Below are 72,089 nucleotides of genomic sequence, written 5' to 3'. Positions count from 1 at the left end.
TATATATATATCAATAAAACTTTTCATATAAAACATTCTCGTCGCCTCTGGCTCCTCCTCCGGTCACTGTGCAACGTGTGACCGGGTAAAGTGCGACAGTCTTTTCTTGAAAAATGGTTTTCCTATAAAACCGGTAGGGGGCGCTTTAGGAAGCGCAGCTATTTACAAAAGGGAAGGTGGCCGCTCTCAGTCCTCGGCCAGGTAATGGGAATAGGGAGGAATGACCGCTCTAAGTCCTCGGTCAGTGGGATTTAAGGGTTAAACGGGTAAACAGTTCACACTTGCTGGTCCCAACGGGGACTATATTAGCAACAGTTACAGTTCACTGTACCCCGATGGGTAACTTTATACAGCTTCTGCTTCGCTGTACTTAACGACGACGTCCTCCTGCTCTTTCTTTATGTTTTCCTTTAGCTTCAGACCCGTTCGGGCACGTATGCTGGGCAAATAGATTTTCTCCCAGATGCGGCACTCTTGGTCTTATGGGCGCGGTGGTGTTAGCGCCCGGGTTGCCCGGGCCTTGCGGCCAGGCCTGGGGTATCTGGAAGGTGAAGGGCACCGTAAGGACGGTGGCGCCCTGGGCTACTTGGCCCTGCGACCAGGCCGGGGGCTCCGCGGAGGTAGGGGGCGCTGTTGGTATTGCGGCGCCTGGGGGTACTAGGCCTTGCGACCAGGCTGGTGGTACTTCCTGCTTGGTCACGCTCGGGGTCGAGGCGTGTGACGTCACAGGGGTCGCGGCTCCCGTTTGAGGCCTAGTCTGCGGCGGTGACGTTGCAGCGACGGGCACGGCAGGATAGACTTCGGGCTCTGCGACGGGGAGCTGGGCCAGGTACGCGGTTTCCCGGTTTGGGGTATAGACGTCCCCTTTACCTGCCTCCACTCGTTCGGCTCCCTTCTCGGCGCCGTCTCCGGCCTTCAGTCCTCCTGCGCCATCCTCAGAGGCGGTCTGTCTCCTCGTCTCGGGTGGCGTGCTCCGCTGACAGGTCTCGGTCTGCTGGGCCATCTCACGGCTCCACTCCGCCAACGTCTCTCGCTGCACCCGGGCCATCCTCCTTGCGAGGCCCTCCAGAGCGGTCTGTGCACACTCCCGGTCTCGGGGGAGCTGTGCTAGGACCTCCACTAGGCCTAGTGGGGTCGTTGCTTCCAGCAGGCTCCTGACCAACGGGTCGGTGCTGCTCTGCTCTCCTTCTGTTGTCTCCAGCAGGCTCCTGGCCAGCGGGCCGGTGCTGCTCTGCTCTCCCTCCTCTGTTTCTAGCAGGCTCCTGGCCAACGGGCCGGTGCTGCTCTGCTTTCTCGCCATCTCCGGGTAAGCTCCTCCGATACTCTTCTCCAGGCTTCTTGCCTCCGGGTGCGCTCTCTCCAGACTGCTCCAGGCGACACCCATCTTTGCTCTCTTCTTCTCAGTCCTCCCACTTCGAGGGCGGTCCCGGGGCCACTTGGTGATTGTCAGCTCCAGGGGCAGTTCTTTCACGCTGACAGACACCTCTAGCATCACAGTCTCTGTTGGTGGGGGCGGTTTCCACTTTTGGCGCCATTTTCGGTCCTGGCCCACGATGGGAGGCGGCCTCTTGCCACCCTCTGGCACGCCCATAATGGCGTCCGCTCTTCCAAGGCGGGAAACCTTTGGAAATGGCGGGAATCGTCTCCCAGTGGCGGGAAACTCTGCAGATGGCGGGAAAAAGCTGTTAATGGCGGACAACCGGCGGGATTCGACCTGTGATGGAGTCCGATGGCGGGGACCCTCCGGAACCGGCAGGAGACTTCTTTTTGAGGTAAACTCGTTCTTTTCTTCAGGCACGCAGTACCCGGATGTTGCGGGCACGTAATCCTGCCGACTACGCCAAAGTTGACGCGCCCCCTGGGCCATATTCTTTAGGGGAATACCCGGAGCCGGATCAGATGGGAGTTGTAGTCTTCCGAGTGGCTGTGACCCGGTCCGTGCCCAGGGTGTCAAGCTCAGAGTATGTGGCAGTCCTACAGATGTTATAAAGTTCTTTATGTCAACTACGCCACCCGTTGTATTGCGGTCACTATGGCCGCCGCTGCAGCAGGGTCCGCTGAGGCTGATGGCGTTGGTGCAGCTTTTGGTAGTATAACCCCCAACGAGTGGGGTATAGCCTCAGGGGGTCAGGTGCAGAGGATGGGGGTTGTGGTGGTGCAGCATAGATGTTAAGTGAAGACAGAGTCGGGTTGTGCAGTTTAAGGTATTTACTCACTGCTGATGTTCCGGTCACTCCAGCTTCAAGTGACCACCCGAGCCGTGCTGCGTCCACCAGGTCCTGGATTCAGCAAACCCCCAAACAAGTCCGGAGCGTGACCCTGAGCTCTCCTTCTGTCCTTTCCTCTGGCCGTCCCCACTAGTGATCCACCCAGGTCCAGCTCCCTCGGGCCTTCTGTTGGGAGACCCTTGGCCTTGGGTTCCCTGACCCTCCACGTGGTTTGCCTTCGGGGTGGATGTGGTGGGTGGCCGTGGCAGACGCTGCCCACGGCCTCCGGTCTCTGGCTAGGGTGTGCTTTTGCCCCCACCAGTTTGGGATCCGGTACCCTATTGCCGACTCTTCACCCGGGGATTGAATTTGGGTTCTCAGAGTCCTTGCTTTTTCCCTCTCTGGGTCTTTCCTTCTCTGCTCCACTCTCTCTCTGCAGGCTCATCTGGACCTCTGCTTCTTACTCTGACAGACTGACTCCTCTGCAAAGACTGACAGACTGACTCCTCTGCAAAGACTGACCCTGTTCTTAGATGGTGCCCACCTTAAATACTCCCTCTATGTGTGAGCTCAGGTGACCAGCACCCAATGAGCTCCTATTTTTACCCAGGCTGCTCCCCCTATCTGCCCCTACACTACTTGGGATGTACCACCCCCCTCCCACTCCAGCCAGGAACAGACTCGGTCGTACCTGCACATTTCTAAGTGGGAGTACCGTCGGCCTGTTCCTCGGAAATGGGATGTATGTAGTGCATGCAGCCTACCGAGCTCAGGTCCACACTCCATCCTTACCCGGAAGTGGAATATCACACCTCTGGGTTGAGGTGCAATACCCCTGTAGCAGCCGAATCCTCAGGGTGCTACATTTGCATATACGCGGTCACATTCCGACTAGATGGGCGCGGCATCATTCAGTGCAAGTGCAATGAGTGAGGCTGGAATCAGTCTAGTTGGAATGTGGCCGCGAGTATGCCCTTTGGTACTGGCCCCGGAAGAGGTGCACATGTGACACCAAGTATGTGATTTGCATACATGCGGTCACATTCCGATTAGATGGGTTGGACCTCACTCAATGCAAGTGTAATGAGCAAGGCTGGAAGCAGTCTAGTCAGAATGTGGCCAGGAGTAAGCCTATTGGTGCTGGCGCCAGAAGGGGTGGGTACGTGACACGAATATGTGATTTGCATTCAAGCGGTCACATTCCGACTAGATGAGCGCCGCATCTCTCAATGCAAGTGTAATGAGCAAGGCTGGAAATAGTCTAGTCGGAATGTGGCTGGGAGAATGCATACTAGTGTCGGCACAGGAGAATCCTCACAGTACACATGATGTGAGGATTCACAAGTCTGCAGTCACATAGAGTGACTGCTGACTTGTAGCTTAAGGCCAGACAACCCTTTTAACTCTTGTTTTTGTGTAATAGTAGAACACATCCACTTGCCATTAGTGTTGTTCTTGCACTTGTTAGGCTATGGGCACAGTGGCTCAGTGGTTCGCGTTATAGCCTTGGCGCAAGGGGCATATCTATAATAGGTGCAGTGGTTGCAATAACACCCAGGCCCTAGAGCAAAAGGGGCCCAAACAGTCTCATTGGACCATGTTAGAAGATCAGTATTGTTACAGAGCCATGAACTTTAGGGGCCCTGTTGGAGATTTTGTATTGGGGCCCGTGAGCTTCACATTTTGTCACTGCTTGCCACGCTGGGCGCTTGGGTCATGTGTTAAAATCCCACCAAGGCTGCATCTGTAAGTATGTTCCCCCGTGTTTGAGTGGGTGGCTTCTGGGTTTTCCAGTTTCCTTTCACACTTCAAAGACATATTGATAAGGAATTTAGATTGTGAGCTCCAATGGAGACACTGATGATGTCGGGGAAACGCTGCGGAATTTGATGGCGCTATATAAGTTAAAATGTGGATCCAGCAGTAAGGAGTGAGATTTCCACAGTCATCACTACTGTACCTCGCTGAAATGTGTATAGAGAAAGTGGACTCTTGTTGTATTACTTTGTGGCATCATGTGGGATGGTCAACGGACAGTGCAGGAAATTCTGTTGGATAGAATGGACTCGCTCTTCTCTAGGGATCATTAAAGGGAATCTGTCAGTGGGTTTTTGCTATGTGATCTGAGGGCAACATGATGTAGGGGATGAGACACAGATTTTAGAGATGTGTAACATATTGGGCTTTGTGCTGTTGTTTTTATAATATTAATGTTTTATCAGCAGGAGATTATCACTACCCAGACTAGTTCACTGTTGCCAAGTGGTCCGAACACATCCCCTCCTCTAATTAGCAGCTTGCTGTCAATATACAGTGTACACAGAAAGCTGTGGTGTAGGCGGGGTTAGCAGTAGTGTGGGTGGGGTTAGCAGTAGTGTGGGTGGGATTAGCTTTCTGAACTCTGCTTCATGCTACATCTAAAAACTCTGATTGTGTCACAACTGCTTCATCCAGTAAACTAAGTGATACATCACTGGAATCAGGGTGTCTTTTGCTACATCTTTCTGCTCTCAGGTGAGGTAGCAAAAACCTGCTGACAGATTCCCTTTAAATATATGAATTTTGAACTGCATTACTGGTATATAGACTAGATTGATAAAACCGTTTGCAAGTGAGCGGACTCATATACCAACTGCGCTAAGCAGATTTGAACCTACTTTATCAAACTTACCTCTCCAGGGCCTAGGCCTACAAATTTAAAGGGCATTTAGGATCTAGCTATAATTAAAAACAGCCTAAGGCCTCATTAAGAGTCACATTTGTGTTCTATCTTTGTTTTTCATGCTCAATTTGCCCTCTGTGCGTCCACACGGTTAAGGGTCCTCCTTCTGTGCCTCCACACAGTAATAGCCCCCCCGTGCCTCCACACGGTAATAGTGCCTGGCCCCTCTTTGCCTCCACATGACAATGGTGCCCCTTCTGGGCCTCCACACAGTAATAGTGCCTTCTCTGGGCCTCCACACGGTAATAGCGCCCTCTCTGTGACTCCACACGGTAATAGTGCCTTTTCTGTGCCTCCATATGAAAATTGTGCCCTCTCTGTGCCTCCACACAGTAATAGCACCCCCCTTTGCCTCCACACAGTAATAGTGCCCTCTCTGTGCCTCCATTCGGTAATAGTGCCCCCTCTGAGCTTCCACACGGTAATAGCATCCATTCTGTGTCTCCACATGGTAATAGTTCCTCCAGACAGTAATTGCACCTCCTCTCTGCCTCCGCACCTTAATAGTACCCCCTCTGTGCCTCCACATGGTAATAGTGCCCCCTCTGTGCCTCCACACTTTAATAGTGCCCCCTCTGTGCCTCCACACAGTAATAGTGCTGCCTATTCACCTCCACACGGTAATAGTGCCACCGTCTGAGCCTCCAGTCTGTAATACCCCTCTGTGCCTCCACACTTTAATAGTGCCCCCTCTGTGCCTCCACACAGTAATAGTGCCACCTCTTCACCTCGACACGGTAATATTGCCCCCTCGGTGCCTCCAGTCTGTAATAGTGTCCCCTCTGTGCCTTCACATGATATAATATATAAATATCAAACAGAAAACAGGTGTGTACAGGTCCTTACTAAGAGTAGCCATCTCCATATATGACTAACAAATAAAGCAGAACTCTGTAGCGCTACAGCGTGCAAACATGCCATATATGAAATTTGAATTGCATTACTGCTCTAGAAAATAGGAAAAATTGAGAATACTTAGCAGATAAATTGGCCAATTCATGTGTACCCGGCAGCCATGATAAGGTGATTCCCTCTGCTGCGACCTATGCGCTAAGTATTCTGAATTTTTCCGATTTTCTAGAGCAGTAATGCAAAACAAATATCATATGTTTCATGTTTTCATGCTATGGCGTTACAGAGTGCTAAATTACTATTTGTTGGTAATTAGTGATGAGCGAGTATGTTCTGTTAACCCTTTCGGCGAGAGTCCTCGGGTGCTCGCCGAGTATTTATGGAGTGCTCGAGTGACAGCTTAAAGCTGTCAATTAGTCGCACATCATGAGCACGGAATGACTAAAACATAACACCCGAGCACGCTGAAGATACACGGAAAACACCCGAGCATGTTCGTAAACCTCGAGTAACGAGCATGCTCGCTCATCACTAATAGTAATTAATGATGAGCGAGTGTGTTTTGTTAACTCTTCCGCCGAGTTTGCTCGGGCGAGCACCGAGTATTTACAGCTGCTCGGTGATATGTTTGAATCACTCCTGTGTGCATGATTTGCGGCTGTTTGACAGCTTTAATACATGTGAGGAATGTGTAAGAAGTAGACATTCCTCACATGTATTAAAGCTGTCAAACAGTCACAAATCATGCACAGGGGAGTGATTCAAACATATCACAGAGCACGCTGAAGATACTCGGTACTCGCCCGAGCATACTCGGCAAAAGGGTTAACAAAACACACTCGCTCATCACTGTTAGGAATATATAAAGGTGCAGGCACATATTGCTGTGACTGCATTGCTTTAGGAAACAAACACACACAAGCAGCAGCACTGATCATACTAAGATATATGCGAACATTGAATATATGAATTTTACCTGCATTACTGCGATGAAGTTTATACTCCTATCTATCTTTCTCCTTGTATAATTGATTGTTTTTAGCGCTGTCGGATATTTATTTTCTACTTTTTATAACACACCAGAACCAAAACAATAAATTATAATGTATCGTGAACCAAACACAACAGTGAATAGGTTAAGAATAGGTTAAATAAAGAGTTATATGGGTGAGCGCTCTCAGTTTGTTGCATCAGACCTTGAAGAGATGGTATTAGCAGAGCGTGTTTTTCTTTTACGAAGCGCATTGAATGCCGTATTTAACTCAATTTTTCTATTATTCCTTTATTCACTTGTCAACCCCTGGGGCACTGATCAATAAGGCGTCCGCTCCAGTGTATTGCCCTTCTATGTGACCTGCCAGCAGTACTGCAGGGAAGGGCTCGGGGAGTCAGCACAACCACTGAATTTCTTATCACACTTTATTTCCTTTACTAAGAGGGAGGATTTGCAAAAAGGACTCAATAAATCATGAGGAAGAGAGAAGCAGCAGAGTTATCACCCAGATCAGCCATCCTGATGCTTCTAATTACTGCAAGCTGCTCCTATACAAGGCCGTCTGGAAAGATGCAAACAGATATGCAGCAAGACTACAATGGTTATATGTCTTACCAGGAGCACTAGTCCAAACCTTACATTTTGCGTAGTACATATCTATTCAATGCAAAGACAGAAACAGTAGATTTACCATGTAAACAAGGGCGTACATGTCATAGATGTAGACCATGGGGCTGCCATGACCTTGTTCTGGTCAACAAGTAGCCACTTTCCCTTCAACAATCATTGGATAGCTTTTAACATATAATTTTTGCTGCATAATACCACCATATAGCACTAGATTTAACGTCGGCACTAGTGTTGATCGAGTATGTATCCTACCCCTTTCCGTCAAGCACGCTAGTGTGCTCGACGAGCATTTTGGTGTGCTCAGCGATTCGCTTATTGTCACCGCACCTGCAAGTGTCACGGCTGTTAGACAGCTGTGACACATACAGAGATTGAGTGTGGAACAGACAATCTCTGCATGTGTCACAGCTGTCTAACAACCGGAACACTCATAGGCGGATTATAATGAGGGAAATATGGGCTACCGCCCGGGGCCCCGGGGCTCCAGGGGGCTCGGGTCTCAGGGGGGTCCATGTCCAGATTGCCCTCATTATAATATGTGCGGTGCCGTGGCACATACCGGCAGTCAGAGGCGGGGGGCCCCCGGACCGCTCTCCCAGCAGCGGCGCACGGCCGCTACTTCTTCTTAGGCCGGGCCAGCACTGCACCTGTTAACTTCCCTGTGTGGTGGCCCGGCCGCGTCACAACTAGGAGACATGGCCCTGTGCGCGGCCGTGTCTGCTAGTGTGACGTCACGCAGTGCGCGCCCGGCCTGCACTGCTGCACCGGAGAGGAGCTGGATGACGGGCGCGGAGGACGGTGAGTGTGTGTGTGTGAGAGTGTGTGTGTGTGAGAGTGATTGAGTGAGTGTGTGTGTGTGTGTATAGATATAATTTTGTGATGCCTGTTTATATGTATTTTTGTGATTCAAATGTGTTTATGCGTGTATGTATATGTCTGTATATGTTTGTGTGCGTGCATGACTGCGTGCGGCCACCAGCTGTATATAGATTGCGCCGTGCGGCCTCCGTCTGTGTATATATGGCACCGTGCGGCCCCCTGCTGTGTATAGACGGCTACGTGCAGCCTCCTGCTGTGTATAGATGGCTACGTGCGGCCTCCTGCTGTGTATAGATGGCGCCGTGCGGCCTCCTGCTGTGTATAGATGGTGCCATGCGGCCTCCTTCTGTGTATAGATGGCTACGTGCGGCCTCCTGCTGTGTATAGATTGCTACGTGCGGCCTCCCGCTGTGTATAGATGCCTATGTTCGGCCTCCTGCTGTTTATAGATGGCTACATGCGGCCTCCCGCTGTATATAGATGGCTACCTGCGGCCTCCCGCTGTGTATAAATGACTACGTGCGGCCTCCTGCTGTGTATTGATGGCTACGTGCAGCCTCCTGCTGTGTATTGATGGCTACGTGTGGCCTCCTGCTGTGTATAGATGGCACTGTGTGGCCTCCTGCTGTGTATAGATGGTGCCGTGCGGCCTCCCGCTATGTATAGATGGCTACGTGCGGCCTCCTGCTGTGTATAGATGGCTACGTGCGGCCTCCTGCTGTGTATAGATGGCGCCGTGCGGCCTCCTGCTGTGTATAGATGGTGCCATGCGGCCTCCTGCTGTGTATAGATGGCTATGTTCGGCCTCCTGCTGTGTATAGATGGCTACATGCGGCCTCCGTCTGTGTATAGATGGCACCGTGCGGCCCCCTGCTGTGTATAGACGGCTACGTGCAGCCTCCTGCTGTGTATAGATGGCTACGTGCGGCCTCCTGCTGTGTATAGATGGCGCCGTGCGGCCTCCTGCTGTGTATAGATGGTGCCATGCGGCCTCCTTCTGTGTATAGATGGCTACGTGCGGCCTCCTGCTGTGTATAGATTGCTACGTGCGGCCTCCCGCTGTGTATAGATGCCTATGTTCGGCCTCCTGCTGTTTATAGATGGCTACATGCGGCCTCCCGCTGTATATAGATGGCTACCTGCGGCCTCCCGCTGTGTATAAATGACTACGTGCGGCCTCCTGCTGTGTATTGATGGCTACGTGCAGCCTCCTGCTGTGTATAGATGGCTACGTGTGGCCTCCTGCTGTGTATAGATGGCACTGTGTGGCCTCCTGCTGTGTATAGATGGTGCCGTGCGGCCTCCCGCTGTGTATAGATGGCTACGTGCGGCCTCCTGCTGTGTATAGATGGCTACGTGCGGCCTCCTGCTGTGTATAGATGGCGCCGTGCGGCCTCCTGCTGTGTATAGATGGTGCCATGCGGCCTCCTGCTGTGTATAGATGGCTATGTTCGGCCTCCTGCTGTGTATAGATGGCTACATGCGGCCTCCCGCTGTATATAGATGGCTACCTGCGGCCTCCCGCTGTGTATAGATGACTACGTGCTGCCTCCTGCTGTGTATTGATGGCTACGTGCAGCCTCCTCCTGTGTATAGATGGCTACGTGCGGCTTCCTGCTGTGTATAGATGGCACCGTGTGGCCTCCTGCTGTGTATAGATGGCACCGTGCGGCCTCCCGCTGTGTATAGATGGCTACGTGCGGCCTACTGCTGTGTATAGATGGCTACGTGCGGCCTCCCGCTGTGTATAGAAGACTATCTGCGGCCTCCTGTTGTGTATAGATGACTATGTGCGGCCTCCCGCTCTGTATAAATGGCTACGTGCGGCCTCCTGCTGTGCATAGATGGCTACGTGTGGCCTCCTTCTGTGTATAGATGGCACCGTGCGGCCCCTTGCTGTGTATAGACGGCTACATGCAGCCTCCTGCTGTGTATAGATGGCTACGTGCGGCCTCCTGCTGTGTATAGATGGCGCCGTGCGGCCTCCTGCTGTGTATAGATGGTGCCATGCGGCCTCCCGCTGTGTATAGATGGCTATGTTTGGCTTCCTGCTGTGTATAGATGGCTACATGCGGCCTCCCGCTGTATATAGATGGCTACATGCGGACTCCCGCTGTGTATAGATGACTACGTGCGGCCTCCTGCTGTGTATTGATGGCTACGTGCAGCCTCCTGCTGTGTATAGATGGCTACGTGCGGCCTCCTGCTGTGTATAGATGGCACTGTGTGGCCTCCTGCTGTGTATAGATGGCACCGTGCGGCCTCCCGCTGTGTATAGATGGCTACGTGCGGCCTCCTGCTGTGTATAGATGGCTACGTGCGGCCTCCCACTGTGTATAGAAGACTATCTGCGGCCTCCTGCTGTGTATAGATGACTATGTGCGGCCTCCCGCTGTGTATAAATGGCTACGTGCGGCCTCCTGCTGTGCATAGATGGCTACGTGTGCTCAATATTAAGCCATACAATTAATGTAAGGCTATGTGCCCACGATGCAGAAATGCTCCTGATTTTTTTTGAGCGTTTCTGCATCTCCCTGGCAGAAAAAACGCATGCGGATTGTACATGCGTTTTTTCTGCCAGGGTCATGCGGATGTGAAGCGTTCTTCACATGCATTTCCGCATGCGGGTTGTCAAGCGCTTTCCAAGCGATTTTAGCATCACTTGGAAAAGTGCTTGACAACTTGGTCACACTATATAAATCCATGCAACCGGCATGGATTTATATACTGTGACCGTAAAAGAATGGTAAAAATTAAAAAATAAATATATACTTACCTTTCGATGCCCTGCCGACGTCAGCGGTCGTGTGACCTGTCACATGACTAAATGACGTCACCGCAGGTCCTTTAGTCTACCACGAGCTGCTGGCATGCTAGGACGTATCGGATAAAGACACCGGGGGCCATCAGAAGGTAAGTATAATATTTATTTTTTATTTTATTCTTTTTTTACAGGTTCTATGGTACCCGTGTCCAGAGGAGAGTCTCCTCTTCTCCAGACCCGGGTACCATCCGCACATTGAACCGCATGGAATCCGCATGTACAGATGCAGTGCTGCGGATGTCATGCGGTCCAATGCAAGTCAATGGCGGTGAAAACACCGCGTTTCCGCAAAATAATTGGTTGTGCTGTGGATTTTTCCGCAATGATAATCCGCAGCGGAAATTTCCGCAGCATGTGCACAGCACATGAGGATTATCATTGGGGAACATGGCAGACATTCTACCAAGCGTTTTTTAAGTGTTTCTGCAGCAGAACTGCTGCTGCGGAAATGCTTAAAAACCGCATAGTGGGCACACAGCCTAAAAAAAATTATTATAATATTTTAATATTTTGCCAAATTAATTTCACGTGAACTATCACATGATCTATCACAGGGGATCATGTGACATGTGATACATCAGGTGTGTGTGTGTGTGTGTGTGTGTGTGGGGGGGGGCGTGCCTTCTAAACTGCCCGGGGCCCTTGCTACTCTTAATCCACCCCTGGGAACACTTGCAGGCGCGTCAACAATAAAAAAATGCTGAGCTCGCCAAATTACTCTGCGAGCGCCCGAGCGTGCTTGCCGGAAATGGTTAATAATACATACTCGATCAACACTAGTTGGCACCAATAACACACCCCATATCATAACTTATGTAGTGGCCTTTATTGGGTACTAATAAGTAAGTAAATAAGAGATGAGCTGCAGTATCCAAGAACAGCCACTAGACAGTGTTCAGAGCTGTGATATTCCGGAACCATAACCTTTGTTCTGTGGGTAGTCACAGGACCTGCTCGGTGCTCCACCGATCTGATATTTCTGTCCAACTGCTACACTGATATCACCACTCTGTGCCAGTAATTGCACTGGTTACCCTTCTGTTTCAAGTATAGTATAACCATATTACTCTTACCCACAGAGCTCTCCAAAGTTCTGCCCTGCCCTACATCTCCTCCCTCATCTCTGTCTACCAGCTTACTAGTCCTCTCTGTTCCGCTACTAACCTAAGACTAACATCCTCTATAATACTAACCTGTCACTCCCATCTCTTGAACTTCTCTCGTGCTGCACCAGTTTTCTGGAATGCGCTACCCCAGACAATCTGGTTAGCTACTTGTATCCACAGTTTCAAGCGTGCCCTAAAAACAATTTTTTTTAACTGGCCTATCGCCTCATCTCACTATTCTAACTATTCCCTATTTTCTCTTGCACATACTCGGTAGCACTTAGTAACTTTACTTGTACAGATACTGGCTGGTGACCGGTTCATGCAACTCTATTTGAAGGCCTCTATTAATTATACTGATGGCTGCACCATATAGGACAAGCAATTTTTTTTACCTATTGTGTCCCCCTATTTAGTCATAGATTGTCATCTTGCAAACAGGACCCCACTCCTCTTGGTATTTGTTGAACTATGTGTTACTCTGTAATGTCTTGTTTTGTGTGTACAAGTCCTCTCTGTAATGTAAAGTACTACGGAATATGTTGGAGCTATAGAACTAAAATTATTATTATTGTTGACCTACAACCCCTTTAATGAAAAATACTCTTTCACATGTTGCTAGCAATGTCTATAAAGGATCGAAAGCAAGAAGATTTCACTATACAAGGATATGACCATCCAGGACCCGACCACCTCTCTCCAGGGGCCCCATCATGGTCTATTTGTCTACTTCTACATACCGTATACAATTTTCTTCCTGTAGTGTAAATTCTAGTACTATGTCATGTTTTCATATTAGTCCTAACTGAATAACCTGCCTTCCTTCCTCGCATCCTAAGTGTTAGCAATCGCAGCTCATTAATCACACATGCTGCATTTTAATCATGCATACAGGTAGGAGCTGGCATTTGGGTGATATATGGTCTTATAACACAGGATTTAGTCTGACATTATATATACAGGAACAGCTGGATTATATATCAAAAGATTTGCCGTGTCATAAAAACACAAACCGACAGGCCAATCTATATCTATGTTAATACTGCTGTATATTCATGAGGTTCAGTATGGTCACACTCTGCAGCACAGCAAACCAGACGAGAGAGAGCTGCAGACGTGTCAGATACAAGACAACACGAGTCTGAGAGATGAGAGCGGGTCAGGTGTGGCGTTCCTCTTAGTATCATCCTCTTGTTATGGAAGAGGGGACTGTCTAGATTACTTTATTGGCTGATAAGACCAAACCGCAGGTAAATACTGAAGCCCCCATACTGAAACCAGGTACCCCAGGAAAAGACCTTGAATCTGTCCTTCCCTTATAGACCTCCTATTTATTTATTTATTATGCTTTGGTTATGTAGAGCCATCATATTCTGCAGCACTTTACAGATAATTTCATCACTGCTCTCACTGACATTCATAATTTAAATTCTTACAGACCTCCTACTTATTTATTTTGTTTTGCTTATATAGCGCCATCATATTCTGCAGCACCTTACAGACATTTTCATCACTGCTCTCACTGTCACTCATAATTAGTGTTGAGTAGTGTTGAGCGATACCTTCCGATATCGGGAAATATCGGATCGGATTGGATCGGACCGATACCGAAAAAGTATCGGATATCGCCGATTCCGATACCGGAAACCAATGCAAGTCAATGGGACATAAATATCGGAATTAAAATAAACCCTTTCTTTCCTTGTAGGTTATTTCTACATGAAGGAAAACAACTAAGAATAATGTAGAATGTATTGGGGGAGGTGGGGGAGACAATAAAGGCATAGAGGTTTAGCCCAGTCAAATGGAATAGCAGGAATTACTATTTTTTATTATGTTCTGAGTTACGGAAATATTAACTATGTTAAGTATTTTTATATTTTGTCAGATATTTATGTTTCACTACTTCCATGCTCTTCACCTTCTTTTTTACTTCTCCCACACTTTCTCCTTCATCATCCTCAGCATCTTTTTCATCCACTTCTTCTTCACCTTCTTCTTCTTCACCTTCTTCGTATTATTCTTTTTTTTACATTCTTCATATTCTACTTCTTCATCTTCTTCATATTCTTCTTCTTCATCATATTCTTATTTGTGACAGGCATTCCTGTAGTTGTTATCTATAAAAGGTTGGACATTACACCTTTCGTTCTGCCTGTCACAAAAGATTTACAACAGGATTTGTCCGCGTTCAGTTTGGCCTGCAGCAGCAGGTCTTTTCCAGGGGCACCACGAGGAGGAACGGACTCACCCCCATACACTGCTTAGTCATCTTCTGCTTATAATTTAGATATTATCTTTTGCTCTGATTTTTAGTCTTATGCTTAATGTTCTTCCGCTTTTTGTTCTGCAGCTTCTTGTATTTCTGCTTCTTGGTTTTCTGTCTCTTGTTCTTCTGTATCTTGGTGCTTGTCTTCTCTTCTTTGTCTTCTTGGTCAACTTCTTCAGGGTCATCTTCTTGGTCTTCTTCGGGGTGGTCTTCAGGGTCGTCGTCTTCGGGGGTCCTCGTCTTCGGGGTCCTCGGCTTCTTCGGGTTGGTCTTCTGGGTCCTCGTCTTCGGGGTGCTCGTCTTCTTCGGGGTGGTCTTCAGGGTCCTCGTCTTCTTCGGGGTGGTCTTCAGGGTCCTCGTCTTCTTCGGGGTGGTCTTCAGGGTCCTCGTCTTCAGGGTCATTGTCTTCGGGGTCCTCGTCTTCTTAGGGTTGGTCTTCAGGGTCCTCGTCTTCAGGGTCCTCGTCAGGGAGATCCAGAGTGATTACCAAGAACCAATTCAAAAAGCTTGAACTTGGAAATGTAGCAGAAGGTACAAGAAAGCTGAGGAACTACCGAGGACCAGCTGACGGTACTGGAACCCGGATGGGTAGCAGAAGGTACAAGAGCCAATGGAACTACCGAGGACCAGCTGATGTTACTGGAACTCGGTTACTAAGCAGGAGGTACCTGTGCCAGAAAGCACTACCAAGGACCAGCAGACGTTGGTGGAACTTGGATACCGAGAAGGAGGCACCTAATCCAAAGGCACTGCCGAGAACCAGCTGACGGTACTGGAACCCGGATGGGTAGCAGAAGGTACCCATGTAAAAAAAAGTTCAAGGCCGCGAGCCGGCCGCAGTTACCAAAACCCACAGTCCTACAGGGGGTGCTTGTCCTATTGGCACTATGGAACCAGCCTTCATTGCCAGATCCCGCAGCCCACATAGGAGTCACCTAAACTGCAGGCACCATAGAGTCGGCTAACCCGACCGCAACACGACAGGACAACGCATTGGAGGCAAAGTGACGTTGACACTACCCGGAAACAGCTGGCGTGCTGGAACCAGGCTGGGCAGGAGGGAGTACCCGTGCCAAAGACACTGCCGAGAACCAGCTGACGGTACTGGAACCCGGATGGGTAGCAGAAGATACAAGAGCAAATGGAACTACCGAGGACCAGCTGACGGTACTGGAACCCGGATGGGTAGCAGAAGGTACAAGAGCCAATGGAACTACCGAGGACCAGCTGATGTTACTGGAACTCGGTTACTAAGCAGGAGGTACCTGTGCCAGAAAGCACTACCAAGGACCAGCAGACGTTGGTGGAACTTGGATACCGAGAAGGAGGCACCTAATCCAAAGGCACTGCCGAGAACCAGCTGACGGTACTGGAACCCGGATGGGTAGCAGAAGGTACCCATGTAAAAAAAAGTTCAAGGCCGCGAGCCGGCCGCAGTTACCAAAACCCACAGTCCTACAGGGGGTGCTTGTCCTATTGGCACTATGGAACCAGCCTTCATTGCCAGATCCCGCAGCCCACATAGGAGTCACCTAAACTGCAGGCACCATAGAGTCGGCTAACCCGACCGCAACACGACAGGACAACGCATTGGAGGCAAAGTGACGTTGACACTACCCGGAAACAGCTGGCGTGCTGGAACCAGGCTGGGCAGGAGGGAGTACCCGTGCCAAAGACATTGCCGAGAACCAGCTGACGGTACTGGAACCCGGATGGGTAGCAGAAGATACAAGAGCAAATGGAACTACCGAGGACCAGCTGACGGTACTGGAACCCGGATGGGTAGCAGAAGGTACAAGAGCCAATGGAACTGCCGAGAACCAGCTGGCGGTGCTGGAGCCCAGGGTAAATACTAAAAACAGAGGAGCCAGAGGTGTATTTGGAGGAGGTTTTAAATCCGTAGTACAGTGGATGTGGACAAAGCAGGAGAATTTGCCGGACACACAGCTGGGGATCAGCTGACGTTACTGAACCCCAATAACACTGGAGCAAGCGTTGACTGTGCAGACGGCACTTCTGAGCAGCAACTAGCGGTATTGGAGCCCAGGGTAAATACTAAAAACGGAGGAGCCAGAGGTGTAATTGGAGCAAGTTTTAAATAAGTAGCACAGTGAATATGGACAGAGCAGGAGAAATTGCCGTGAACACAGCAGGGGAACAGCTGACGTTACCGAACCCCAATAACACCGCAGCAAGTGTTGACTGTGCAGACGGCACTTCCGAGCGCCAACTGGCGGTGCTGGAGCCCAGGGATAAGAATGAAAACAGAGGAGCCAGAGGTGTAATTGGAGCAACTTTAAAATGTGTAGTACAGTGGATGTGGACAAAGCAGGAGAAATTGCCGTCCGTACAGCAGGGGAACAGCTGACGTTACCGAACCCCAATAACACGCCAGCAAGTGTTGACTGTGCAGACAGCACTTCCGAGCGCCAACTGGCGGTGCTGGAGCCCAGGGATAAGAATGAAAACAGAGGAGCCAGAGGTGTAATTGGAGCAACTTTAAAATGTGTAGTACAGTGGATGTGGACAAAGCAGGAGAAATTGCCGTCCGTACAGCAGGGGAACAGCTGACGTTACCGAACCCCAATAACACGCCAGCAAGTGTTGACTGTGCAGACAGCACTTCCGAGCGCCAACTGGCGGTGCTGGAGCCCAGGGATAAGAATAAAAATAGAGAGGAGCCAGAGGTGTAATTGGAGCAAGTTTTAAATAAGTAGCACAGTGAATATGGACAGAGCAGGAGAAATTGCCGTGAACACAGCAGGGGAACAGCTGACGTTACCGAACCCCAATAACACCGCAGCAAGTGTTGACTGTGCAGACAGCACTTCCGAGCGCCAACTGGCGGTGCTGGAGCCCAGGGATAAGAATAAAAATAGAGAGGAGCCAGAGGTGTAATAGGAGCAAGTTTTAAATAAGTAGCACAGTGAATATGGACAGAGCAGGAGAAATTGCCGTGAACACAGCAGGGGAACAGCTGACGTTACCGAACCCCAATAACACCGCAGCAAGTGTTGACTGTGCAGACGGCACTTCCGAGCGCCAACTGGCGGTGTTGGAGCCCAGGGATAAGAATGAAAACAGAGGAGCCAGAGGTGTAATTGGAGCAACTTTAAAATGTGTAGTACAGTGGATGTGGACAAAGCAGGAGAAATTGCCGTCCGCACAGCAGGGGAACAGCTGACGTTACTGAACCCCAATAACACGGCAGCAAGTGTTGACTGTGCAGATGGCACTTCCGTGCGCCAACTGGCGGTGTTGGAGCTCAGGGATAATACTGAAAACAGAGGAGCCAGAGGTGTAATTGGAGCAACTTTAAAATCTGTAGTAGTGAGAATGTGGACAGAGCAGGAGAAATTGCCGTCCGCACAGCAGGGGAACAGCTGACGTTGCTGAACCCCAATAACACGGTAGCAAGTGTTGACTGTGCAGACGGCACTTCCGAGCGCCAACTGGCGGTGTTGGAGCTCAGGGATAATACTGAAAACAGAGGAGCCAGAGGTGTATTTGGAGGAGGTTTTAAATCAGTAGTACAGTGGATGTGGACAGAGCAGGAGAAATTGCCGTCCGCACAGCAGGGGAACAGCTGACGTTACTGAACCCCAATAACACGGCAGCAAGTGTTGACTGTGCAGACGGCACTTCCGAGCGCCAACTGGCGGTGTTGGAGCTCAGGGATTACAGTTCAGGTGGTAGAAACATGAACAGAACAGGAGACCTGGATACTGTTGCCAACCAATTATTTATTCTGGAAGAGGACTGGCAAATTCATGAGAGATCCAGGCCTTGTTCATTTTGAGAAAAGTAAGCCGGTCAACGTTATCGGAGGATAGTCGCATGCGACGGTCTGTTAGTACACCACCTGCGGCACTAAAGACGCGTTCCGATAATACACTAGCAGCAGGGCAAGCTAGCACCTCCAGTGCATACTGACTAAGCTCTGGCCATGTATCCAGCTTACAGACCCAAAACTTGAAGGGAGAAGAGCCGTCTGAGAGTACACTAAGAGGGCAAGACATGTAGTCTGTCACCATCTGACGGAAACGTTGCCTCCTGCTGACTGGAGCCGTCTGTGATGGTGTAGACATTTGTGGCGGCGGGGACACAAAACTTTGCCACATTTCGGCCATACTGGTCTTGCCTTGTGCTGAGGCGCTGCTTCTGCTCCCTCTTTGTGCAGAGCTTCCTCCACTGCCTCGACGCACTGAGCTGCTTTGTAAAGCACTAGCAGCACTGCTCTCGGTTGGAATGGAGAACATGATGGAATGCACCAGTGCGTCTTGGTACTCCCGCATTTTACGCTCCCGGTTCAACGGTGTTATGAGGCTTTGTAAGTTGTCCCGGTAGCGAGGATCTAGGAGGGTGGACACCCAATAATCAGCCGTGTTGAGAATGTGGGCGATGCGGCGGTCGTTTCTCAGGCACTGCAGCATGAAATCAACCATGTGCTGCAGACTGCCAACTGGCCAAGAAACGCTGTCCCCTGCTTGAGGCGTGATCTCTGCCTGCTCTGCATCACCCCACCCTCGCTCTAGATACTGACTACTAGAGCATTGTGTACCTCCCTCCTCTGGACAGATGTCTTCCTCATCCATTGACTCCTCCTCATCCTCCTCACAAAGTGTCCCCTGCCTAGGCCTTTGTGAGGAACCACGTTGCGCAGACTGTAGAGAAGCAGATGGCATTTGTGACTCCTCATCCTCCACCTCTTCCAAAACCTCGTCCCTTAGTGCTTGCAGTGTTTTTTCAAGCAGGCAGATAAGGGGGATAGTCATGCTGACTAGTGCATCATCTGCACTCGCCATCCGCGTGGAATAATCGAAGGCACGCAAAACGTGGCAAATGTCCTTCATAGAGGCCCACTCAGTGGTGGTGAAGTGTGAACGGCGCGCACTGCGACTTGTTTGCGCCTGCTGCAGCTGGTACTCCATTACTGCTGCCTGCTGCTCACACAACTTCTCCAACATATGTAACGTTGAATTCCACCTGGTGGGTAGGTCACATATGATGCGATGTTTCGGAAGACATAATCGGCGCTGCAGAGCTGCAATGCGTGATCTTGCATTGCTGGAACGCCGCAAGTGAGCGCACTCTATGCGGACCTTGTGAAGAAGTGCATCAAGATCCGGATAGTCCCTCAAAAAACTCTGCACGACCAAGTTGAGCACATGTGCCTGACATGGGATGTGAGTGAGGTTGCCTAGGCCCAGAGCTGCCACCAGATTTCGGCCATTGTCACACACTACCATGCCTGGCTGGAGATTCGCTGGCACAAACCACACGTCACTCTGCTGCTTGATGGCATTCCAGAGCTCCTGTGCTGTGTGGCTTCGATTCCCCAAAGAAATTAATTTTAATACGGCCTGTTGACGTTTGGCCACGGCTGTGCTCATATCGGTCATCATAACAGGTAACCGTTCACGGGTCGATGTGGAGGTAGACCGTGACGGCTCCTGCAGCGCTGATTCAGAGGAACTGGAGTATGAGGAGGAGTCAATGTGTACAGACTGGATTCCTGCAATCCTTGGAGTTGGCAGAACACGTACAGCGCCACTCTCAAGATCTGTACCCGGCTCCACAACATTTACCCAATGGGCAGTGAGGGAAAGGTATCGTCCCTGTCCATGCTTACTGGTCCATGCATCAGTGGTCAGGTGGACCTTGCTACTGACGGCGTTTTGTAGCGCATGTTTAATTTTTCCCTCCACATGATGTTGCAGGGCAGGGACGGCTTGCCTGCTGAAATTAAAGCGGCTGGGCACGTTGTATTGTGGGACTGCCAATGCCATAAAGTTACGGAATGTGTCAGTCTCCACCAGCCTGAATGATAGCATTTCAAGGGCCAGTAGTTTAGCAATGCCAGCATTCAGAGCCTGTGCTCGGGGGTGGTTTGCCGAGTATGGGCGCCTTTTCTCCCATGCCTGTGCTAACGATGGCTGTAGACTGGCCTGGGAGTGTGAGGATGACTGGGAAAGTGGTGCTGTGGGTGGAATTACACTGTGTCTCTGTACAACAGTGCCAGAGATTCTTCCATGGCGATCCTGTGAGGAAGCCGAACCAGCTGTGTGTGAGCTGGAGGAAGAGGCTACAACACGAGCTGAAGAGGTGGTAGGTGGCGCTGTAGGTTGGCCTAGGTCTTCAGTGTGTTTGTGTAACTCCACCACGTGCTTGGTCCGCACATGTTTCCACATATTTGTGGTATTGAGGTTGCTGACACTTTTCCCTCTTTTCACCTTCTGATTACACAGCTTGCATTTGACAAAGCAAATGTCATCTGCAACTGTGTCAAAAAAGGACCAGGCACTGCAAGTCTTGGGAGCGCCCGCTTTGGATTTTGGAAGAGCCATGCTCCTAATGGGTGCCGAAGTGGAGGCTACAGGCAACCAAGTCTGCCCCCTCCCTCTCCCTCCTTTTTGGGCCGTTCGGGGAATCTCTTCCTCAGAGCTGCTCCCACCACCTTCCTGTCCCTCACGCCATGATGGGTCAAGGACCTCATCATCTACACCACCCTCTTCAAACAACTGCTTCTCCTGGGTAGTCTCGACAGCACAGTACGCACCAGAAAGTGGCACCTGAGTCTCATCATCAGATGCGTACTGAGGTGTGCTGCTGACCATAGGCACTGGCCCACCCGCCTCTTCAGATTCAGAGAGACAAAACGGTTGCGCATCACTGCATACTACCTCTTCTTCAAATTCTCGAATTCTAATTGGCTGGCCCCCTCTTTCCAAGCCAAGAGATTCAGAGAACAGAAGTAGAGATGGCTCCTGTCCAGGGCTCTCTGACTGCCTGGGCAATTTGGCAGGTGGTGAAGAGACAGATGGGTGCTCTTCAGTGCTCAGGACCTGAGAGGATCTGGAACTAATTGAAGTCGATGCGTTAGCTGCCATCCATCCGACAACGGCTTCAATTTGGTCCTCGCGCAGCAGTGGGGTACGGCTAGCTCCTACAAAGCTGCGCATAAAGGACTGTTCCCTGGTAAAACTGGGGGATGCTGAGTCACTGGTGCCCGCAGCAGGCACAGAATCCCCACGTCCTCTCCCTGCAGGCACAGAATCCTCACGTCCTCTCCCTGCAGAAACTCCACGCCCACTCCCACGCCCACGACCACATGCCTTACTCCCTGCCTTCTTCATCTTGGTAGACTGATAAAGATAGGCAGAAAAGTACTAAGAGCTTAGTGTGCTTATTCCTGAACAGCTGCTAACAGGTATAAGAAACACTAATTTTATAAAGTGTGGACTAGACTTTAATATGAGCTAATGTGGCCTACACAACTGTAAAGTGGAGTGTTTGGTGAACTTTATTTAGGTTTTTTTTTGTCACAAAAAGACACTGGATGTGCCTAAAGATGTAATAACGATAGTATCACAAACTTTTTGTAGCTATTACAATGTAGGAAGGTAACCTACAATGCAATAGATGAGGCTGCAAAAAATAGGCTAATACTAATCTGGCTGGGGCTGCAGGGCCCAAGGCTGCAGAAAGGCTCCTCTATCTACTCCTATATAGTGTGTTTGGAATCAATTTAGCTGAATACGGATGGAACCACCACACTAATAGGAGATATCAGGAAAAATTATGAATTGGCAATAAAGGACAATGTATGAGGCAGTGACACACACTGAGTGCACTACAACCAGACGGGGTTGAAGCACACACTACAGGGTGAGCTGCACTCACACACCAGACCTTGCAGACAGCGGTGAACAGTACAGATGCAGAGCACTGTGCACTAGCGCTGCAAGACCAAAAAAATTTCTCTATCTACTCCTATATAGTGTGTTTGGAACCAATTTAGCTGAATACGGATGGAACCACCACACTAATAGGAGATATCAGGAAAAATTATGAATTGGCAAAAAAGGACAATGTATGAGGCAGTGACACACACTGAGTGCACTACAACCAGACGGGGTTGAAGCACACACTACAGGGTGAGCTGCACTCACACACCAGACCTTGCAGACAGCAGTGAACAGCACAGGGAACTGTGCACTAGCACTGCAAGGCACAGTGATTTAGAAAGTAGCTTGGGTAAAGCAGTATAGAGCAAATAGGTAGCTAAAACTGTCCCTCAGAACAACAGCGTCCTATCCCTAACTGAATTCACAGCAGAGTGAGCTCAAAATGGCGGCGGTGGCTTTTATAGTGCATCATGACATCATTTCAGTGACGTGCATGAGGTGAGGTCATGTCCAATGAACTCAGCTCACCTCCTGCACGTCACTGACAGCGTGGGAGAATTCTCACGCTGAAGCGCTGAGTGCAGGAGAATTTTCCCACGCTGTCAGTGACGTGCATGAGGTGAGCCGAGTTCATTGGACATGACCTCACCTCATGCACGTCACTGACAGCGTGGGAAAATTCTCACGCTGAAGCGCTGAGTGCAGGAGAATTCTCCCACGCTGTCAGTGACGTGCATGAGGTGAGCTGAGTTCATTGTACATGACCTCGGCTCATCTTTATGCCGTCACAGAGAGACACTGAGGAGCGCAAGCATGCCTGCGCTTCTCAGTGTCCGCGGGATGACAGGCTGGATGGCAGCGTTCTGCTGCGGTCCAACCTGTCATCTCGATGTAGCAGAGCTGAAGCTGTCGTGGGATCCATGGGAAGGTAAGGATGAGGTTGGTTTATTATTTTTCTTTTATTGCAGGAGATCGTTGGCTTCAGCTGGAATGGGCGTGACGGTAAGTATAGTTTAATTTAGAACAATAAAGAATTGTGTCTTTATTTCAATTAAAGGACTTTATTCTGGGTGTTGTGTTTTTTTTAAATACTTTACTAGAAATTCATGGTGATCATGTCTAATATTGGCGTGACCCCATGAATTTCGGGCTTAGGGCCAGCTGATAATGCCAAGCTGGCCCTAACCCCTTTATTACCCAGAGAGCCACCGCACCAGGGCCCTGGATGAGTTGGGTACAGCGCCAGAAGATGGCGCTTCTATGAACACGCCATTTTCCGGGGCGGCTGCGGACTGCAATTTGCAGCGGGTGGGGCCCAGAAAGCTTGGTTCTCCCTGCGCTGCAGATTCCAGCCCCCAGCTGCCTAGTTGTACCTGGCTGGACACAAAAATAGGGCGAAGCTCCACGTATTTTTTTTTAAAATTATTTCATGAAATTCATGAAATAATTAAGAAAAAAAGGGCTTCCCTATATTGTTGTGTCCGGCCAGGTATAAATAGGCAGCTGGTGGTTGTGGGCAGCCCGTTCCAGCCTGCTGTACCTGGCTGGACACAAATATAGGGCGAAGCAACACATTAATTTTTTTTTAATTATTTCATGAATTTCCTGAAATAATTAAAAAAAATTGACGTGGGGCTTTGCACTATATTTGTGTCCAGCCAGGTACAGCAGGCAGGAACGGGCTGCCCCCAACCACCAGCTGCCTATTTGTACCTAGCCGGACACAACAATATAGGGAAGCCCTTTTTTTCTTAATTATTTCATGAATTTCATGAAATAATTAAAAAAAAAATACGTGGGGCTTCTCCCTATTTTTGTGTCCAGCCAGGTACAACTAGGCAGCTGGGGGATGGAATCTGCAGCGCAGGAAAACCCAAGCTTTCTGGGCCCCCCCCCCCGCTGCAAATTGCAGTCCGCAGCCACCCCGGAAAATGGCTCGTTCATAGAAGCTAGATGCTGTACCTGGCTGGCATACAAAAATATGGCAAAGCCCACGTCAAAATTGTTGGGAAAAATTAATTAAAAAATAAATAATAATTTAGGGACTGCATCTTTATTAACTTCTCAAATGTCATTTAGTGTTAAAATAAAGGATTTATTAAAAAAAAAAATTGGCGTGGGATCCCCCCATAATTTTAGTCTCTAGCGGAGGTTAAGCAGACGGCTGGGGCAGATGTTTGAAGACTGGGAAGGGGGTAATACCCACGGAGCTTCCCAGACTACTAATATCAGCCCCCAGCTGAATACCTAGCCTTTACTAGCTATTAAAATGGGGGACCCCCCAAAAAATGATGTGGGGTCCCCCCTATTGTAATAGCTAGCAAAGGCTAGGCAGACAGCTGGGGGCTGATATTAATAGCCCAGGAAGGGTGCCATGAATATTGGCCCCCTCCAAGGCTAGAAACACCAGCCGTCAGCCGCCCCAGAAATGGCGAATCCATAGGATGCGCCAATTCTGGCACTTAGCCTCGCTCTTCCCACTGCCCTGGTGCGGTGGCAGGGGGTAATAGGGCTGGGGTTCATGTCAGCGCCAGCTGCCATGAAGCCCAGGTTAGTAATGATGGGCGTCTATAAGACACCCCCATTACTAACCTACAAAGTGTTAAAAAGAAAAAACACACACTACACCCAGAAAAAAATAATTTATTTGATATAAAACACACAATTTTATTTAATTCTTAGTTTACTAAAAAAAAATAGTTACCTGTCCACGTTCCTACGCTGATCTCCCATGCACAGCTGTCACATCTGGAGATGGTGACAGCTGTGCATGGCTCCTGTAAGCTCACACTGCCGGGAACACGTCCGCTCCCGGCTGCGGGAGCCACTGACTGAGGTCACCGGAGTGCATTCAGTCAGCGCAGCTCCGGAGACCTCCTTTACGGCACTGCTGTACCGTGGGAATTTCTCACGATACAGCAGGGCCGTAAAGGAGCTAACCGGAGCAGCGCTGCCTGAATTCCGGCGAACCTGCTTATGCAATGACGGGGCTGCTTTACGGCCCCATCATTCTAGCGGCGGCAGCGGTTCAGAGCGGTCACATTCTATGTGGCTGCTCTGAACTGGAGATCATCGTGGGACACTCGTGGACTACTACGGAGGGGTAAGGATTAGGTTGTGGTTTATTATTTTACATTTTATTACAGGAGATCGATGGCTTCAGGGAATTAGGTGTCTAGGTGAGTATAGGTGTCGTTTTTTATTTTTTACTTTATTTTAGGTGGCGATCGGCGGGGACAGGTAATGTATGAACTAATTTATTGTAGGCAACCACTGGCCACCAATGACATGTATTTAACATTTATTGGGGACACAGTAGGGCAATTTAAATAGCAGAATCAGGCTGATGGGAACTACTGCTCCCATCAAGCTGATCCTGCTGGCACGAGTGGACGGGGGACAGACATATGCCAATGGGAGTAGTAGTGTCACATCGGCCTATGTCTGCCTGCACGCACACACCCGCACACATCGCACAGACACCGCACACACCCGCAGACATCGCACAGATACCGCGCACACCCGCAGACATCGCGCAGACACCGCGCACACCCGCAGACATCGCACAGACACCGCGCACACCCGCACACATTGCACAGACACCGCACACACCCGCAGACATCGCACACACCCGCAGACATCGCACAGACACCCCGCACACACTTGCAGACACACGCACACACACCCACACACACCAATCATGACGGGCTGATGGTCTGGGGGGTGTGGCTGACCTGTGCGACCGTGGGAAAGTTCATGTGAGTTCATGCAATGCAGTCAAGCATGAACTCACATGAACCCTCTGAGGGCACCGCGGCGACTTCAAATGAACAGCTGATCGGCATCACCTGATACCTCAGCTGTTCATTTGAAATAACCGGCGGGAAAGCGCAGCACAGAACGGGAAAGCCGGCGGTGAAGTCTTTTCACTGCCGGCTTCCCCGCCCGGGTCCTTCGCTCCCCGCTCCTTGGTGCTGCGCTCCCCGCCCGGTCCTAACTTACGATCGGGATGGGAGGTGGCGAGGGGAGCGGAGGATCGGGGTGGGAAGCTGCGAGGAAACAGTATGGGGCTGTGTGGTTGTTTAAAAGCCGGCGGCTTTTTACCGCCCGCCGGCTTTTAAACGATCAGGAGAATTCTCCCACGCTGGGATGGCATTCTGATGACAGGCTGGATCTCAGCTGAGCGCTGCCATCCAGCTTGTCATCCTTCAGAGACACTGCAGAGCGCAGGCATTATGGGAACTTCCGATTCCGGTATTCGATATTGTAAAAGTATCGGAATTAAGTATCGGAATTCCGATACTGCGAATATCGGCCGATACCCGATATTTCAGTATCGGAATGCTCAACACTACTCATAATTAGTGTTGAGCGATACCTTCCGATATCAGGAAATATCGTATCGGATTGGATCGGACCGATACTCAAAAAGTATCGGATATCGCCGATTCCGATACCGGAAACCAATGCAAGTCAATGGGACACTAATATCGGAATGAAAATAAACCCTTTCTTTCCTTGTAGGTTAATTCTACATGAAGTAAAACAACTAAGAATAATGTAGAATGTATTATGCGAAAAGCCGGCAATTCATCAGCGCATACACCGGTACCCGACAATTTACAACAGAAAGAATAGAGCACCACACATAGATTAGATAGATAGAAACATGTCAGTCACATATATATGAAGTACAGTGACAGTGTTGCTTACTGTACTTGTCATTTAGTGTAAAGGATTTATTAAAAAAAATAATAGTGTTTTCATGCACCGTCTCTTTAAAAAAGCCGGCCGGCCGGCAATTCAGCAGCGGTACCCAACAATTTATAACAGACAGAATAGAGCTTCACACATAGATTAGATAGAAACATGTCAGTCACATATATATGAAGTACAGTGACAGTGTTGGTTACTGTACTTGTCATTTAGTGTAAAGGATTTATTTAAAAAAATAATAGTGTTTTCATGCACCGTCTCTTTAAGAAAGCCGGCCGGCAATTCAGCATCTGTACCCGACAATTTAGAATAGAAGGAATAGAGAATCATACATAGATTAGATAGATAGAAACATGTCAGTCACATATATATGAAGTACAGTGACAGTGTTGATTACTGTACTTGTCATTTAATGTTAAAATAAAGGATTTATTTAAAAAAAAATTGGCGTGGGGTTCCCCTTAATTTTAGTCTCTAGCGGAGGTTAAGCAGACAGCTGGGGCAGATGTTTGAAGCCTGGGAAGGGGGTAATACCCACGGAGCTTCCCAGGCTACTAATATCAGCCCCCAGCTGAATACATAGCCTTTACTAGCTATTAAAATGGGGGACCCCCCCAAAAGAATAACGTGGGGTCCCCCCTAATTTAATAGCTAGCAAAGGCTAGGCAGACAGCTGGGGGCTGATATTAATAGCCCAGGAAGGGAGCCATGAATATTGGCCCCCTCCCAGGCCAGAAACACCAGCCGTCAGCCACCCCAGAAATGGCACATCCATATGATGTGCCAATTCTGGCACTTAGCCTCGCTCTTCCCACTGCCCTGTAGCGGTGGCAGTGGGGTAATAGGGTTGGGGTTGATGTCAGCTTATAATGCCAGCTGACATCAAACCCAGGTTAGTAATGGAGAGGCGTCTATAAGACACCCCCATTACTAACCCCATAGTCAAAGTTAAAAAAAAAACACAAACACCCAGAATAAAGTCCTTTAATTGAAATAAACACACAATTCTTTATTGTTCTAAATTAAACCATACTTACCATCACGCCCATTCCAGCTGAAGCCAACGATCTCCTGCAGTAAAAGAAAAATAACAAAGCAACCTCATCCTTACCTTTCCATGGTTCCCACGATGGCTCCAGCTCTGCTACATCGAGATGACAGGCTGGATCGCAACAGAACGCTGCCATCCAGCCTGTCATCCCGCAGACACTGAGAAGCGCAGGCATGCTTGCGCTCCTCAGTGTCTCTCTGTGACGGCATCCAGATGAGCCGACAATGAACTCAGCTCACCTCATGCACGTCACTGACAGCGTGGGAGAATTCTCCTGCACTCAGCGCTTCAGCGTGAGAATTTTCCCACGCTGTCAGTGACGTGCATGAGGTGAGGTCATGTCCAATGAACTCAGCCCACCTCATGCACGTCACTGACAGCGTGGGAGAATTCTCACGCTGAAGCGCTGAGTGCAGGAGAATTCTCCCACGCTGTCAGTGACGTGCATGAGGTGAGCCGAGTTCATTGGACATGACCTCACCTCATGCACGTCACTGACAGCGTGGGAAAATTCTCCTGCACTTAGCGCTTCAACGTGAGAATTTTCCCACGCTGTCAGTGACGTGCATGAGGTGAGCCGAGTTCATTGGACATGACCTCGGCTCATCTGGATGCCGTCACAGAGAGACACTGAGGAGCGCAAGCATGCCTGAGCTTCTCAGTGTCTGCGGGATGACAGGCTGGATGGCAGCGTTCTGCTGCGGTCCAGCCTGTCATCTCGATGTAGCAGAGCTGAAGCTGTCCTGGGAACCATGGAAAGGTAAGGATGATGTTGGTTTATTATTTTTCTTTTATTGCAGGAGATCGTTGGCTTCTGCTGGAATGGGCGTGATGGTAAGTATAGTTTAATTTAGAACAATAAAGAATTGTGTCTTTATTTCAATTAAAGGACTTTATTCTGGGTGTTGTGTTTTTTTTTAATACTTTACTAGAAATTCATGGTGGTCATGTCTAATATTGGCGTGACCCCATGAATTTCGGGCTTAGGGCCAGCTGATAATGCCAAGCTGGCCTTAACCCCTTTATTACCCAGTGAGCCGCCGCACCAGGGCCCTGGATGAGTTGGGTACAGCGCCAGAAGATGGCGCTTCTATGAACGCGCCATTTTCCGGGGCGGCTGCGGACTGCAATTTGCAGCGGGTGGGGCCCAGAAAGCTTGGGGCTCCCTGCGCTGCAGATTCCAGCCCCCAGCTGCCTAGTTGTACCTGGCTGGACACAAAAATAGGGCGAAGATCCACGTATTTTTTTTTTAATTATTTCATGAAATTCATGAAATAATTAAGAAAAAAAGGGCTTCCCTATATTGTTGTGTCCGGCCAGGTACAAATAGGCAGCTGGTGGTTGGGGGCAGCCCGTTCCTGCCTGCTGTACCTGGCTGGACCCAAATATAGTGCGAAGCTCCACGTCAATTTTTTTTTAATTATTTCATGAAATAATTTTTTAAAAAAAGGGCTTCCCTATATTGTTGTGTCCGGCCAGGTACAAATAGGCAGCTGGTGGTTGGGGGCAGCCTGTTCCTGCCTGCTGTACCTGGCTGGACACAAATATAGGGCGAAGCCCCACATCAATTTTTTTTTAATTATTTCATGAATTTCATGAAATAATTAAAAAAAAAAATACGTGGGGCTTCTCCCTATTTTTGTGTCCAGCCAGGTACAACTAGGCAGCTGGGGGATGGAATCTGCAGCGCAGGGAGACTCAAACTTTCTGGCCCCCCCCCGCTGCAAATTGCAGTCCGCAGCCACCCCGGAAAATGGCGCGTTCATAGAAGCTGGATGCTGTACCTGGCTGGCATACAAAAATATAGCAAAGCCCACGTCAAAATTTTTGGGAAAAATTAATTAAAAAATAAATAATAATTTAGGGACTGCATCTTTATTAACTCCTCAAATGTCATTTAGTGTTAAAATAAAGGATTTATTTAAAAAAAAAATTGGCGAGGGATCATCCATAATTTTAGTCTCTAGCGGAGGTTAAGCAGACAGCTGGGGCAGATGTTTGAAGCCTGGGAAGGGGGTAATACCCACGGAGCTTCCCAGACTACTAATATCAGCCCCCAGCTGAATACTTAGCCTTTACTAGCTATTAAAATGGGGGACCCCCCCAAAAAAATGACGTGGGGTCCCCCCTATTTTAATAGCTAGCAAAGGCTAGGCAGACAGCTGGGGGCTGATATTAATAGCCCAGGAAGGGTGCCATGAATATTGGCCCCCTACCAGGCTAGAAACACCAGCCGTCAGCCGCCCCAGAAATGGCGCATCCATAGGATGCGCCAACTCTGGCACTTAGCCTCGCTCTTCCACGCTGCCCTGGTCCGGTGGCAGTGGGGTAATAGGGCTGGGGTTCATGTCAGCGCCAGCTGCCATGAAGCCCAGGTTAGTAATGTTGGGCGTCTATAAGACACCCCCATTACTAACCTACAAAGTGTTAAAAAGAAAAAACACACTACACCCAGAAAAAAATAATTTATTTGAAATAAAACACACCATTTTATTTAATTCTTAGTTTACTAAAAAAAAAAAATAGTTACCTGTCCACGTTCCTGCGCTGATCTCCCATGCACAGCTGTTACATCTGGAGATGGTGACAGCTGTGCATGGCTGCTGTAAGCTCACACTGCCGGGAACACGTCCGCTCCCGGCAGCGGGAGCCACTGACTGAGGTCACCGGAGTGCATTCAGGCAGCGCAGCTCCGGAGACCTCCTTTACGGCACTGCTGTACCGTGGGAATTTCTCACGATACAGCAGGGCCGTAAAGGAGCTGACCGGAGCAGTGCTGCCTGAACTCCGGTGAACCCGCTTATGCAATGACGGGGCTGCTTTACGGCCCCATCATTCTAGCGGCGGCAGCGGTTCAGAGCGGTCACATTCTATGTGGCTGCTCTGAACTGGAGATCTTCGTGGGACACTCGTGGACTGCTACGGAGGGGTAAGGATAAGGTTGTGGTTTATTATTTTATATTTTATTACAGGAGATCGATGGCTTCGGGGAATTAGGTGTCTAGGTGAGTATAGGTGTAGTTTTTTATTTTTTACATTATTTTAGGTGGCGATCGGCGGGGACAGGTAATGTATAAACTAATTTATTGTAGGTAACCACTGGCCACCAATGACATGTATTTAAAATTTATTGGGGACACAGTAGGGCAATTTAAATAGCAGGATCAGGCTGATGGGAACTACTGCTCCCATCGAGCTGATCCTGCTGGCACGAGTGGACGGGGGACAGACATAGGCCGATGGGAGTAGTAGTGTCACATCGGCCTATGTCTGCCTGCACGCACACACCCGCACACATCGCACAGACACAGCGCACACCCGCACACACTCGCAGACATCGCGCACACCCGCACACATCGCACAGACATCGCGCACACCCGCAGACATCGCACAGACACCACACACACCAATCATGACGGGCTGATGGTCTGGGAGGTGAGGCTGACCTGTGTGGCCGTCGGAAAGTTCATGTGAGTTCATGCAATGCAGTCAAGCATGAACTCACATGAACCCTCTGAGGGCACCGCGGCTACTTCAAATGAACAGCTGATCGGCATCACCTGATACCTCAGCTGTTCATTTGAAATAACCGGCGGGAAAGCGCAGCACAGAACGGGAAAGCCGGCGGTGAAGTCTTTTCACTGCCGGCTTCCCCGTCCAGGTCCTTCGCTCCCCGCTCCTTGGTGCTGTGCTCCCCGCCCGGTCCTAACTTACGATTGGGATTGGAGGAGCGGAGGATCGGGGTGGGAGGCTGCCGGGAAGCAGTAAGGGGCCGTGTGATTGTTTAAAAGCCGGCGGCTTTTTACCGCCCACCGGCTTTTAAACGATCAGGAGAATTCTCCCACGCTGGGATGGCATTCTGATGACAGGCTGGATCGCAGCTGAGCGCTGCCACCCAGCTTGTCATCCTTCAGAGACACTGCAGAGCGCAGGCATTATGGGAACTTCCCATTCCGGTATTCGATATGTAAAAGTATCGGAATTAAGTATCGGAATTCCGATACCGCGAATATCGGCCGATACCCGATATTTCAGTATCTGAATGCTCAACACTACTCATAATCTAAATTCTTACAGACCTTCTATTTATTTATTTTGTTTTGCTTATATAGCGCCATCATATTCTGCAGCACCTTACAGACATTTTCATCACTGCTCTCACTGTCTCTCATAATCTAAATGTTTACAGACTTCCTATTTATTTATTATGCTTTGCTTATATAGTGGCTAGTGATGAGAGAGTATGTCTCATTAACCCTTTCGGCGAGCACGCTTTTAGCGTGCTCAGCATTTCTTTTACTGTCGCCGCGTGTCTTGCAAGACACGTAGAGGAGGTGATATGGTAGATATGGTGGTGAATGATATGTTGATGGAGGATGAGGAGAAGGAGGAGGACAATAGCAAATAGACAAAATCAGGAATCGTATAGCCATGTGTAGGTGTGAGGAGGTGCATGGGAATAGACCTCGCAAAAAAGACACTGGATTTGAGTTTATATTACGCTGCTATCATTCGGTTGTGTTGAGAAGTCTGGCCCAATCCAGCCCTTGTTCATTTTTATAAGAATCAGCCTGTCAGCATTTTTAGTTGGCAGGCAGATGCGCTTATCAGTTATAATTCCACCAGCGGCACTAAAAACCTGCTCTGATAAAACGCTAGAGGCAGGGCAGGCCAGGACCTCCAAGGTGTAGAGAGCCAGTTTATTCTACGTGTCCAACTTGGATACCCTGTAATTATAAGGCACAGCGGAATCACGAATCACAGAGGACATTGGTACGGTCGGCAAGGTACTCCCTCACCATCTTCCCAAACTTTGCACTCCTTGTGCGAGTACCCCACGCCTCAGGGCCAGTAAGATGGGAGGGTCTGAGAAAACTGTCCTCGAACTTTGACAGTGTTCCCCTGTCTCTGCTGGATTGGAGTTGTGTCTCTCTTGCCTGTACTCCTTGGTTGTCTAATTGTGACGCCTCTACTCGAAAAGCCCTTTTCTTTACCCTGGGAGATGGGGGACTCCGAGTCGGGTCCTGTGATGTAGAGATGGGGTGCAGCCATCGCCCGGACCCGACCCGTGCTCAGGGCCGTCACATTAAAAAGGATGGTGTGGGCTTATCTGGGTTGAGTGGCTGATTTACGACTACGCCACCTGTGGCACCTGGTGAGGGCCACCAGCGCCGCTGCCGTCCGCTGAGGCATAATGTTATGGCGGCCAAATTTCTTACTACTCCCCACAGGCGGAGCGAGGCCTCAGGGCAGAGGGACAGGATGGAAGGGGTAGTAGAAGAGGGAGACGGGTGCCGTGTCGTGCGGTGTAGCGCAGAATAAACAGTCCGGAGGCCATAGGGGTGAACTTCCAAGGCTTTACTCACTTTAGAGTTGGCAGAAGGAAGGCGACTCCCTGCTCCTCGCGGAGTCCAGCGGTCACCAGGGATGGGGGTCCGACAACCTCCTAGTAAGTCCAGCATTCAATCGGGACCCTACACCAGAGTGTTCTTGAACTACAGACCGAATCCTTTCCTGTCCGTGTGTGTGCGAATAGGCCGGGTCTCCCTCTGAGCTCCTCTCAGAAAAAGGGCACGGGTGGCAGCTCGGCTCCGTCCGATACCCTGTGGGATCCTCAGGGCCTACCGGGCTTTCCCGACCAGGACATGGAGTAGCAAGGTCGGATGTCGGGGGCCGGTACCCCTCTTGCAGCCGGACTCCCTCTGAATATATCAGCATGGCGAGGACAGGTGGCGTACACCGCTCCGTCTGCATCCTCCCCGGGATCCATTTGCTATGGAGCCACACTTTTAAGCTCCAGGCCTTCTTGGTCCTGGTCCTTGACCGGGTCGAGACATTCCTTGTCTACAACCTATCCCTCGTCCCAAGGCCGGGGCACGAGGGCTGTGTCTCCATCCGATGCGGGCCCACACAGGATCCACGTTAGGGTGGGAGATCACAGTCCACTCAGCAATTGACAGCATAGAGACAGGCAAAGAGCGATTGAAGGCAGTCAAAGAACGAAGACCCAAGATGGCTTTTTATTAAATATGAAATTTTAAAGTGTAACTAACTTGTAAGTCCTCCACCCTCACCCACTAACTGGTTCCCCTTACTCTTGGTTCCCCAGTCTCCCTGTAACCAGGGGAGCAGCACCTAGTGCATACTAGCCCCCTCTGGTGGAGAAATGTGGTGTTGGATGCAAAGGTTGGGTCCCGACTATCACACTGTTCTTACCTCAGAGGAGGAACACCACACTCCATTAGAGAAGTGCAGCATCCCTGTGGCGGTCAAACCCTCAGGGGCGCCACACATTGAACTGTGACCTCTGCTGCCAGCATTTTCAGATGGGAATATTTTTCATATTTCCGCAACAAGGGCCTTCTGGTACTGCCCCATTTTAGTAGACCTATCTGCCTCGGGAATAAGAGATAGAAAGTTCTCCATGTAGCCTGGGTCTAGAAGTGTAACCAATCAGTAATGACTGTCACCCAAAATTTGGAGAACGCGAGGATCATGGGAAAGGCAGCGTAACATAAACTCAGCCATACGTGCCAGACTGCTAACAGGCAAGACTTCCGTGTCCTCACCAAGAGGACGACTGACCATGCTCTCCTCCTCCTCCCTGTTCTCAGGCCATCCACACTGAACAGACGGCATGACAGTTGTGCAGCTAGTACAGTCTATGCCGCATGAAATTAGCTCCTCCTCCTCTTCCTCATTGTCACCCAATCCACATTGGGATGAGATGAAGCTGGGCTGTGTCTAATCACCCCCCCCCTTGGTTCCTTGCTCCATCTCATCATGCTCTGCCTGCAATGCATCTTCTTTGATTGTGAGCAGAGAGTGCTTCAAAAGACAGAGAAGCTGGATGGTGACGCTAATTATGGTGTCATCGCCGCTCACCATCTTGGTGAAGTCCTCAAAGTTTGGAGGATGGTACATATGTCTGACATCCATGTCCACTCCTGAGGTCTTATGTGTGGAGTCTGAACTGAATACCGACGGCCTTGTTGATGCTGGTAGTGAACAACTTCCCTCTTCTGCTCTCAAATCCTTCCCAACATCTGCAATGTAGAGTTCCAACACGTGGGGACATCACAAACCAGTCTGTGAGAAGGAAGCTGCAAACGCTGCTGAAAGACGGTAAGGGGGGCGGAAGCTGTAGATGACTTTCTAAAATGGGCACACAGGCAGCATAGTTTGACAAGCAGATCCGGCAGCTACGGGTAGATTTTGAGAAACCGCTGAACCACGAGGTTAAGCACAAGGGTCAGGCATGGTACATGTGTGAGCTCTTTTCGCCTCAGAGCTGCCACCAGGTTCCGGCCATTGTCACACACGATTATGCCTGGCTGTAGGTTCAGCGGTGTCAGCCACAGATCTGAATGCTCTTTCAGAGCTGTCTACAACTCTTCAGCATTGTGTGGTTTGTCACCTAAGCACATTAGCTTCAGTACAACCTGTTGCTGCTTGGCCGAGGCAGTGCTGCAGTGCTTCCAGATTGCGACTGATGTGGTCATTTTGGAGATTGATACTGAAGAGGAGGAGGAGGTGCAGGAGCTGTAGAATGTGGGGGAAAACCTGATTGACCCAGGGCCCATAATCCTCAGCGTCGGGAGAATGTGTTCTGTCCCAAGATCCGACAGGGTACCGGCTTCCACTATTTTAACCCACTGTGCCGTCAGCGAGATATAGTGTCCCTGCCCACAAGCACTTGTCCACGTGTGCATGGTTAGGTGGACTTTCCCAGTAACTGCGTTGTTGAGGGCACGGCTAATATTGTGGGACACGTGCTCGTGTAATGCGGGGACGGCACACCGGGAGAAATAGTGGCGGCTATGGACTGAGTACCGAGGGACGGCCGCCGCCATCAGGTTGCGGAAAGATTTTGGCTCAACGAGCCTAAAAGGCAACATTTCGAGCACAAGCAGTCGCAAAATGTGTGAAGCTAGGAGTGAGACCTGTGAGGAGTTGTCTGCGTATTTGCGCTTGCCTTCCAAGGACTGGGGTAGGAACAACTGAATTCTGCGCTGGGACAAAGACGTGGACGTGCTCGCTGATGGTGCTAATTGAGAATGTGCAACGACAGGTGCAGGGCAGGAGGCATTTTCGCATGCGCCATGGACAGAGGATTTGCTTGCACGCACAACAGTGGAAGAAGCAGTGGTGCCACCCGCAGGCACTGTTCCTGGACCCTGGGGTTCGGCCCACAAAGTCGTTCAAATATTTGGGCATCGCTACACGCGATCTCCTCTTGCCCCGCTTCAAGTGGACCGGGCGAGAGGCCCGAATCTATAAATGGAAAAGTGAACAGCTCTTCGGAGTGTCCAAGTGTGGGATCAGCTGTCTCTGAGCACTCGGCATGGTGGGAGGAAGGAGGATCAGGGTGAGGAATATGCGGTCCAGACTCACAGCTACTGAGAGTTGACCGTGTGGAAGACAAGGTGGTGGTGGTGGCTATGTGACTGGAAGCATTACCTGCTAGCCAACCAATAACCTTTTCACACTGCTCAGTGTTCAATAGTGGTGTTCTGTGGTCCCCTATTAATTGAGACAGGAAGGTCGAGCGAGAAGATGTGGGTGTTTGTTGTGGCACAATTTCAACTAGCCCACGGCCTCGGCCTCTGCATGCACCATCATCACCATCACGTCCCCTTCCCTGTCCCTCGACACGCGACTTGCCCATATTAAATGGAGGACAATATTTTCCACGTTCAGTACAAATGGCTGGATTTGAACCACAGTGGTATACGTCTGACGGAAAACCACAGTTTTAAATAGCTGGCCTGTAGGTAACTATTTTTCACAGTGACCTCATGTCAATACCTTCGCTGACACACTGCAACAAAATTTCAATGGCGGCCAGAAATGGCAGAATTTTCAGCGCAATTATTTGTGATCCGTGTGACGGACAAACCACAGTTTTAAATAGATGGATTTTTAGCGCTGTAATATGGAAAGGATCTGGCTGTATTCTGCAGTGTCAATAAGCAAATGGCGCAGAAAAACGGTGTTCTCTGGATTGCTTTTTAAACAAATCAGGATTAAGATCCAAAAAAAATTATTCCTGGCTCCTGATACCTGAGGTTATTTCTAGAAATATCTGTAAAAGCACCAGCAGCAGACAGAACTGGAACTCTTTTTATTAGAAAATTACAAAAACACAGATACACAACACAAATACAAACATTATACAATAAGAAACAAAAACCCCAGCAAAACACTGCCCCAAATCCCAAAATTATGTAGAGTCCAATAAATTAACGTACGACACAGAAATGTCCACACAAAAATGTCTCTGTAGGAGACACCCCAGCAAGGGAAGACCCTAACACACCCTCTTCCTGCCCTGAAGTATACTTGACCCCCAACACTCTTCCCACTCACACCTGCACATTTACACCTAACCCCCTAAAAAGGAAAACTAAAAAACTGGCCCATCGCCCAAAATCAAAATATAGGCCACCTGGCCAAAACTTAACCCAAGCAGACAGAACTGGAATGGACCCTCTTGCTATATGCACTGCAGTCTGCCACATACACTGCCTGCCTGCCTAGCACTGATATCTATGACGCGCCCCCTGGGCCAGTGTTGTTGGGAATACCCGGAGCCGGATCAGATGGGGGTTGTAGTCTCCGAGTGGCTGTGACCCGGTCCGTGCCCAGGGTGTCAAGCTCAGTGTGTGGCAGTCCTTACTGATGTTACTAAAGTTCTTTATGTCGACTACGCCACCCGTTGAATTGCGGTCACTTCGGCCGCCGCTGCAGCAGGGTCCGCTGAGGCTGATGGTGTTTGTGCAGCCCAGGTAGTATAACCCCCAACGGGAGGGGTATAGCCTCAGGGGGTCAGGTGCAGAGGATGGTGGTTGTGGAAGTGCAGGGAAGATGGTAATGAGAGTCAGAGTCGGGTTGTGCAGTTCAGGGTTCTTTACTTACTGCTGTTCTTGTACCGGTCACTCCGGCCTTGAGTGACCACCCAAGCCGCGCTGCGTCCACCAGGTCCTGGACTCGGCCAACCCCCAAGTAGTTCTGGAGCGTGGTTCTGAGCTCCCTTTCTGTCCTGTCCTCGTCTCTGGCCTTCCCCACCAGGGATCCACCTATGTCCGGCTCCCTCGGGCCTCTTGTTGGCGAACCCTTGCCTCTGGGTTCCCTGACCCTATGCGTGGTCTGCCTTCCGGGTGGATTTGGTGGGTGGCCGTGGCAGATGCTGCCCACGGCCTCCGGTCTCTGGCTGAGGTATGCTGTAGCCCCCACCAGTTTGGGATCCGGTACCCTGTTGCCAACTCTTCACCCTGTGGTTGTATTTGGGCTCTCAGATTTCCTTCTTTCTCCCCCTCTGGGTCTTTCGTTCTCTCCTCTCTCACTCTGGGCCTGGGGCTGCTCTGCTCCTCTGCTTTCTTCCACTGCTCTGCAAAGTCTTCACTACAACAGGCTGACTGACTTCTGTCTGCCTGTCTGACCGACTTCTCACAGACTGACCCTGATCTTAGATGGTGCCCACCTTAAATACTCCCTCTATGTGTGAGCTCAGGTGACCAGCACCCAATGAGCTCCTAACTTTACCCAGGCTGCTCCCCCTATCTGCCCCTACACTACTGGGATGTACCACCCCCCTCCCACTCCAGCCAGGAACAGACACTGTTGCACCTGCACATTTCTAAGTCGGAGTACCGTTGGTCTGTTCCTCGGAAATGGGATGTGTGTAGTGCATGCAGCTAACTGAGCTCAGTTCCACACTCCATCCTTACCCGGGAGTGGAATACCACACCTCTGGGTTGAGGTGCAATACCCCTGTAGCAGCCGAATCCTCAGGGTGCTACATTCCCCCCTGGTAAATCACAGCACGTCCTCGGGCTGTAAGATATAAAAAACACCAAAACATACAATTTTTGCATAAACAACATAATAAAACATATAAAACAACATATATTAGCAGCATCATAAAACTTTTCATATTAAACTTTCTCGTAGTCGTTTCTTGCTCCTAGCTCCTCCGGTCACGGTGCAACTTGTGACCGGGTAAAGTGCGACAGTCTCTCTTGGAATCAAACAGTTTCCTATAAAACCGGAAGGGGGCGCTTTAGGAAGCGCAACTATATACAAGGGGATATGGCCGCTCTCAGTCCTCAGCCAGGTATCAGGGAGGATTGACCGTTCTCAGTCCTCGGTCAGTGGGAATAGGGACACACGGGTTAACAGTTCAGTTCTCTGGTCCCAACGGGGACTATATTAGCAGCAACGGTTCACTGTGCCCCGACGGGCAACTATATACAGTCTCTATACTACCGTACTCAACGACGGCGTCCTCCTGCTCTTTCTTTGCAATTGGTTCCAGGTTCTGGTTCAGACCCGTCCGGGTCCTCTTGCTCCTCCTCACACCGCAGCTCCTCCTCCGTCAGGCGATGCACATGGAGGGCGTAGGGTCCTTTGGCACACTTGTGCCGGGTGAAGGTGACCTCGTCTCCTAAATACAGGTCACGACCTCTGTGTCCCTCCGGTAGGTGGGACTCAACGTCTCTCCTGGTCACGAAGACGTCGCCTGGGGTGCGGTGATCCCTGATGAAACCCCACCCATGCTGCAGATTGAACTTTATCACAGTCCCGATGGTACGGGGACCATGCGCTGCACGGGGGTCTCTCCTGGTCCGGCTCTTCTGCTCCGCGCTCCTTATTTGGGCTTGTTGTTCCCGGACCCGCCTCTCTCTCCGCTCCCTCTCAAAGACCTCGAGCTGCTGGCGGCAGCACTCTGCACGCTCCGCTGCGGCTGCCCGAGTCTCCTGAGTGAAACCCATGAGGTCTTCTCCGGTGGGATCCCACTCAAACTGGGTCTCTTCTAGCGGGGGCGAGATCCTCTTTACAGGTTTTGGAGCCGGGATCAGGGGTTCGTCTAGGGGTCTCTCTCTCCGGAGTCGAGGATGGTGAAACTCCGGTGGCCATATGAAGGGCTGCCCATCCGGGCACGTATGCTGGGCGAACAGGTCTTCACCCAGGTGCGGCACTCTTGATGTTACGGGCGCTGTGATGGTAGCGGCGCCCGGGTTGCCCAAGCCTTGCGACCAGGCTTGGGGCACTTTGAAAGTAAAGGGCACCGTAAGGACGGCGGCGCCCTGTGTTACTTGTCCCTGCGACCAGGCCGGTGGCTCCGCGGAGGTAGGGGGCGCTGTTGGTATTGCGGCGCCCGGGGGTACTAGGCCTTGCGACCAGGCCGATGGTACTTCCTGCTTGGTCACGCTCGGGGTCGAGGCGTGTGACGTCACAGGGGTCGCGGCTCCCGTTTGAGGCCTAGTCTGCGGCGGTGACGTTGCAGCGACGGGCATGGCAGGGGATACTTCGGGCTCTGCGATGGGGAGCTGGGGCAGGTACGCGGTTTCCCGGTTTGGGGTAGAGACGTCCCCTTTACCTGCCTCCTTTCGTTCGGCTCCCTTCTCGGCGCCGTCTCCGGCCTTCAGTCCTCCTGCGCCATCCTCAGAGGCGGTCTGTCTCCTCGTCTCGGGTGGCGTGCTCCGCTGACGGGTTCTTGTCTGCTGGGCCATCTCACGGCTCCATTCTGCTAACGTCTCTCGCTGCACCCGGGCCATCCTCCGTGCGAGGCCCTCCAGCGCAGTCTGTGCACACTCCCGGTCTCGGGGGAGCTGTGCCAAGACCTCCACTAAGCCTAGTGGAGTCGTTGCTTCTAGCAGGCTCCTGACCAACGGGTCGGTGCTGCTCTGCTCTCCTCCCGTTGTCTCCAGCCGGCCTTCTGGAATGGCGACCGGCAACAGGCTCCTGACCACTGGGTCGGTGCTGCCTGGAGTGGCGGCCCGCATCAGGCTCCTGACCTCTGGGTCGGTGCTGCCTGGCTCTCCCTCCATCTCCGGGTAGGCTCTCTCTGGACTCTCTTCCAGACGTCTTGTCTCCGGGTGCGCTCTCTCCAGACTGCTCCAGGCGACACCCATCTTTGTTCTCTTCTTCTGTCTCCGCCCACATCGAGGGTGGTCCCGGGGCAACTTTGTGATTGTCAGTTCCAGGGGCAGTTCTCTTACGCTGATGGACACTTCCAGCATCACAGTCTCTGTTGGTGGGCGCGGTTTCCGCTTTTGGCGCCATTCTTCGACCTGGCCCACGATGGGAGGTGGCCTTTTGCCACCCTCTGGCACGCCCATAATGGCGTCCGCTCTTCCAAGGCGGGAAATCTTTGGAAATGGCGGGAATCGTCTCCCAGTGGCGGGAAACTCCATGGATGGCGGGAAAAAGCTGCAAATGGCGGACAACCGGCGGGAAACGACCTGTGATGGGGCCCGATGGCGGGGACCCTCCGGAACCGGCAGGAGACTTCTTTTTAAGGTAACGATGTACTTTTCTTCAGGCACGCAGTACCCGGTTGTTGCGGGCACGTGATCCTGCCGACTACGCCAAAGTTGACGCGCCCCCTGGGCCAGTGTTGTTGGGAATACCCGGAGCCGGATCAGATGGGGGTTGTAGTCTCCGAGTGGCTGTGACCCGGTCCGTGCCCAGGGTGTCAAGCTCAGTGTGTGGCAGTCCTTACTGATGTTACTAAAGTTCTTTATGTCGACTACGCCACCCGTTGAATTGCGGTCACTTCGGCCGCCGCTGCAGCAGGGTCCGCTGAGGCTGATGGTGTTTGTGCAGCCCAGGTAGTATAACCCCCAACGGGAGGGGTATAGCCTCAGGGGGTCAGGTGCAGAGGATGGTGGTTGTGGAAGTGCAGGGAAGATGGTAATGAGAGTCAGAGTCGGGTTGTGCAGTTCAGGGTTCTTTACTTACTGCTGTTCTTGTACCGGTCACTCCGGCCTTGAGTGACCACCCGAGCCGTGCTGCGTCCACCAGGTCCTGGACTCGGCCAACCCCCAAGTAGTTCTGGAGCGTGGTTCTGAGCTCCCTTTCTGTCCTGTCCTCGTCTCTGGCCTTCCCCACCAGGGATCCACCTATGTCCGGCTCCCTCGGGCCTCTTGTTGGCGAACCCTTGCCTCTGGGTTCCCTGACCCTATGCGTGGTCTGCCTTCCGGGTGGATTTGGTGGGTGGCCGTGGCAGATGCTGCCCACGGCCTCCGGTCTCTGGCTGAGGTATGCTGTAGCCCCCACCAGTTTGGGATCCGGTACCCTGTTGCCAACTCTTCACCCTGTGGTTGTATTTGGGCTCTCAGAGTTCCTTCTTTCTCCCCCTCTGGGTCTTTCGTTCTCTCCTCTCTCACTCTGGGCCTGGGGCTGCTCTGCTCCTCTGCTTTCTTCCACTGCTCTGCAAAGTCTTCACTACAACAGGCTGACTGACTTCTGTCTGCCTGTCTGACCGACTTCTCACAGACTGACCCTGATCTTAGATGGTGCCCACCTTAAATACTCCCTCTATGTGTGAGCTCAGGTGACCAGCACCCAATGAGCTCCTAACTTTACCCAGGCTGCTCCCCCTATCTGCCCCTACACTACTGGGATGTACCACCCCCCTCCCACTCCAGCCAGGAACAGACACTGTTGCACCTGCACATTTCTAAGTGGGAGTACCGTTGGTCTGTTCCTCGGAAATGGGATGTGTGTAGTGCATGCAGCTAACTGAGCTCAGTTCCACACTCCATCCTTACCCGGGAGTGGAATACCACACCTCTGGGTTGAGGTGCAATACCCCTGTAGCAGCCGAATCCTCAGGGTGCTACATCTATGCAGCTGGATTAGTCCTCAGAAGGACTGTTTGTTGAGATGGATATGTGTAGAATATGTTGTGGTATACCTACACTAACTAAGAAACTAGCGAATCTCTCCCTAGCTCAGCAGCACCTCTCCCTGCACTGTCTGATTGCGGAGTAGACTGACGAGTATGGCGGCACCAGGTCTGATATAGACCTGATGACGCTGTGCGGCCAGCTAATCACTGTAAGGCTGTGCGAATGTTAAAAGGCTTGGATGCCGAACACAGCACGCAGAGTATGGCAGAGGTTTAATTCCAGATTTGGTTTCTCCACGCAGGGAGTGAAATTTAAGTAACACAACAATAAAACAGTAAAATCGGACGATAAATGATTGTGGTTTAACTATAACACGGAAAGGATGAACAATACGGCGCAGACCCAAAAGTTCAGGCTGAATAAGAGAAGGTAAATTACTGGAGGCTTGCACTTATCTGTCCTTTAGCGATAACTACGTCCGTCTTCAGACACTCACTCCGGAGGGTGTCCGTCTTCTGGCGGCAGTGGGCGGTCTCACCCACTGGGCCCCCAGTCCATTGACCACACGACAGCGGTCACGACTCCTTTAAGAGCCGTAGCAAGCTCCTCTGGCGTACAACGAACTGCCTTAGGATCACTAATCCCGTGTCTGGAAAACTGTGGTGATGCAGGTAACTGAACGAACACTTTCTCTAGGCCCGGGAAAGACCGCACGTCCTTTGTTTTTGCGGCAAGTTGTGCCACCCGTTCGTCCGTCACCGCGGACAGGTCAGCACATCTCTATTTCACCGAGGACAGGGCAGCACGTCTCTCTCTCATTGTCAGCAGGTCCGACCGTTTCTCCCCAACTGCCGGTCTGCTCTCCTCAACCAACTGTCTCTTTTGCGCGAGCCCAGACACCTGACTTCCTCTCTTCGTTCCCTCTCCTCTGTCCCCCAGCACTGTCCAGGAAGTCCCCCGTGCACTCTTAATCCCGTCCCCTGGCACGCTGGGCAGTTCCGGGGCTGGAGCTCCGCACCTGGCCCTAGGCAAGTCTTCCTTCTTACATGCCCACATAGGGTTTTTGCGGCATTTTTACGGCGGCGAAAATGCTTGTAAAACCGTCTGCCAAGCAAAGCAATGTGAATTCGGATGTGCTGTGCACATGATGCGCACAAAACGCAGCATGACCATTTCTACCGTGATTACGCTGCAAATTCGCAGCCATTGAGGAACATTGAAACGCAGCAAACCCGCAGGTATATGTGGATTTGCTGCGTTTCAATTAAATTCAATGGCCACGAATTTGCGGCATAATCGTGGTGCGTGTGGTACCCGGGATGAAGAGGAGACTACAACTCCTCTTCATCTCGGCTACCATGCGGTGAAAAAAAGAAATAAAAAAGTTAAAAATAAAAAAAACCTGTATACTCACCTCTCCGGTCTGCTCCCGGCCGCGTCCTCTCTCCTCGGCGTCCCGCGGTGTACTGGCAGGACCTACGGTGGCGTCATTTAGTCAGCTGATGGTCACGCGACCTCTGACATCAGCGGTCAGGTGATGGTTGCGTAACTATCAGCTGACTAAATGACATCACCGCAGGTCCTGCCAGTACACCGCGGGACGCCGAGGAGAGAGGATCGCAGTCGGGAGGAGACCGGAGAGGTGAGTATGCAGGGTTTTTTTTTTTTTTTTTTTTAACTTTTACATTCTTTTTTTTTTTTACTATAGATGCAGCATTTAAAGCATCTAAGTTGGTCACACAATATAAATCCATGCCGGTTGCATGGATTTATATTGTGTGACCAACTTGTCAAGCACTTTTCCAAGTGATGCTCAAAATCTCTTGGAAAAGTGCTTGAAAAAACGCATGCGAAAACGCTGGAAAAACGCTTCTCTCTGGCAGAAAAAACGCATGTAAATCTGCATACGCTTTTTTCTGCCAGAGAGAGGCAAAAACGCTCTGCATCAAATCTGCTACATGGAGAAAGTGATGCGAATATGACAGTGATCTAAAGCGCTAGGGTGATGGATGGGGATAAAAAAACGCTGAATAAGACAGGGGTAAATGGTCAATTAAGACCTTTTATTAGAAATCCTTGTATAATCCACAACGCGTTTCGACAGCACGCAGGCCGTCTTCATCAGGTGATACAAGGGGGTGGGCTTGGAAAGTTTAAAAAGGGTCCAAGAGAAACTGATTGGACCATCAAAATTAATGACATAAAAACAGGACAATTAACCCCTTATATTAAGATTAAAAACAGATAAAAGACTTCAACATTTAAACAACATAATCAAATAACCCTAAATAATAACCACAAATTTATAATTAAACAAACAAATATCCCCAAAGAACATATAAACAAAATAATAATTAAATTATTATTGTAACGGGGGATTCCCAGCCAGTCTCCCATGCCAGTACTTGCCCAGCCACAAGCTGTATAGCGGCTGCAATCTGACGAGGGAAGGCACATTCATCTTAGAATGGCTGCTGACAATAAATACCCTAAAAAACTATAACATTATAAAATTTTTAAAATTTATCAAAGTTTATTTTGCCACATTCTCAATAGTGAGATTGTGGCCTTCGAGTGCTAATGTCCCCAATTTGAAAATCCAAAAACTTTCTTTTTTGATAAGATTCGATAAGCAATGCGATTCCTTTTTGTCTATTTGGTCAATAATTTTAAGGGTCATCTTATTGGGATCCCTATGATGTACAGCATTAAAATGCTTAGAAAGACTATGCATTAGATACCCGTTCCGAATATTTTCCCTGTGCTTATTCAAACGGGCATGCATAGTTTGCACAGTGCGGCCCACATACCGTAGGCCACATGTGCATTCTAAAAGATATACCACATAAGTGGATTGACATGTTAATCTATGTTTAATCAAAAAACTTTCCCCAGTCGTACTAGATGTAAAATTTAGTGCTGGTTTCTGGGAACGATACTGTGACAACATAAATATCTGGGGCTGCGACATTGGTAACAGCCCATATTACCAATATTAGATTCATGTGCCGTAAGTGTTTTAATAGTTGTGTTACTAGATGCCACAAGATTTTGTAGACTCCTATTCTTCCTATAAATTAGCATTGGCTTCTCAGGGAGAGTGTTGGACAGTATTGGATCAGCTCTTAAAATATACCAATATTTCTGTAATAGTTTATATATAGTATTGCGGGGTTGGCAAAAAGTTGTTACCAAACTCCACCGCGAAATATCATTAGATGTACCTACAGATGATCTAGAATTCAGCACCTTATCAACACACAATTCTTGTGTGAGGCTTTTTGTTTTATTAAATGCATCTTGTAGAAGCCTCTTAGGGTAACTGACTCGCCCCCAGGGGCCTTACTATTCGGGGTAGTATATCACGGTGGCAGGCCCAGGGCGGTCAGTGCACAAAGGGGTATCAAATACTAATAACAGTTCAGAGAATTCGTGACGCCACATGTGGTGTCTGGTGAAGGTCACCAGCGCTGCAACAGTCCTCTGAGGCAGGTGTCAAGGCAGCTAAAGATGGTACAGCTCCCCACAGGTGGAGCGGGCCTCAGGGCAGTGTAGATAGATAGATGGTGGAAAGTGCGCTGGGAGTTGTAGTGCAGGAGAAGAATGATGGCGCAGCCGGAGTAACGGACAGTGACGGGGGTTTTGCTTCATTACCTTTACTGGTACTGCTATTAGATACGGTCCAGGGTACTCCAGGTGAAGGGCGCACTTTTGGACTTCTACCCAGGGAGCGGGTATAAGGCCTCCTGATCCATGTCTGCCTCTGTGTCAGCTCCTGGCCAGCCTGCAACTGGGCCTAGCTTATGTGTCCTGCTTTTACTCCACCTGTGGCTCTGAAGTAGGACCTCCGGTTGCTAACCAATTTCCCTGGACGTCGGGGCCTTCGTGGTTCCTGGTCCTGTATGTGTCTAGCTTCAGGTTTGCCCGGGACTTGTAGTCCTCCTGGGATTCCGGTTATCCCTACTGGGTGTAAAGGGTCCCTGTAGGCTCGGACCCGGTGTCCGGTATATATACTGGGGTGAGCCTGGTATGCTCCTCTGCCCCCTTTTATCACTCCTTCCTTCCTCTCACCTTCGGCCACGCTCGGGGCCCTCACTAGGCTTCAGTGCTGCTGGAGGCCTAGCTTGCCTCACACAGCAGCCTGCGTGCTGCTCTCTCTTCAGAGCACTAACTCCAACTAATCTCTAACTAAAACTCAACTGCCTGGCTCAACCTTCCCTTTATATATCGCTATCAGGGCTCCCTCTGCTGGTATGAGGTGGAAGGTGGAGGTGTTTGCATGTAGTGAGGGCCTCTTGTGGAGAAATCCATCCATGCACCCCTCTGGGTTCTGTGGCACCATGCGCAGCAGGGCTCCACATAACCTTTTCAAGAAAATGTTTTTTTAAAATGTGAGATTCATTGAAAAAATCAGAATCTAGTGTGCAATTTTTGCGTATTCTCCAATATTGGCCATATGCTACATTTTGAATCCAATCGGGTAGGTGTCCACTGTCAAACCTCAAATAGCTGTTCACATCAACAGACTTAAAAACGGTTGACGTGAATAGTCCCCCCCGTGTCATCGAAACGTACCTGCTATATGGGCACATAGCATAATGCCACAACCAACATGGCTGCGGCATTACAGTGAGGGGCAGGCAATCCCTGCATGTTCATTGGCTCTGTAAAGAGCGCCAAACATGCAGGGAGGAGACCCGAGCTCCCACCGAGCAACCCGGAAATACTCGGCGAGCACCGAGCATATAGAGCAGGGAGATGCTCGGGCGAGCACAGAGCAGTAGCGAGCATGGTCGCTTATCACTAATAACTACTTATACTACTGTTACTACTTCTATGCCCTCACTGTTTGTACTATTATGTTATTATTCCTCTGTTTTCACTATTTATACAGTTAGACACATTTTTATTATTTCTACATTTTCATTGAATTCATTGTTGAATTACTTCTTTACTTTTTCATGTCTTCACTGTTTATACTGTTAGATACGTCACTATTTCCTTGTCTTCACTGTTTACAGTGCTTCTGTGGGCTTACTGTTTGGAATGTTTGATCTTCTGTTACTATTTCTATATTTTCACTACTTGTATCGCTGAGTCCTTTGGCATTAGTTCTATATCAACACTATTTGTACTGTTGGATCCTTACCATAACTCACAAGCAGAATGCCCTCTGTCTTTGGGTCATATGTTACTAATATTTTTCCTTCATTCCATAAATCCGATCACTCACTCACACATGTCACCTACACCTCAAAAACATCTCTAGAATTTGACCTATACTTACCTTTGACTATGCAAAGCTGCTGTTCTTATTCATACTTGTCTAAAATATTGCAACTCTCTACTGATCAGTCTCCCTCTTACTAAACACTTCCCTCTCTAATCTGTCACAAATGCAGAAGCCATGATCATATTTCTGTCAAACCACTACACCGATGCCTCTACTCTGTGCCAGTCACTGCACTGGTTGCCCATCCACTGCAGAGACCAACATAAACTTATCACTCTCACCCACAAAACTCTCCACAGTTCTGCACCACCCTACATCTCCTTCCTCATCTCTATCTATCACCCTACCCTTCCTCTATGTTCCACTAATGACCTAAGACTAACATGCTCTATAATTTGAACCTCCCATTTCCGTCTCCAGGACTTCTCTTGTGCTGCACCAGTTTTCTGAAATGCACTACCCCAAACAATATATATAGTTTTAAGCATGCGCTAAAAACACATTCCTTAGATGCAGCCTATCACATCACCTCACTAATCTAACTATCCCCTGTTCTCTCTTCATTCACTCAGTAACACTTTGTACCTGTACTTGTACAGATACTTGCTGGACCATGCAGCGTTATTTGAATGCACATGTTTATTATACTGATGGCTGGACCTTACAACCACTTTTTTATTTACCATATATCTTACCCCTATTTCCTAACAGATTGTAGCTTGGAGCATGGTCCTCACTCCTCTTGGAATCTGTTTATCTATGTGTTACTCTGTAATGTTTTATCTTGTTTGTACAAGTTCCCTCTTAATTGTAATGCACTGCAGAATATGTTGGCGCTATAGAAATAAAAATTATTATTAATACTATTAATTATTATCCTTTGTTACTTTTTTCATGTCATCTCTATTTGCACTCTTGGATGATTTGTTATCACTCATGTGTTTATTTGTGCTTTTGCACTTTTTTTGTGCTGATTATACTTTCTGGTGTTATTTCTAGATTTTCACTTCTTGTTTGGTTGAATCTATTCTACATCTTTACTCTTTGTTCTGCTGGATACTTTGCTACTACAACTTTGTCTTCATTGTTTGTACTGTTTCATAAATTGCTATTCCCAAGTCTTCACTGTTTGAACTGCTGGATCCTTTGCTATCTCTCCCTTATTACAGCTTATATGTTTTTACTGTTTATATTTTTGAACTTTTCGTGACTAGATTATTATTTCCACTGCTTAGTATTGAGGTGACTTCTTCATCTTCACTAGTGATGAGCGAGTACCATAATATTAGTAATCGCTATACTCGTAACGAGTACTTTGTAATAATCACGTATTCTTTTCTAATAGCGAGTACAATGTAAGTGACTCGCCCCCTGGGCCGTGGGGCACTCGGATCCGGGCAGTAGGGGAACGATGGGAGTAGTAGTGGCTACCCGGTTCCGTGGCTCAGGGTGGTCAGGCCAGTGGTAGTCCGTTATGTGCTGTTAACAATGTCTGACTACGCCACCTGTGGATTGCGGTTATTAGGAACCGCCGCTGCATGCAGACCGCTGGGGCTGATGAGGTGTGCAGCTAGGGTAGTGTGACTCCCCACGGGAAGAGTGCGGCCCCAGGGCAGTGTAGTGGATGTTGGGAGTGATGGTAGTGAGAGTCCCAGTGCTGATAGTGCTGGAGGAGCAAGGAGCACGCAGACAACAGGTTGCAGTCCAGGATCTTTACTAGAACAGGTAAATTGACCCACAAACAGTCCCAGCTAGGAGGGGACCTGGATGTCTGAGAGCAACGGGGAAATTGGCCCTGGTCAGGGTGAGGGTGTAGGCCTACCGTGCTTTCTGTGCTCCTTCTGGCTATCTCCTTGTTATAGGGTAACAGCCCACGTTTCCGAGCTTTCCGTGTATTCTCGCCTGTATGGCCTGCGACATGGGTTCCTTTCTGCTCCCAGCCTTGTACGGCTTTGCTGGTCCCTTCTGTTGTGGCAGGGCCTCCAGGCTTCTTAGGCCAAGGAATATACAGTCCCCTGCGAACTGGTTATCTGCTGGAGAATGTGGAATCCCCCCAGCCTCAGACACCAAAGTCTGGTAAAGTAAGTCTTTTATCTGCCAAGACAGGCTCTCTTCGCCTCTTGTCTCTGGCTTGTGGCTCTCCTCCTGCCACATTTCCTCTTAGGTGCAATACAACTGTCTGTCCCTGCTCTGCTCTGGGACAAGTCTCAGTCCTGAGACAATCAGTGAATATGAATAGCGGTACCAGAGCGCCAATAACAGGGCAAAAATATTAAAAGGACTGATTAATAAATCAGTCCTTTTAATATTTTTGCCCTGTTATTGGCGCTCTGGTACCGCTATTCATATTCACTGATTGTCCTTTTCCCCCTGTTGGGGTGCGGTAGAGCTGCCTTTAATCTATTGTTTTTTCACCTGTGGGAGCAATTTAATTAAAATTACTACCCTGGTTTTCCAAGCTGCGCTGCCTTAACCCCTCCGGAACGCTGCCGGGGGTGTTGGTGAAGCTGGGCGTCTATCTCGGCATTACATGCTACTAACCTGACCACGTGATCCACCACCAAGAGATCAGGATCTGTGAACGCCGCTGGAAATAGATGACAGCCACCAACAGAGCGGAGCTTGTGGAGCTTTACACTGGGGTTGTGCAGAGGTGCACAACTTCATAAGGTTAGTAGCCATCCCCACACCCCTCTACAAACTGCAATACTGAGTCACCCATTGCGCCTTGTTCTCTCCTCTCTTTACATATTCAGTCCTGAGACAGGCCTTCAAGTTCTCTCTAACCCTGCCCCCAGCACCAGCTTTTATAGGGGCAGCCAGCTCCCCCTACTGGCCTGAGACAGGAGGCATTGCATGCTAATGTTCCCCTGACCAGAGAACCTCCCCCTTGCTCTCAGACACAGCTTTAATACATTTTGTGGCATCCAGGCCAGGGTGACACATTCCCCCCTAGTGAAATTTAGTACTCCGGGACTAAACAATAAACAAAGACAATATGCATACCATAAAACATTAGTATACAAGTGACGCACAGGTTGAGTTCTTAAGGTCACAGTGTGGTCTGTGACCGGGAGTCCATATCACCAATGCAATGGGGAGCCTTAACCAGGTGGGGGTCTGTCCTACCCCAAGTCCTTCACAGTCTTAGTTCATTCCTTGGTTAGGCTCCAAACGCAGTCCATACAAGATTCCGGTTATAAAAAGTCCATAACCTTTGAGTCCTTACGGTAGCTGCAAGAAACTGAAACATAGAATTACCAAACATGCATGTAACTTTGCAAACATTTCAACATTTGGCAACAGGGTTATTTACAATTTTAGCGCGCTCTATATTTTCCAGCGAGCGGGTATCTACCCCTTTGTGCTCCTGGTTGATCTACATAGCCCACTGTCTGGTGGTGGACCAACCTGGCTTTCCCCACTAGCGTTAGGGGTACAGCTACCAGCTGGGTGTACAGGTAGGGCAGGCAGCTGTCTGCGGGTCCTTTGGCTTACCGCAGGCATGGCAGGCTCACTGTCAGCAGAGGGTTGACTCTCCTGGGCTGCTGGTACAGTCTCTTCTGCCTCTGGAACTGCTTGCTCCTCTTCACCTTCCGGCTCTGGTGCAGGTTGTTGCGCAGTTGGTTGCAGGAAATGCAGGACAGGTACCACTATGGCATCATTTATGCGAGTCCAGGACTGAGGGAACTCTCCGAGAACAGTGCTGATCATTTCTTCCTTGTCCTCTGCGGGTTCAAGGTCACTCTGATCCTCTTCTGCACTACGGAGTTGCTCAGGGCATCTTTTGAGGTGGTCTCTGGAGACGAGACTAGTGGTTTCTCCTCCGTCCTTGGTGATTACGCACACCTTTGGGTTGTCGTGGTCAGACGGCAGTACGGTGTAGGGTTCCCTTTCCCACTGGTCGTCCAACTTATGTAGCCTTCTCTTCCGCTTCAGGACCTGCTCACCAGGTTATAGGGGACCAGCAGGGGCGTGTTGGTTGAAGAGTTTTTCTTGCCTCTCTCTCACCTGGGCCAGGCTCTTCTCCACACTCTCCTGTACCTTCTTGTACTGCAGTTGCCTTTCCGTATCCCAGTCCGCATCCGGGGAGGTGTCCTCAGGTATTAGGACTCCCATCTCCAGGTCTACGGGCAGCTTACCTGGTCTGGCTCGCATCAGGTAAGCCAGGGTGCAGTTTGTAGCATTCACCGGGATATTGTTGTATAGGTCTATCAGGTCTGGCAGTTTTTCTGGCCACAGGCTGCGTTCCTCCAGGGGCAACGTCTTCAGGAGATCAATGACTATATTGTACATCTTCTCACACATCCCGTTGGTTTGAGGGTGGTAAGGCGTTGTACGAATCTTCTTACAGCCATAGAGGTTGCAGAACTCCTGGAAGATTTCAGCCTCGAACGCTGGACCCTGGTCTGTCAGGACCTGTTCCGGATACCCGTGTGGACGGCAGAAGTATTGCTGGAAGGCTCTGGCCGCTGTTTTGGCTGTCAAGTCCTTTACCGGGACCACCACTAGAAAATGGGAATAGTGGTCCACGATTGTCAGGGCATAGATGTATCCGGACCGACTGGGAGCCAATTTGACATGGTCCAGAGCTACCAGCTCAAGAGGCTGCGTGGTGACGATGGGCCTCAAGGGTGTCTTCTGGCTGGCACGGTCCTTCCTCCTTAGGTGACAAGGGCCACAGTCTCTGCACCATTTTTCTACAGCTCCTCTCATGCCGACCCAAAAGAACCTTCCTCTTAGTAGGAACTCCAGTTTCTTCCAACCGAAGTGTCCCGCTCTGTCATGGTAAGCCCCCAGGACCAAAGCTGCATCCCGCCTTGGGACCACGACTTGCCAGGTCAGCTTGTGCGTCCGGTGGTTGACAATCCTTCTGCACAACTTGCCTTCGTAGAGGAACAGCTTGCTCTTCTCTTTCCATAGCTGCTTGGTTTCCTCTGGAGCATCTGGATCTATGCGGGCATCTTCCTGGGTCAGCAGATCTTTGACCAGGCGGACAGCAGGGTCACTATCTTGGGTCTTGGCCCAGCTGTGGTGAGGTAGGGGGTTGATCATCACAGTTGTTAGATCCTCCTCCTTCACGCGGTGAGAGTATTGAGCGGCTCCATACCGGTGAAACGCGGGGAGTTCTACCTCCTCCAGCTCTTCTGGGTCTTCGTCACCTTCAGGTAAGTGAGGCATCCTTGATAGGGCGTCCACGTTGGCATTGGTTTTGCCTGCCTGGTACTTGATCACGAAGTCATAGTTGGAGAGACAGGCCATCCACCGCTGTTCCAGGGCACCCAGTCTTGCATTGCCCAGGTGTGTCAACGGGTTGCTGTCCGTGTACACGGTGAACTTCGCGGAGGCCAGGTAATGCTTGAAGCGTTCCATCACGGCCCACACTACCGCCAAGAATTCTAGCTTGAAGGAGCTGTAATTCTCCGGGTTCCTCTCGGTGGGCCTCAGCTTCCGGCTGGCGTACGCGATCACCCGTTCTCTGCCCTGTTGGTTTTGGGACAGTACGGCTCCCAGTCCCACATTACTGGCGTCCGTGTGGAGAATAAAAGGCTGGCCATAATCAGGGTAGGCCAGGATCTCATCCCCCGTGAGGGCCATCTTCAACTGGCGGAAGGACTCCTCTTCCGGTTTATCCCACTTGAAGGGTGGCTTTTGACTTCTGGACTTAGACTGTCCGATCAGGAGGTCCTGCATTGGAGCTGCCATCTTGGTAAACCCGGGGATGAATCTTCGGTAGTAGCCTACCAATCCGAGAAACTGTCTCATCTCTTTGATGTTCGAGGGGCTTGGCCAGCTCTTGATTGCCGTGACCTTGTCAGGGTCGGGGGCCACTCCTTCCACACTTACCATGTGCCCTAGGTACTGGACCTTTGGTTTCAACAGGTGACACTTCGATGGTTTCACCTTCAGGCCGTAGCCTGCCAGGGCTTCGAACACCTCGGCCAGGTGCTTTAGATGGTCCTCGTAGGTTTTCGAATAGACGATCACGTCGTCCAGGTAAAGGAGGACCGTCTCGAAGTTTCGGTGCCCTAGACAGCATTCCATCAGCCGCTGGAAGGTCCCTGGAGCGTTGCAGAGCCCGAAAGGCATACAGTTGAACTCACTCAGTCCCATCGGAGTGGTGAAGGCGGTCTTCTCCTTGTCAGCCTCTGCCACAGGAACCTGCCAGTACCCGCTAGTAAGGTCCAAAGTAGAAAAGAAGTTAGCTGATTTTAGTGCGGCTAAAGACTCCTCTAGTCTAGGCAGCGGATATGCATCTATGTGGGTGATAAGGTTGATTTGTCTATAGTCCACGCTCATTCTCATGGTGCCGTCTTTCTTTTTGACCAGAACCAAGGGGGCTGCCCAGGGGCTACAGCTTTCTCTAATGACCCCAGCTTCTTTCATCTCTCTTAGCATGCCCTTTGCGTTCCGGTAGTGTGCAGGGGGTACAGGTCTGTGTCTTTCTTTTATCGGTGGGTGGCTCCCTGTGGGGATGTGGTGTTCTATCCCCTTTACTCTGCCGAAGTCTAGCGGGTGCTTACTAAAGACTCTCTCGTACTCCTGTACCACCCGGTAGACTCCTTGTTTTTGGTGCAGGGGAGTGGAGTCAGCACCCACATGGAGTTTCTGGCACCAGTCCTCCTTTTGTTTCTGGGAGCCATTACCCTCCGCCTGTGGGGATGGAGGCAAGGGTTCCACGGCCCTGATAGCTTTGTGTTCGACAACAAACAGTTTGGCGAGTGTAGCGTACCTGGGTAAGTGTACTTCCCTCTCCCCAATGTTGAGGATACGGACGGGCACCCTCCCATGACGGACATCAACCACCCACTGGGCTGTCAAAATGGTGGGCCTGCTGTCTGAGTACACGGGTTCTACCATGGCTTGGTAGTCTCTACCTCTCAACCCGATTGCAGTCCGACACCAGATCATCATTTCACTTTTGGGAGGCATGGAAATGGGGAATGGGTCACTCATTCTTATGCTACCGATCTCACCACCAGACAGTTCTACCTGCTGCCGTCTCATTAGGGCTTTTATCTCCTTGTTGAGGACTCTCTGTTGGCTGGAACTAGCATTCGCCGCCACCTGTTGTAGAATTACAATTACCTCTGAAAGACAATTTTCAATTACATTAGTACCCACAGTTATTTTAGGGTGACTTTCACGACGGTCAATGTCCACAATAATTACTCCCTGTGCCGGCAGTTCAACTTTACCAATTTTAATGGTCATCTCCTTGAACCCCATCTGCGGCACAGGTAAGCCATTACTGGCGATGATGCTCAAGTTACTGTCTGGATACCGTGTGATATCAGCATCAGTCCAATACTGCTTAAAAAGTACATAAGGGATAGTGGTTACTTGCGACCCAGTATCCAGCAAGGCGCTCATGGGGATACCGTCCAGCACCACGGGTAAAACCGGGCGCCCCCCAACGTACTTATCACGCCAATTATAAGGGCCTGGTGATCTTATGCCTGGGGGTTGGCCCTCTGCCCCAGGTTGGACCCGTTTAAATTACAGTACCTGGAAATGTGTTCGGGCTGGTTGCATCGACGGCAAATGGGCTGTCCATCCTCTGCGTAGCGGTCTGTGGGCCTCCCTCGGAACGACGGGATCCTCCTCTGTCGACACCACGGGACATCCTCCGGACTTGAAGCCAGCTCGATGGGTCTTGACGGGTCCACTTGCAACGCCTGGACGGTCCTGGTCAATGCCGCGATGCTCCTGGTCAGCTACTGGACTTGGTGGTGCAGGTATTTCGACGGGGCTTGGTTCAGGGCCTGTGCATCAGCCCCCACGGGGTCCATAGAGGAGGGCGCCGCCTCCTGTTGGTAGGTGAGAGCAGGGTGCCGGGGGTTTATAGCGCCACTGGTTGCAGATTCACGGAGCACCCTTATGGCCCTGTCCTTAAATTGGGCAAAGGTCAGGTCGGGGTTCTGAAAGAACATGAGGCGCAGCTGGGCCCTGTGGGCGCTGGACAGCAGACCTTCTATGAATTGTTCTGTTAGCAGTTTATCCGTTTCCTGCACACTGCCAGGGTCAGTTTGTTGAATAGCCCTCAAGGCTTCCTGCAGATTTAGGGCATAGTCTCTGATGCTGTCCTGTGCCCGCTGCTTACATCCATAGAACCTCATTTTAATCTCAGCGGAGGTACGTGTGTCAAAGGTACCCCGCAGACGGGCCAGAATACCCTTCACAGTCCTTTTCTCCTCAGTGGGCCATGATTTTACCTCCCTTTGTGCTGCGCCAGTTAACTGCCCTGTCAATATGCTGACCTTCTGCTCCTCTGTCAGTGGGTAAACCTGGAACAAACTGTATAGCCTTTCTTTAAAGTCAGTTAGGGCATGGGGCTCCCCTGAGTATTTGGGCAGCCAGGCCGCTCCAGGGATGTAGGGCAGGGAAAAGGGCATCACCGCTGCTGCAGCTGCGTTGGTGGTAGTGGGCGCCTCTGTGTCCGACATCTTCCTCCCCCCTAGTTAAGCGTGGCCTACCTTCCGACGATCCTCTTCTGTAGGCCGCGGTTCCGCTGCTGCTGCTCTGGACGAGAACCTTGCGTCGCGTCCCGATGACGTCAGCGTCGCTCTCTCTCCCTTCCAGGACCTTGCTCAGCGTCGGTGCGTGGGGCGGAGCTTCGGATCTCGTGCAGTTTGGATGTCCACGTCCCTCTTCTTCCCGCGCGGCGTCCTGAAGATGGCGTCCGACGGCGGGAAAACGACTTCGGATGGCAGGAAAACAGCTGAAGATGGCGGGAACCGACTGAAGATGGCGGGAAACGGCTCCGGATGGCGGGAACCTTCACCACGGCAGGTATGACAGTCTTTTGAAGGCACGCAGTACCCGGTGGTTGCGGGCACGAAATCCTGCCGACTACGCCAAAGCTGACTCGCCCTTTGGGCCGTGGGGCACTCGGATCCGGGCAGTAGGGGAACGATGGGAGTAGTAGTGGCAACCTGGTTCTGTGGCTCAGGGTGGTCAGGCCAGTGGTAGTCCGTTATGTGCTGTTAACAATGTCCGACTACGCCACCTGTGGATTGCGGTTATTAGGAACCGCCGCTGCATGCAGACCGCTGGGGATGATGAGGTGTGCAGCTAGGGTAGTGTGACTCCCCACGGGAAGAGTGCGGCCCCAGGGCAGTGTAGTGGATGTTGGGAGTGATGGTAGTGAGAGTCCCAGTGCTGATAGTGCTGGAGGAGCAAGGAGCACGCAGACAACAGGTTGCAGTCCAGGGTCTTTACTAGAACAGGTAAATTGACCCACAAACAGTCCCAGCTAGGAGGAGACCTGGATGTCTGAGAGCAACGGGGAAATTGGCCCTGGTCAGGGTGAGAGTGTAGGCCTACCGTGCTTTCTGTGCTCCTTCTGGCTATCTCCTTGTTATAGGGTAACAGCCCACGTTTCCGAGCTTTCCGTGTATTCTCGCCTGTATGGCCTGCGACGTGGGTTCCTTTCTGCTCCCAGCCTTGTACGGCTTTGCTGGTCCCTTCTGTTGTGGCAGGGCCTCCAGGCTTCTTAGGCCAAGGAATATACAGTACCCTGCGAACTGGTTATCTGCTGGAGAATGTGGAATCCCCCCAGCCTCAGACACCAAAGTCTGGTAAAGTAAGTCTTTTATCTGCCAAGACAGGCTCTCTTCGCCTCTTGTCTCTGGCTTGTGGCTCTCCTCCTGCCAAACTTCCTCTTTTGTGCAATACAACTGTCTGTCCCTGCTCTGCTCTGGGACAAGTCTCAGTCCTGAGACAGGCCTTCAAGTTCTCTCTAATCCTGCCCCCAGCACCAGCTTTTATAGGGGCAGCCAGCTCCCCCTACTGGCCTGAGACAGGAGGCATTGCATGCTAATGTTCCCCTGACCAGAGAACCTCCCCCTTGCTCTCAGACACAGCTTTAATACATTTAGTGGCATCCAGGCCAGGGTGACAAATAAGTCAATGGGAAATGCGAGTAATTTTCTGCTGGACCCTACAAAGGTGTCTGGGGGCCTGAGGTAAAGGCTGAAATGGATGGGAAAGTGATGAAACAGAATGGGAAGAGCCTGGAGAATATGCCTGCATGCATTTCTGACTCACATATGGTTTCTGGGAATAAGTTTGTCGCAGTGTTACGTCACTTTTACAGACACACAAGAACAACTACCAAACCTAACCTAAATTGCATTTAACAAGCAAAAAAGGTTAAGAAACAGTTTATCCTGCATAATCACTTGTATATAAGGCTAAATAAACCTGAGAAACCAAAAAGTATCCCTTTTAGCGTTTATTCACACATACTGTTGTGGCTTTTTTTTCGCCTTTTACAATTGGGAGGGCCCTGACTATTACATTTTGTAGGTTCCTCTGTCATACATAATTTTTAGTTCGCCATTCCCCAGCACTTTACAAGCACAGCTAGAACGTACTAGTAGGTATGTTGATCTTTGACCTGAAAGGCCTCAGGTGGCTCTGTAATATGAGTTTTGGAGGGACATCTGTTACTTAAACATTTTGGCGGTCCCTCCATCATTCACACCTAGATAGTGGAATACATATTCCATAGCAGTTTACATTGTGCCCATTGCAGCGTTGGGCTTGACCCTCTTCCTCTTCCTCCACCACCATGTGATACTGCTGCCTTAAATTCAAATGTTCAGAGGGCCTGCAGTAGGCAGGAAAGCTGAGTTTTGTGAGAGCCCTCGTGTGGCCCTGTAACATACATTTTGAAGTGCCCTCCTCTAGAGATTTTGGCGGTCCCTCTGACTCGCCCAGGGTGATGGGGACGACTCGGTACCCGGGCCTTTTGCCTGACCTTGGGGATGTCGCGGTGGTCCGCTCCCGGGCCCATACTCTGGGGTCAGCTTTTAAAAAGGGATTGGTTTGTTTATTAGTTTTAATAAGGTTCGTGACACCACCTGTGGTTTCTGGTGAGATTCACCAGCGCTGCGGCAGTCCACTGAGGCCGGTGATAAGGCAGCTTAGATGGTATCGCTCCCCACAGGTGGAGCTAGGCCTCAGGGCAGCGTATGGAGAGGGGGATGCAGGACAGGCGAGACCCAGCCGGGCAAGAGCAAGAACAGGGACGGACACAATAGTCACTTCAGTACCTTTTACTGGTGGAAATTCAGGCACATCCTGGAGCACTGTAGGGTGAAGGGTGCATATCAGAATCCTCCCCAATGAGCGGGTGTAGGGCCTCCTGTTTCTTGCCTCTGCGTACTAAGTTTCTGACCTGCCTGGAGCTAGGCCTAACTTTGTCTCTGTCCTACGCTGGCTGACCTTGTGGTAGGGCCTTTTCTTGGAATACACGTTCCTCTGCTTGCGGGGCCTATGTGTCTCCCGGCTCTGTTACGTATCAGCACTTTAGCGATCCTGGGACTTGTAGTTCTCCAGGGATTCCGGTTATACCTTACTAGGTCATAGAGATCCCGGTAAGCTCGGACCCGGTGTCCGGTAATGCTTCGGGGTGAGCTTGTTAAGCTCCTCTGCCCCCTATGTACTAACTTATCCACTCGCCTTCGGCCTACTCGGGGTCTCACTAGGCTATACACACTAACGGCAGCTTGCTGCGCTTCACCGATCTTATGGCACCGGCACACCTAAAGCTCACTATTCTGAGCTACAACTGAGTCTGGACTGTGCTCCTCTGCAGACTAACCTCTCTCAGGCTTCTCTACTGCAGGAACTCTCTCAACCGACTGAACTGCCTGGCTCCACCTCCCCTATTTATATCCCTAACGGGCTCCCTCGGCTGGTCTGAGGTGGAAGGTGGAGATGTGTGAATGGTTATGGGGGCCTCTTGTGGAGGATTCCATCAATGCACTCTTCTAGGATCTGTGATACCAAGCGCAGCTGGGCATCACATTCCCCCCTAGCAAAGCTCAGCACTCCCGGGCTGAAGTACATTTTATAACAACAATAAGAATCATTAACAATCTTCCCTTTATGGGAGGCACCAAGCTTAAACATTGCATAACAATATAAACAAATACAAAGTGTCCTCAGAATTCAAGTCTCTTGTGGTGAGGTTCCCACACAGGATGTCCATCTCACAGGGTACTTGGTGGTTTTGAGGGACCTGTCCCAAACCCTCAACGTAGGCCCTGGGGTGGCTGCAGGGCATGAAGATCCCGAGTTGGACCTCCAATAGAGCCACTCCAGATAGGTTTTCCTTCTGAGGTCACCTAAAGAGGCACTCCAGGGAGCGCAATTATATACAATAAATAGTTTTTGGGCTGCACACAGTCCACAGCCACGAAGTTCTTAATGCAAACAATAAAGGAATTAATAAGGTAAAGTGTCCATGTCACTTGAACTGTTCAATAATAAGCAACGCACAAAATAATATACATTAGTACAGTACATTACAATTTAATACCCCAGGGGTAACTATCTACATTTGTCAGAGTTTAGCTATCTTACTGCTTGTACCTGACAGGGGGTTTACCTCGCGTGCTACGTGTTGATCTGCGTAGTGCGGTGGTCTGTGAGGTATCAATGTCTGTACTATCAGTTACCCTACCAGTTCTACGTGTGACTATGTTGTAAAACTCCCTTAACCTCTCTCTGGAACTGCAAGTCTACCATTGGCTGGGCCTTCTTGCTCTACCCCTGCCGGGGATCCTTCGTCAGGGTATTCTTCTTGAGCTGGCTCTTCTGCGGCACTAGGCTCTTCTGCAGCACTTACGGGTTCAACTTGCTGTGGAGGGTCTTCTGGCTGTTCGTAGAATTGGAGTGTTGGAATGATTACTGCTCCTCCTAGTTGGGGCCAATCTGCTGGGAAGTCTCCTAAGTCAGTATGGATTATTGCTTCTATAGGCTCCTCCTGGATAATGAGAGGCACTTCTTCTTGGGGTTTCAGTAAATTTGGACATAACTTCAGATGGTCCCTGGATACTGTAGCAGACGTTCTTCCTTCATCTCGACTAATTATGCAGGACTTCTTATTATCAAATCTTGACTTCAGCACAGTGTAGGGTTCTTTCTCCCACTGGTCATCAAGTTTGTGGTTCCTTCGCTTCCTTTTCAATGCTATTTCACCAGGTGTGAAAGGTTCTGCGGGCGCATTTTTGTTGTAGTGGGCCTCCTGCTTTTCCCTCACCCGAGTGAGACTGTCCTCGACACAGGCTTGTACCCTTCTGTACTGCTCCTGTCTGGTCGTGGCCCAGTCCTCAGTGGTCACATCCGCTTCTGGTTCTACTACACCAAGCTCCAGATCCATGGGCAGCTTCCCAGGTCTTGCACGCATAAGGTATGCCGGAGTACAATTGGTGGAACTCACGGGTATGTGGTTGTACGGATGCACTAGGTCAGGTAGTAGGTCCGGCCACTGATTTCTTTCCTCAAGTGGTATGGTCTTCAGCAGGTCGATGATGATGTTGTTCATCTTTTCTCAGAGAGCATTGGTTTGTGGGTGGTACGGTGTAGTTCTTATCTTTTTACACCCGTACAAATGGCAGAGCTCCTTAAACAATTCAGCCTCAAAGGCAGGGCCTTGGTCTGTCAGCACCTGCTCAGGGTATCCATGGGGTCTACAGAAACACGCCTGGAAGGTTTTTGCTGCTGTCTCCACCGTCAGATCCTTGACGGGGGTGACCACCAGGAACCTAGAGTAGTGACCCACCATGGTCAGGGCGCAGGAGTACCCTGACCTGCTGGGTGACAATGTGACATGGTCCAGGGCCACGATCTCCAGGGATCGAGTCGTCTTGATGGGTTGCAGGGGTGCCTTCTGGCTGCTGTAGTCTTTTCTTCTGAGGCCACAGGGTCCACAGTCTCGGCACCACCGCTCAATGGAGCTGCGCATTCCTACCCAGTAGAATCGACACTTCAGCAGGGTCTCTAGCTTTTTCCAGCCAAAGTGCCCCGCCTGATCGTGGTAGGCCTCCAACACCATTTGGATGTCTGTCTTCGGGACCACTATCTGCCATACCATCTCATGGGTTTTTGGATTGACGTACCTCCGGCACAGCTTCTTACGGTAGATAAACAGCCGGCTCCTCTCATTCCACAGCTGCTTTTCTTGGAGAGACGCTTCTTTTTCCAGGGAGGAACCTTCTTGGGTTATCAGCTCCTTAATGCGGCTGACAACCGGGTCACTGTCCTGGGTCTCTTTCCATCTGTGGTGTGGCAGAGGGTTCAACGTCTTTCCACGCTGCTTCCTCGAGGCTCGTTGCTCGTGGATCATCCCATTCCGGTGAAAGGCAGGTAGCTCAATCTCTTCCAGGTCATCCACTTCTTCTTCTGTGTCTGACTGGTGAGGAATCCTAGACAGGGCATCGGCGTTGGCGTTCTTGCGGCCCGCCCGGTATTTAATTGTAAATTGGTAATTTGACAGCCGAGCCATCCATTGCTGTTCCAGTGCTCCTAGCTTAGCTGTTTCAAGATGGGTCAAGGGGTTGTTATCAGTGAAGGCAGTGAACTTGCTGGAGGCCAGGTAGTGCTTAAATCTTTCAGTGATGGCCCAGACCAAGGCCAGGAACTCCAACTTAAAGCTGGTATAGTTCTCTGGGTTCCTCTCGGTCGGGCGGAGCTTCCTGCTTGCATACACGATGACTTTCTCCTGGCCGTTCTGCTTCTGACTTAGGACAGCGCCCAGCCCTTTGTTGCTGGCATCAGTATACAGCAGGAACGGTTGGCTGTAGTCAGGGTAGGCTAGAATCTCATCGCCTGTCAGGATCTCCTTCATCTCCTGAAATGACTCGGCTTGCTCCTTATCCCAGTGGAATGGGGGATTTCTGCCCTACCAGGAGGTCTTGCAGAGGGGCTGCTTTCTTAGTATAGTCTTTTACAAACCTCCGGTAGTATCCTACTAGTCCCAGGAACTGACGCACCTCCTTGAGGTTCTTCGGCTCCTGCCACTTCTGGATGGCAGTGATCTTCTCCGGGTCTAGTGCTACCCCTTCCAGACTGACAACGTGCCCCAGGTACTGTACCTTTCTCTTGAGCAGGTGGCACTTTAAGGGCTTCAGCTTCATCCCGTACCGGGACAATGCCTCAAATAACTCTGCCAGGTGTTTCAAGTGGTCCTCGTACGTTCTGGAGTACACTATCACGTCATTCAGGTATAGTAACACAGTCTCGAAGTTGCGGTGTCCCAGGCAGCACTCCATCAATCTCTGGAACGTTCCAGGGTCATTGCAGAGTCCGAACGGCATACTGTTGAACACGCAGAGTCCCATCGGGGTTGTAAAGGCCGTCTTCTCCCGATCCTCCTCAGCCACAGCTACTTGCCAGTACCCACTAGTGAGGTCAATGGTGGAAAAGTAATTTGCAGACTTGAAGGCAGCTAGGGACTCCTCTATGCGTGGTAAAGGGTATGCATCTTTATGTGTAATGCGATTAACTTGTCGTTAATCTACACACATTCTCATGCTCCCGTCCTTTTTCCTAACTAGCACTAGGGAAGCTGCCCAGGGACTACAACTATCCCTTATTACCCCCGCCTTTCTCATATCGTGCAGCATCTCCTTTGCCTTCTTTTAGTGAGCTGGTGGTATAGGCCTGTAACGTTCTTTGATTGGGGGATGGTTGCCTGTGGGGATATGATGTTGAACCCCCTTAAGCCTCCCGAAGTCAAGTGGATGTTTACTGAACACCTGCGAGTATTCTTGAACCACCCGGTGTACACCCTGTTTTTGATGGGCAGGAGTGGTGTCTGTCCCAACATGGAGCTGTTGACACCAATCCTCCACCTGTGTTACAGGGTCATCATTCTCCACTTCGTCTGGTGAGGTTAAGGACTCCGCCTTGTGAATGCAGTTCTTATTTACAGCATGTAATTTGGCAACAGTGGCATAACGTGGCAATCTGACCTCATCTTCCCCACAGTTGAGAAGACAGACGGGCACCCTCCCATTGCGTACATCTACCACTCCTCTGGTGGTTAAGAGCGTGGGTCTGTGCTCGGAACAAAGGGGTTCTACTACCGACTGGTAGCTCTGTCCTCTAAGACCTATAGCAGCTCTACACCAGATGAGCATTTCACTCATTGGGGGGACGACAATGGGTATGGGGTCCGTTACACGCACATTACCAATTTCACCTTCCGTTAACCTTACTTGCTGTTGGTACATCAGGACTCGGATCTCCTTCTGCAGCGCCCTCCTCTGTCCTGGTCTGGCAGTGTCAGCTATCTGTTGGAGCAAGAACACAACCTCTCCCAAACAGTTACCAACAATGTTAGTGCCAAGTACCATATACGGATTGGTGTCATCAGGATTAGTCTCTACTACAATTAGCCCCTGGTCCTTCAGCTCCACTCTCCCCACCTTTACAGTCACATTCTTAACCCCGATTAGGTTAAGGGGGAGTCCATTTGAGGCATAAACAGAAAGATTTGGTGCTGGCAGACGTAGGTCATCCATGGACCAGAACCTCTTGTAGAAGACGTCAGGCATGATGGTTACCTGAGATCCTGTGTCCAGCAGAGCGTGCGTCGGGATCCCGTCCAACACAATGGACAGGAAAGGTCTTCCTCCGACGAACCTGTTGTACCAGTCTGATGGGCCTGGGGAGTTTACTCCTGGGTATCGGCCCTCTGCCCCAGGGTTTTCTCGTTTAAAGGACAATTCTGGGCGGTATGTCCGATCTTACGACAGCGGTAGCAGGTAGGGTCCTTTTGTGGACGGCGCTGGTCACTGGTCCTCGTAGAGGGTGGTGTTGGCCTCATCCTCCTTCGCATCCAGGGGACATCCTCAGGGCTATCGGCTAACAGGATCTTCCCTCCTTCCTCCGGCTCCGTCCGCAGCTGCAGAGCACTCAGCACAGTGGTCAGGGTTTTACTCAACTGACGCACTTCAGAGCGCAGATTGTCCAGTTCTCTAGGGGACGTTGCTTTAACCTTGGCTTCAGGGGCCACTGGAGAAAAGGTGGGTGTTGCAGGCATTGGGGTGGCTCCACCCTGGTAACATTGGATGGAATTTGTTTCCAGGGGCTGCAGTCCCTATATAGCCATGTCCTTAACATTGTCAAAGGTGGCATCTGGATGATCCAGGGACCACCAACGCACAGTCCTGCTCTCCTCAGGAGACTTCAGTCCCCGGACAAACTGTTCCTTCAGCATTTTGTTCTCATTTTCGATGCTGGTTGGAATAACCTGTTTCAGAGCTCGCAGGGCCCCTTGCAGACGCGAGGTTTAGTCCCGAACATTGTCCTCCGGCTGTTGAGAACAGTTGTAGAACCTCATCCTGAGGTCCGCCTCAGTATGATCCTCAAAAACAGTCTGTAGCTTTTGAAAGATTGCGGATACTGACTCCTGGTCTGCGGCTGACCATGTTTCCACTTCCCACTCCGCAGCACCGGTCAGTTGTCCTAATACAACAGCGGCCCTTTGCTTGCCTGTCATAGAGTACGTGTCCAGTATACCGCATATCTTCCGTTTGTATCCAGACAGGGTATCTGGTTTGCCGTTGTACTGGGGAAGCCACTTTGCTCCCGGAATATACGGTAGAGTTATGGGGATGACAGGGGTTACAGGCGCTGCTGGTGGAGCGGCCACCTCGGCCTGCTCGGCATCGGGTGCGAGTTCATTATCAGGGACGTTAACCGGTATTCCGGCGTTGTGCTGTTCCACGGACATTCTGGCGCCCCCCTAGCTAACCGTGGCCTACCTTCTTTTCTTTTTCTTCCGGTAGGCCGCAGCTCCGCAGGTGACGGTCTTCTTCAGGACCTTGCGTCGCTTGCGTCCTACGTCAGAGCGCTCACCGCGGCTCCCTCCAGGACCTGGCGCTTCCTGGTTTGACGTTGAGGCATGGGGCGTGTCCGGGGCTTCGCGCTCTTTTGCAGGTACGCCCCTTAGTTTCCCGCGGTTACGCCCTTCTTCTTGCTCGGCGGCCCAACAATGGCGGCTATCTTCACCACAGTCACATATACAGTTCACTTCAATAAAGGCGCATAGTACCCGGTGGCAATGGGCATAGAACTCCGTCGTTGCAGCTGTTCGTGACACCAGAGAAGGATGACTCGCCCAGGGTGATGGGGACGACTCGGTACCCGGGCCTTTTGCCTGACCTTGGGGATGTCGCGGTGGTCGGCTCCCGGGCCCGTACTCTGGGGTCAGCTTTTAAAAAGGGATTGGTTTGTTTATTAGTTTTATTAAAGTTCGTGACGCCACCTGTGGTTTCTGGTGAGATTCACCAGCGCTGCGGCAGTCCACTGAGGCCGGTGATAAGGCAGCTTAGATGGTATCGCTCCCCACAGGTGGAGCTAGGCCTCAAGGCAGCTTATGGAGAGGGGGATGCAGGACAGGCGAGACCCAGCCGGGCCAGAGCAAGAACAGGGACGGACACGATAGTCACTTCAGTACCTTTTACTGGTGGAAATTCAGGCACATCCCGGAGCACTGTAGGGTGAAGGGTGCATATCAGAATCTTCCCCAATGAGCGGGTGTAGGGCCTCCTGTTTCTTGCCTCTGCGTACTAAGTTTCTGACCTGCCTGGAGCTAGGCCTAACTTTGTCTCTGTCCTGCGCTGGCTGACCTTGTGGTAGGGCCTTTTCTTGGAATACACGCTCCTCAGCTTGCAGGGCCTATGTGTCTCCCGGCTCTGTTACGTATGAGCACTTTAGCGATCCTGGGACCTGTAGTTCTCCAGGGATTCCGGTTATACCTTACTGGATCATAGAGATCCCGGTAAGCTCGGACCCGGTGTCCGGTAATGCTTCTGGGTGAGCTAGTTAAGCTCCTCTGCCCCCTATGTACTAACTTCTCCACTCGCCTTCAGGCTACTCGGGCCCTCACTAGGCTATACACACTAACGGCAGCTTGCCGCGCTTCACCGATCTTATTGGCGCCGGCACACCTAAAGCTCACTATTCTGAGCTTCAACTGAGTCTGGACTGTGCTCCACTGCAGACTAACCTCTCTCAGGCTTCTCTACTGCAGGAACTCTCTCAACCGACTGAACTGCCTTGCTCCACCTCCTATTTATATCCCTAACGGGCTCACTCTGCTGGTCTGAGGTGGAAGGTGGAGATGTGTGAATGGTTATGGGGGCCTCTTGTGGAGGATTCCATCAATGCACTCTTCTAGGATCTGTGATACCAAGCGCAGCTAGGCGTCACATCTCTTGTGTACACTTGAGAGTACCCTCACTTATTCATATTGTAGGGACCTCACTCTATTATTTAACTCATTTAAGGGCAGAGACTACAAAGAAAAAGGCCAAGAGACATGGAGTACTAGAAGGTAGCAGTGAGTGCGGCCTGCGATCCTCAGGTATGGCTGAACTCTGTAAACCGGAAAAATAAAGCAGCACTAGCCAATTGGATGACGAGCTTAAATATATCACTCGTGAAAGTCAATGGGCAAAGGATATATGGTGCCCCCCCTCCAGGATGGGTTGGAGAAGCTTCTCTAAATAGCTCATAGATTAAGATTGTCAATATTACCTAGATTATATAGCAAGAGAAGACTTCTTGATACTGTACTACTTGGTCCAGTGCAAAATGTGCATCGTGTTTCCAAAAATTACTCTAGGGGGCTATGTTATAGGTGCAGGAAGATTCCATGACAAGGGCCTCCCTATCTACGATGACAAGGGCCTCCTATCTACGATGGAGTACTATAGTAGTTGTGGCCCTCAATTCAAGTTTTCAGAGGGCCATCAGTCGGTCATCAACAGTCAGTGTAAATTTCTATTGAATATGTATCCCCTATCTCAGTCACAATGTGGCACAAGCCAGACATGGTTTTTTTTGCCAAATAGGGTGACTGACAGTACATTTCTATTGAATATATATCCCCTATCTAAGTCACAATGTGGCACAACCTGTGACAAGGTCTTCCAATGACAAATATTAGTTTGGTAGGACCACTGTAGATTCTCGATTTATCCACTGCACAATGTGCATAGGGTTTGTAAAAATTAGCCCTATGGGCTGAGTCATGGTTGATGCAAGAAGCCACCATCCCAAGGGCCTCCAATCACAAATAGTAGTTAGGCTGGAGTAGGAATACTGTCCTTGTTTGTCCACTGCACAATGCGCATAGGGTTTGTAAAAATTAGCCCTATGGTCTGAGTCATGGTTGACGAAGGAAGGAAACGTTTTTTATGGGAAGGGGGTGACGTTAACAGCAGTAGCATGAATCTGCACTTTTGGTAAATTTAGGTTGGCTTGCTGTCATCTGGAGGGATTACAAACTTTGGATATATCAAGTCCTTGTTGAGTTTAATCAGAGTAAGTCTGTCTACATTTTCCGTGGAGTGGCGTGTGCACCTATCAGTGATGATTGCCCCAGCGGAACTGAAAACATGCTCAGACACCACACTAGCAGCTGGGCAGGCCAGCACCTCCAAGGCATATAAGGAGAGGTCGGGCCAAGTGTTCAGCTTAGACACCCAGTAATTAAAGGGAACTGAAGAGTCAGAAAGGACGCACGTATGGTCACTTAAGTACCCCTTGACCATGTTCTGAAGCTTATCCCTCCTTGGCATTGTTACAGGCACAGATAAGCCTTGCTGTTGTACTAGTTTATTGAAAACTGCCCATTTTCCCCCCACCTCTGTTGGAGCTGGTGTTCGTGTCTCTCCCCATTATCCCTTGGTGTTGAAAAGAGCCGGTACCTCTGCCACCAGCATTGTCTGAGGGTGATGTTTTCATTAACTGATCTACAACAGCCCTCTTGAACGATTCCAGTGTAAAACTCTTTGGTGACTCCAAAAGGAGAGAAGGAAATTTCTCCTTGTACCGTGGATCGGGAAAGGTGGCCAACCGGTATAGGTTGTTGAATAAAATCTGTATCATGCGAGGGTCTTGCCACAGACACTTACACATGAACTGTGCCATGTGGGCCAAGCTGCAAAAAGGCAAATGTTCTGTGTCCCCAACAGTAGAAACAGTACCCATCCTCTCCTCACGCTGACTCGCCTCCTCCTCCTCCACTTCCTCCTCTCCAGCCCATCCAGGCTGGACAGACATGAAGTCTGTGTTGGGAGTCTCCTCTGAAGCATTACGAGTCCCCTTGGTATCACAGAAGAACAAGTCCTCTCCCTCCTCATCCTTCTCATCTTCCTCCTCATCACCCAATGTTGCCTCAGAATATTGGCTGGGCTGGGTAGTATCACCCATTGGGAAATCTGGCTCCATACCAACATGCTGGGCACTCAAAGCTTCCTCTTTGAGATTATGCAGTGATTTTTTCAAGAGATACAGCAGTGGGATGGTTACGTTTTTAATAGCCTGATCACCGCTCACGAGGTTGGTGCAGTATTCAAAGTTCTCAAGAACCTCACAAATGTCAGCGATCCAAACCCACTCAACAGTTGTTATGTGTGGTGGCTGGCTCTCAGTCTGACGGGCATGTTTAAGCTGGTATTCAGCTACTGCCCTCTACTGTTCACTAATCTTCATCAACATATGATATGTTGAGTTCCATTGTGTGGACAGGTCACAAATGAGTCGGTGACTTGGCAAATTCAAGCGCTTATGCAGCGCTGTAAGAGCATCAAAAGCGGTAGAGGAATGGTGGAAATGGGCGCTAATACTGCGCACCTTCTCAAGTAAGTACAGCAAGTCACAGTAAGCTTTCAGAAATTTCTGAACAACTAAGTTCAGCACGTGAGCCATGCATGGCACGTGTACCAGCTTGCTGACGTTTAAAGCTACCACCAGGTTACGCCCATTATCGCAGACGACCAGACCGGGTTGGAGGTGCAACAGGGAGAGCCACTGATTGGTCTGTGGTTTTAAAGTTTGCCACAGCTCTGCTGCAGTGTGTTCTTTCTGACCTAAACAGATCAGCTTCAGCAGAGCGTGTTGCCACTTTGCCGATGCGCTGCTGCACAGGTCCCAGCTTGGCAGTGATAGGGAGGGTAATTCAGCAGAGGATGGGGAGCAGGAGGAAGGGACAGAGGAAGTGGAATATGAAGAGGCGGAAACCCTGACAGAAGTTGGGCCCGCTATTTTTGCCGTAGATAGGATGTGTGATGTTCCAGTTTGCTCCTTTGCACCAGGTTTACCCAGTGTGCCGTGACAGAAATGTATCGTTCCTGTCCACAACAACTTGTCCTGGTGTCTATTGTTAGGTGGACCTTCCCGGTTACGGCATTGTTGAGAGCACGGTTCAGATTGTTTAACACGTTCTTGTGTAACGCAGGGACGGCACACTGGGCAAAATAGTGGCGACTGGGAACACTGTATCGTGGGGCAGCCACAGCCAAGAGATCACGGAAAGACTGTGTTCCCACAAGCCTAAACTGCAACATCTCCACAGCTAGCAATTTGGCAATGTGCGAGCTTAGTATCTGTCCCTGTGGGTGCGTGGCTGGGTATTTGCGCTTTCTTTCCAAGCTCTCAGGCACGGACAATTGGATGCTTTGCTGGGACAAGGAAGTGGATGTGGTTGATGTTTGTTGTGTGTGAGCAACCGTAGCCTGTGGGCAGGAGGTATGAGCGCCTGCTTCCTGAACAGCAGATTCTGAAGGACATAGCCCAGGTGACATGGCATTGGTTTGACCCCCAGATGCAGATTTGGTACACTGGTGTTCCGCCCACCTACTGGGGTGCTTGGCTGACATGTCGGTTCGCATGTTGGTGATGCTCAAGTTGCCTTTGCCCTGGCCTCTGCTCAACTTGGTATGGCAGATGCTACAGACTACAATGTTTTTCTCTGAAGGACTTTCGGAAAAAAAATTTCACACAGCAGCTGAACGCCCCCTTGCCTTGACTTGGCGCACAGCGGGGGTGCTTTTGGGAACAGTTGACCCAGTTCTCACCAAGACCCCTTGGTATCTGTGTTGGTGCTACATATCAATCTTCCTCTGTGTTGCTGTCATGGCTATGTAGTCCAGGTCGGATCAGTGGACTCATCATCGACCACATCATCTTCCATCTCATCCTCCTTCCCAGTTGACATTGTAGGCTGACCTGATGGCAACTGTGTCTCATCATCATCAGCCTCCACCTCTGGAGAGCGTAAATGACGTTCCTCCAAGTGGCTTTCTTCTGGCCGCAGGTCCTCAAATACTTGAGCATCAAAGCACGCCACCTCCTCTTGTCCCTCTTCAATGCTGCATAGTGATAGGCCAGAGCCAACCAAAGGATGCGTACCAAACAGATCCTCGGAGTGGCCAAGCTTGGGGGTCATATGTCTCCTGTGACTGATAATGGCGGGAGGAAGGAGAACCAACTTCAGGATTGGATGGGCCAGCCTTCTGTGTATCCACAGTAGACTGTGTGGTCGTGGAAGATTTGTTGCTGCTTGACAAATGCGTAGAGGCCTTGTCTGCTATCCAAGACAGAATCTGTTCTCGCTCTTCTGGCTTCCACACACGTTTACGTTCCAGACCGGGAAATTTTTCCAGGAACATAGTGGATGCATTAAGCTTCTTCTGACCTGACACAGACTGAGTGCCTTCTTGCGACACCACTGACAACACCACGTCCATGTACCTTAATAGCAGGCTTTTTTGGCATTTTGGGTTTTGTTGACTGATTCTCAGATGTTGATGGCACAAGCCAAACTAGCTGTCACAGCCAAAATAGTGGGTAAAATGGCCTGGTGTGTGCTTGGTAGCAGGCTGTAGGAAATGTTTGGGCTACTGCTTTGTGTAGGGCACTAAACGCTTTTTTAAGTGGACTAATGTGGACAGAAGGCAGGCTGACACTCCAAAAACAGCGGGAAAAATTGCCTGGTGCGTGCTTTGTAGCAGGCAGTAGGAAATGTTTGGACTAATGCATTGCATAGGGCACTAACTGCCTTTTTATGTGGACTAATGTGGACAGCAGAAGCCAAGCTCTGACCCCTAAAACAGCGGGGAAAATAGACCGGTGCTTTTAAAAAAATAAGGCAGCACAAAATGCTACTACTCCGTGTGCTGGAAACATATTGCTTTGCCTTTGACAAGAGCTGTTTTAAGATGGACACTGGAAGAATACTTTATCCTCTCCCTGCCTAATACACAATCTCTCCCTCCCTGTACTCTGACTTTATTGTGTGTCTTCAGCTCTGAAAAGAGCTATTTTTTGGTGATATTATGGAGCTAGTGAGCGGCTCCTTTAAACACAGAACTAGTATACACTGCAGGTAGCCCTTAAAAGGGCTTTTGTTATCTCCCTAGCAGCTCAGCGATCTCTCCCTATGCTTATAGAACGCAGGCTCCAGGCGCAATGTGCACAAAATGGCGGCGGCAGGGCTTAAATAGACCCCATGATGCTGGGCGGCCAGCCAATCACAGTAATGCCACAACCAAGATGTCTGTGGCATTACTGTGATTGGTTAAGAAGCCCAGCTTGTTTAGTGGCTGCAAAGGAGGCGGCAAAAGTGCAGGGCGGGACATCCGAATATAGCGAGGCGAGTACACAAATACTGGCAGAATAACGAGTAACCCGAATACAGTACTATCCGTGCCAATAGCGAATAGTAACGAATACACTCGCTCATCACTA

Source organism: Phyllobates terribilis, unplaced genomic scaffold, assembly GCF_046119375.1.
Source record: "Phyllobates terribilis strain yellow unplaced genomic scaffold, ASM4611937v1 Scaffold_9__5_contigs__length_417890890, whole genome shotgun sequence".
NCBI classification, from domain to species: Eukaryota; Metazoa; Chordata; class Amphibia; order Anura; family Dendrobatidae; genus Phyllobates; species Phyllobates terribilis.
The sequence above is the reverse complement of the archived record's forward strand: the minus strand, read 5'-3'. Positions refer to the sequence as shown.